The sequence below is a fragment of the Pseudonaja textilis genome, chromosome 2, assembly GCF_049901715.1.
Source record: "Pseudonaja textilis isolate UNSWEBS1 chromosome 2, rPseTex1.2, whole genome shotgun sequence".
Lineage (NCBI taxonomy): Eukaryota > Metazoa > Chordata > Lepidosauria > Squamata > Elapidae > Pseudonaja > Pseudonaja textilis.
In genome coordinates, this window is record NC_141991.1 from 152,070,497 (window position 1) to 152,121,390 (window position 50,894).

The window sequence follows — 50,894 nt, forward strand, 5'->3', positions numbered from 1 at the left end:
CGGGGCACTCCAGCAGCGAGCCCAGACAGAAACTGTGCACGATCGAAGAGACTTCAAACCAGAAGACCCTAATCTTAATACTAAATTCTGAATTGCTCCTGAAAAAATGCTGCAATTTAAATTTTAGAGTTAGGACTATGATGAAATTATGCAGAGAAAAAAGACCAAGCTAAAAGTTTATCTTACACAGAACATGTTTTTTAAATATTTTTTTATTGAATTTTACACAATTAAAAACAAAAATACAAAACTATACAACAAAACAACACAAATGTAATCTTTACAATGTTGTGACATCTACTTTCCCAGTTTTTGTTAACTATCTATAAAATTTGTTTATATTATTTTTTATTCTTATCATCCTATCATCCAACCAATTACACCATTTTTTTCTAGACTACATAATATTCCTTCTCTTCCCTCTTGTAATTCCAACATGAGTTTTACCATTTCTGCACAATCCGTAATTTTGTTTATGATCATCTGTCTGTGGGAGTGCTAAGTTTCAACTTTGGGCATAAGTTATTCTTGCTGTTGTTAGAATGTGTATTATGATGTATTCAATTTCTTTCTTAAGTGTTCCTCTGATTATCCTTAGCAAAAACATTTCAGGCTTAAAATGAAATCCAATAATTTCTTTCAACCATGTTCTAATTTTATTCCAGTATTCTTTTGCTTTGGGGCAGGACCACCACATGTGAAGGAAGGTACCTTGTTTATGTTTGCACTTCCAACATTCGGGGTTCATATTTAGGTAAATTTTCGTCAATCTTGCTGGTGCTAGATGCCAGCGATAAAACATTTATAAAGGTTCTCCTTATGCACTGCAGCCGTAATTAATTTATAATTTTTGGTCCATAATTTTTCCCAATCTTCTAACTGCATATTATAGCCAAAAATTTTCACCCAGGCTACCATTGTTCCTTTAAGTTTCCTCATCCCTATCAAATTTGAGTAAATAATTATATATTTTGGTGATAAATTTATCTTCTGATCCTAATAAAATTTGGTCAATTTGTTGAGTGTTCTATCTATACCTTCTTCTATTCTTCTATATCCTTTTTAGATCTTGTTTGCAACTGCAAGTAAGGCCACCAATCTATCATTATTCCCTCTTCTCTCAGTTCTTGGTTCATCTTTAATCTACCTAGATTATCTAATAATTTACTGTACCTTATCTTTTTGGATTTATCTAATGTAATTGGATATATCATAGCTTCCATTGTTCATAACCATCCTTGGATTTTAATATAATGTTTTTTTATTTTCTCCCAAATTTGTAATAACACATCTCTAATGTGATGGTTTTGAAAGTGTAAATATGGTTTACTCTTTTTCCCCACAAGACATTGTGCCACCCTATTTGCAGATCATGCCCTTCCAATAGCTTACATAGAACATCTTACGAATGTATATTTTTGTAATCTACAAAAATATTTGTATGTTACCTGTTTTTAGCACTCCCTGTTTTTAAAACTGTTCCTGCTATAGATTTCAAAAAATTCAAATATCTTCACTTTTTATATACAACAATTCATGTTTCTCCTTTACTCACTCCCTTGGTACTTGAATGAATTATTGAATTGTGGATAAGAATTACTCTCAATTTTGATCATTCTCTTCAATCTAGATGTCTAGTTTTTCCTGTAAACAGTTTAGATGAGAGTCGATGTGGCTTTATGATTAGAGAGTTATTTTGAAACTAGACGGAGTAGAGGTGACAAGAAAGCAGTCTTTTAATACTTAACGAACTGTCACAGAGAAGGGGCACACCTATTCTCCAAAGCACCTAAGGGCAAAACAAGAAAGAATTAAGAAATTTGCTGACAATGAGAACAGTGGAAAGCTGTGGGTTCTCCATCACTGAAGGTTTTAAGAAAAGATTGGATAACCATTTGTCCAGCATGAGATAGAGTCTCCTATTCGAGCAGAAGGTTGAACTAGACCTCCAAAGTCACTTCCAACTCTGTGTTTTCTAAGATTTCTATAATCCAGATGGAAGATAACCTGTGAAACTCTATGGTGACTTTGAATTGAAGCTCTACTAAAGATTCATCTGGATTATGTCACATGCCATATCATGACATATCACATTTTTGGCCTTTGCAAAGCTGGGGTGGGTGTGGCCTGTGTGTGACACATCTGGCCCACAGGCCGCCAGTTTGATACCCTGATCTAAATAGGTGAATTATAAATGGAGGTTTTAGAAAATAGGATATAACAGTGCTGACATTGATAATAGTTTTTATTTTTTATGTTTACTGCAATTCTATTGTGTGTGCTCAAATCCATATCTGACTATTTGACAATAAAATTTACTTCAAGAAAAAGCAGATGATTGCAATTTCAGTATTTTTATGTATTTCAAAATTAAATGTGAGCTCATTTATGTAAGATGGGCAGCAAATAAATGTAATAAAAAATAAAAACATGAAAAAAATATTTCAAACTTTCAGATATGCAAAATCTCTTTTTCTAAATTCCAGTTTTTCAGATCCTCTATTCACACCCAATATTTGATAATGTGGAAGAATTCTGGCATCCTACAGCATGCTAAAGGAGGAAAGTTGGATCTTTAAAAAGTGGTGCCTGGAATACTTGCAGTTCCTTAGTTATTGTAAGAAGTAAGTGAGTCATTTTCACATGCTATTCCAGCTCTTAGAGGGAAATTAGCTTCAAGTTTCCTTGCACTCTCCTCTTCAGCTTCTATTCCTCATCTCCTCAGCATGAAGTTGTTTGAACAGCAATAAGCTCTTTGGCAGATGTGTATTTTTCTTCCACTCTAGTTAGGCATGGAAAGGAGGAACAAGGTTGTATAAGCAGCTGGTAACCGAAATGCCTTATCGGTAAGGCCTATGTTTGAGAAAGAATGTCCGAATGGCAGCCCGGTTGACGCACAACTATCGAAAAGTAAGGCTGGAGCCAATAGAGAGGCAGCAAAAGAGAAAATGCGCCCTTTTACGATCCGCCAATAGTCCAGTTCTTTCCCTCGATCTCTCGAGGAGCGAGAAGGATATCGGCGCGCCTCGACGTTTATTCTCCCCTCAGGTTTCCGGACCTGATCCCCAAGGGCCAACCAAGCGCGAGTGGTAAACCTGAGCTAGCTCGCCTCTCCTCCACGAGGCTGCTCAGCCATCGCTCTGGCTATCCGCTAGGCTGCTGCCATCTCTGTGGAGCCCGGAGGCTGGGTGGAAAAATCGTCAGGTGGGCCAGAGGCTCAGCCCTGCCCTCCCGCAGGGCAGCGCGGAGCTGTTGATACCTACATTGCTCCTGGCAAAGCAGCGACCGACGGCGGGGCAGCGGCGGCCAAGAGATCCCGAGGCGGCGATGGCCAAAGCGGAGATCGCGATGGTACGCATCGGGTCTCGGGAGAGGGCGAGGGGGGCGTATTTCGACTTTGGGGACTCATCGGGGGCAACAGAAGCACGTGACCGTGCTCTCTCGGAGGGCTGTTGCGAGAGGGAAAAGCATTTCGACCCGTGCACCTCCTCCTCTCTTCAGGGCTGCGTGAGGCTTAGCCGGTTGACCTCTTGCTTCGGGCCACTCTCAGCAAGCCTCACACCTCACTGGGTTTTATTTCGCCCTCAGACTCCGGAGGATGGTGTCTGTTTATCAGTTGCCAAATTTTTCAGAGTTTTTCCACCTTTGTCCAAGCAAGCTCAGGAGGTGGGCCGCTTAGTTCCCGCAGTGCCCTTTTAATTGAACTGCAGGAGCTTGTATGGATCTTGTCTAAAGAAAACCCCTTCAGCCGGCAGTCCGAAACTTAGCGACCTGAAGGACGATCTCCTTATCGAATTACTTCGATAAGAGGCAGAACTGCTGATTTAACCCCTTCTCTCTTCTTGCCCATAGAGAAAAAATGGACTATTAATATTAGTAATGGCGCAGACGTTTTATTCCCACAGCAATAGCTGGTTGATGGGAGGCATGTTGGAAGTACCCAAAATTTTTGACCTCCTGTAAAGAATTAAGCATCAACCATTTTAAAGAGGAATGATTAAAATCCATCATCACCATCACCTTAAACCTAAAAACCTGGCTTGAGGTCCCTTACTTTGACCTTATAATTCACTTCAGGGTAAAGAGTAAAGATTTCTCTTCAACAACCCAAAAAAGAACATGCATGTCAGGGAATATATAAAGAAAAGCAGGGCAGAGAATTGGGATGTGTATTAATATAACAAGGGGAAATATTTGAAAATTTGTAAAATATTGTTAATATTTTAGAGCAAGATCATGTTTCCTCCCCATATACATAGCAGTGCTGCCTTTATGAAAACACTTATTGTCAATATTCTTATCTGGTGCAGCAATTATTTAAAGTTGGTAATAATTGACAATTGGTATGTTGCATCTTATATATGAAAATCTGAGACAGGGAGATTGAGCAATGTATTAGTAAATTTACTTATGTACTTTTATTTCATAAACTTGTGCCTTTGTAGAGTAATTCCAGCTGATATAGAAAATAGAGATGTGTGGCTTTGAGAAGTAAGAAGAAAGATACAGCAATTTTCTTTCGTGCCAATGTTGAAGGATGCCAACATTTACTGAAACATGCCCTGCCTAGTGCCTGGCACCAGGCAGTGCACAGATGGTGGTAGTATTACATTCACACCTCTTGCCAGACCGGTCCTGTGGCTTTCCTCTATAGGGAATGTCAAAGAAGGTCACGAGTGAAACCGCAGTAACTGGATCAAGAAGCAAGGCCAAGAGGGCAGAATGTCTCTCCCAGAGCCATGTTTGATTGTGCATTTTGGTGGTGGCTTTCCCACTGAGGAGAGGATTACGTTTGGATATGCACATATGGCGTGAGGGAAGGTGGTGGAATGGCTGTGTACAAATTTCATTCCAAGAGAAGAAGGAGAGACTTCTGTGATACTCCTTTCACCAAAATGAAAGACCTATTTATTTATTTATTTGTTTGTTTATTACATTTTTATATTTTTATACAGTATATTAAGCAGTTGGTGAAACTTAACTGACATAAAGACTGCTGAAAGCTTCTCAATAGTGGAATGATTCATTTTGAAATGAAGAACTCATTGATATTGCAAAGGCTTGGCTCCTAAGAATCTGTAATTATGTACCCATTAAATACAATATTAATATTCAATTTCTGTGTAATTGCTCTCTACTCAGCAAGGCTAATAAAAAACTAAACAATAAAACAAAGCCATCCAAATTAAGTGCATGTTTAATATAATTTTGCAGCTTATGGGAATAACTACCTCTTAAACTGTATATAGTTAATATAAGATAATGTAAGATAAGATTCACACAACTACATGGTGTTTACTGAAGAAAAAGTTTAATTTGAACAAAGAACATTGGACAAAAGATCTTAATTAACTAATTAGCTCTTAATTAAAGATCTAAACAGAGATCACAAGACTTGTGTATCATATTTACAGTAAGTTAGCCCTGATTTATTTCTACCCAGTTTTCTGTGCTTGGCAAGTGCTCTAGAGCAGGGGTCCTCAACTCATGGGCCACAGCCTGTTTGGAACTGGCTGCGCAAGCAGCAAGTGCACAAACTTATGCATGCAGCTCCATTTGCATGAGTGGCGGCTAGTGTGTGTGTGTGTGCACACACGCACGCACGCGTCTGTGTATGAAGCTCCATTTGTGTGAGTGACAGGCACCCCGCCACTCATACAAATGGAGCTTTATTCACACGTGCATGAGTGCCTGCCATTTGCGCAAATGGAGCTGCATGCGTGGAACCATTTCCTCTTCTGCTGGTGCACGAAGCCGGAAAGGTTGGGGAACCACTGCTCTAGAGGAGTATCTGTTGATTAGCCTGTGGCTTCTAATGTAGCTCTATCATTTATAGGCAAAACATTTCCAATATACCTACCTCTCCATACCAAAGGGTTCTCTCTATAGCTACATATTCAAGAACAGTTGTTTATATGACTAGGAATTCCAGGAAGGGTTTTGGAAATCTGTGAAGATAGCCCCTCGATCCTTTTCCTCTGTCATCCAGAACTAAGAATGCTCTGTATCCAGTGATTGCAGGAGGAAAGACTGAAATCCATAGATCATTCAGAGGACTGACATTTAATGCTATCAACTTCTGCCTTCTTGATCTCTCTGCTCAAGCTATCTGGTATAAGGACTTCAACCTGGCAGACAAATTATATGGCTGGGAACAGTAAGACTATACAAGTGGACTCATGGCTACTCTTGCACTCCAAAGCACTCTGCTTCCAATAGTCAAGAACTTTTTTCCAATCTCAGTTCTTTCAGAAGAGGTTTCAACAAAGAAAATAGGGAAGGGGGAGAGAGAGGGGGAAAGAAAAAAGGAGAGAGGGAGAGGGAGGGAAAGAGGAGGGATGGATTCTAACTGATGTTCCAGCTATGTTTCTTACTCCAGGCTCCTCCAGGCCAGGAGAAAGCTACATATTGAGACAACCAGAGTATGTACTATGGGCTGCCTTGTTCTTACATACTATGTACACTGCATAGCACCTGCAACTTATTTGCAGAGGAAGAATGAGGAAATTATAAAAACACAAAGCACATCCCTCCAATTACTGTATGGGTTGCAGGCAGGATCACTAGGATCTCAGGAGTATTATAATAGTATTAGGTCTTGGCTGACTTCATAAGCATCTGCTCCTTAGCAGTATAGCATGGAAGTGAAGCAGGGAGACACTTATTTCATCTCCACAACCCTCTCTATGGAAGTCATCCTTTGGGATTGTGAGCGTGTGAGTCTGTGTTTCCAGGTCTGCACCTGATCTGGAGAATGTGAAATTTCATGTGTTAGAGTTCTGGAAACTATGTTTAATGTTTCTTAGCTCCCCCACCTCTTTGATTTTAGTACTGGAAAGATAATAGTTATGTTAATTAGGGATACATTAGTTAATCTATTTCTAGTCCATGGCATTTCTTCTTAAATATCTATGAATAAATACATTATGATCAGATTGCCCCACTGATTTGTAATTTTTCAAAATATACTGCATCAAATAATATTTTAAAACATTTTAATTTGTATTTCAATTTTTGACAAAATACATTTTTCTAAAAATACCTCACCATTAAATATATATTATTTTTATGTAGGTCTTGGTGCATATTTTTGATTAAGAATCACATCACAATATTTGGAGACATATGAAATCAAAAAGTTAATTCCATTTAATCTGCATGTTCACTTAGGAGGTATAGGTCAGGTCATTGGCTTCCAAAGATAGACTGATTACACCTTTATAGATGGCCTTTTTTCTTACTGGCAAATCTTATTCATAAACAGATCTCTGGGTTTATTTATGGCTTACCTTTTGCCTCAATGTGCTGAAAATGACTAAGCCTAATAAAAGATATGGTACTCTTATGTTACAACAATTTTGAGTGAGATAAGATTGGGTTTCCTAACCCTCTGAAGCAAGGAAAGGGCCTTTTCACAAAATACACATTTATCAGGCAAACAAATGAGGCTGCCTAATCCCAATCTGAGTTGGTTTCCTGCTCTTTAAGACTTTCATTATGACCTTTTGCAACTCACCTTGCCTTTTTTTTCTGGTGGGCCAGCACATCACCTATCCTTTTTAATTTCTAAGAATACCTCTGGGGCTTACATAGGAATAGAAGCATTCTTGAAAACCAGGATGGGGCTGGAAGCTAATTCATTCTCTAGCTTATTCCTTACCTTTCACCAGACGCCCTTACAGCAGTGGGGAGAAGAGGCTGAAGATGGAGCCATCTATAGCATCATCCTTGAGCGAGTGAAGGCAGAGCCTGCAGCCAGAGGAACATCTTCCTTGGTAGGTTCTGTTATCATTCAAAGAAGAACAAGAACCTCTCCTTTTTTATCACAAGGGAAAGAAATTAGTGGAGGTCAGGAGGAAAAAGTAATTCACTGAAAGTGAGACATTTTTCATGCAGTTGGTCTTAAGTTAATCATTTTGAAAAGTTTTTCATTCCATTGAAATGATAGAACCTATCCCTAGGTTTAATGTTACCTGGAGGAAAGGGCACTTAGTGGCCAATGGCCGCAATGGCTACATGATACTTATAGTATCTGATCCAACCTACAGCTCAATACCAGTTACCAGAAAAGTGATGCTGCCTTATAATACTTTGGACTTCCAAGGCTCCAATGATCCTGCACTTAGAGCAGAGAATGCTGGGCTAGATGGGCCTTTGAACTGATCATAATGACTCCTTAAACACAAGCATGTGATTTTCTTGGCAGCAGTACAGAAATGGGTTGTCTTTACCTTCTGCTGGTAAGGCCCTGAGATATGCCGATGGTCTCCTACTTAATGTCCCATTCTGCTAAACCCTTCAATGTCCCATTATGTTTAACCCTTTCGGATCAGTCAAAGAGCCGCCATTTACTTTGGCAAGCTTCAAATATATACTTTTGACTTATTTATATGCAAGAGCAGTGTTGTTGCATGACTTACCATTTATCTCATGCCTACCCTTTTCCCAGAAGAAGCATCCAGAAACATCAGAATGTCCTTTTGTCCAGTATCGTACTTGCAAGAGGCGTACATTGCGGGCTGCCACACTCCCTCAGCTAGTGAAATGGCTGCTGACAGCCAACAAGGAGGGTGACCTCAACTACACATCTAGCTTCCTGGCTACCTATCAAGCCTTTGCTACTCTCATGCAGGTGTTGGAGTTGCTGCTGCCTCTTGGACCAGACAAGTGAGCCACTGAGACAGGGTGGATGGTGTAGATGTGGAGAACACAGGAGGCTCCCAATTCAGATCTCCAAGGAAGGATTGAATTAGGAACTTGGCAGAACAGAAGTAGAGAATATTCTTCTGCTGCTTCTGGCAGCTTCCCTGTAGATAGACTCTTTCATGCCAGCATAGCTCAATGTAGCTTCATAAAAATCTAATTATTGACTCAAAGCATATGGCACAAAGAATACCAGGAAACAGCTGGCAATAAAAGACAGCATGATTGCAGGACAAAACAGTCACAAATGTTCAGTTATAGAGCATAATCCACCAGGCTTTTGATTTATCATATTGCAAGAGTCCACTTTGTTTGTTTGACATGTTTACCGCCTATCTCACACAGAGGCGACTATGGGTAGGCTTACAAACATTATCTTTGAGTCATCCTTATTTGTGAGATCTCAACTCCCAGAATTCTTAGCAGTAGCCATGCTGAGTGAGGAATTCTCCACCCATCTGGAGGGAAAAGGTGATTTATGCATAGTACTGTACATTTTGTGGACCCATACGAACAATTCCACCTAGTGGTTAATCTGAGAGTTTCAAATGATTGCTTGTATCAAAAACTAGCCCAGAGTCATTAGTTCTAGCTGCTCTGAGTCTAAATTATGATGCTCAATAGGAGATAAGTGATAAAACTCCTGCTGCTGCACAAGGATGCCCTACAGTAATTAAGACTTTAAAAAAAAGTAAGAATGTTCTGCCTTCAACAATATGATTGAGTAGTAAAAGAAAATATTTCCAAGAAGAGGAACAGAAGCAGGGGAAATGTTATTGTTTAAAAATCTCCTTTCATGTCTTTGGGGGGAAAGGGAGGTTCTTATGAGAAGAGGGCATGCAAGAAAAACATTACAGGTGGTCCTTGACTTACACGTATTTGTTTAGCAAGCTTTGAAGTTACAGCATCACTGAAAAAGTGACTTACAATCTATCTTCACATTTACAATAGCTGCAGCTCCTCACAGTCACAAGATCAAAATTTGGGTGTTTGGCAATTGGCATGTGATCACCATTTCTGACCTTCAGAATCCATTTCTGACAAGCAAAGTCATTTGGGAAAGTTGGATTTGGTTAACAACCACATGATTCACTTAACAATTAAACAATTAAATACTTAAACTCACTTAACAATTGCCTTGCTTAACAATGGAAATTCTGGTCCCAATTGTGAAAGTTGAGGACTACCTCTAGGTACCAGATTAATGTGAACCTTGATACGGGAGGGGCAACTTTATTGAGTGAGATGATTAGAGTAAAATAGGGACAGTTGAAAGCCAGGAGTGGCTTGTGTGGAACAAGAGTATCACCCATGGCTTGGGGTGAGTGTGGATCAGGAGCTGATTGTATTTCTTTTCTGACTGCAGGGCTGTACTCCTTGTATTGGAACAGTGGCTACGGCAGCACCCTCAGGATTTCTGGGAACCTCCAGAGTATCCTAATCTGCACAAAATCTTGTGTTTTCTTCATCAATCTGCTCCTAACTCCCCAGTGTGTGCTTTGGCAATGGGATTGCTACAAGCCCACAAAGAAAAGGAGGCATATGGTAAGAATAATTTAGGACCAAAATTGCCAAGCATGACCTATTTTCTCAGAGTTTCTAGTCTGGATCTATCCATTCTGACTTCTGCTCCCATCAATATGCTACTGTTCTCAGGTGGAGGTGTTGTTTTCATATCTCTGACATGTCTGGTTTGATTCAGCTCCCTGAAACCCAAACCCAGTTCCTCACTGGCTAAATTAATTCAAATTTAAGGATGAAAGGAGATACATACCAGCTATGCTCTGGGTATGCCTGCCTGTCCACACAGAAAACTATGTTACTGCACTGAGTTTTTGGCCATAACCCTTTTGTTTCCAACAGATGCTATCATCCAACAACACCAATTTGGGAACAAAAGCACCAACATTTGTGGTTCAAATAAATAGCAATAGCACTTAGACTTATACACCATTTCACAGTGCTTTACAGGCTTCTCTAAGTGGTTTACAGAGTCAGCATATTACCCCCAACAATCTGGGTCCTCATCTTACAGATCTAGGAAGGATGGAAGGCTGACTCAACCTTGAGCTGGTGAGAATTGAACAGCTGAACTGCTGGCAGCTGGCTGTCAACAGAAGTAGCTTGTACTGCATACTAACCATTGCGCCATCATAGCTCTTAATAAATACATGTGTTAGTATTACTGTACATATGTAATACATTATTTAAAATGGATCAAATTATAGCCTGTGCTCTCAAATCAATATGGTTGCACAGATTTTGTAAAAGTCTCTCAGCTCAACGGAACAGAATATGAATGGTGTTTGCCTTCTCATTGTGTAATCCCAGGAGCGGACAGGCACTAGGTTAGTCTGAGCTGAAATTATCTATTGGCCCTTCTGCTTATCAACCCAGGGTATCATCCAGCTCATACTTATGCCTTTTTTGAAATTGCTATTATTTTCTACAACAGCCTTTTTTAAACCGGTGCCTCTCAGATGCTGAGGCTAAAACTCCCATCATCTCAGCCCATCATGTAGTGATGTGCTGTAAGAATAAGGAGCATTATCTTCTAGTTCCCTGCTGCTGGAAGAGGTGGTAAATTAACACCTCTGGGGAACACAGAATGAAATGGTAAAAGTTTGAACTGTACCTCTTTCTGCTGCAGATGAGAAACGGTTTGGCCTGTTTTTTTTAATGTTCCTTTTTTATAAAAGGCTATTTGTAGCAAACTAAAACATCAGGAAAGGATTGTTGCTATGTTGACTGGAGCTACTGAGCACTGTATTTCAACAGACCCCGGAGTTTCCCACATATGTGATTAAGCATGCGGGCTAGGCAGGCTTGCTATTTCCACAAAGGAAGTTTCAAATTGCAATCCTTTTCCTTTATAGAAGCAAAAAGGCATGCATCACCTTAGTTACAGAGAATAAGAATTACAGTGGACTGGTGAAGGCAGCTTTAGTCAATGAGATAAAAGTTCTTTAATTCTGAATCTAGCTAGCCCTCTTGGTTTATTTGGATATGCAATGGAAATAACGTGTTTCTCATATAATAAGGCTGGGTCTTATTTTTTTTTTGAGCCCCGAAAAAATGGCTAGGCTGTCTTTTCGGGGGTGACTTAATTCTCCCCCTTGCATCTTTGGGCGGGCGGGCAGCGACGGCTTGGATGTTGACCTCGGCGTTGGTGGGGCACTTTGTATCAGGGTCAACGCAGGCAGCACCATATCCAGGTGTGCAACAAAAGTACTTCCTAACGGCAAGCCCCCCCCATTCCCCCATTTCACATGTTTTAATATAGGCCTTAATTTGGGGGGAGGGGCTTAATTTCATTTCATGCCTATAAAACAAGTTGGGACTTCCTATTGGGGGAGGCCGTATTGTTGGAGAAATAGGGTACTATCCTCTATTCTGTTCTCTAAGAAACACCATTCTGATACAAAAGAAAATGTTAAAATAATAGAACAAAATAAAATACATTATACCAAAAACTGAGAACTATACATATAATACCTATGTAGCCATGGCCTAGAAGGTGATCCAAATCTTCACAGTCTTTTTAAAGGCCAGCAGGGTTAACACCAGCCAAATTTTAGGTGGGTGCACTTCCATGGAACAGGTGCAATGACAGAGAAGACATACCTTCTAGCTTCCATTTGTGATACTGCTTACTTGATGGGACCTGGTGCATGCCAACCCTATTATATATTGTAGGTTGGACAGAAGATTCCACAACTATCCAGTCCCTGTGCAATGTAAGGCTTTATAGGTAACCACCAGTACCTTAGAATTACATCTACTGATAACCAGTGTGGCTCACAGAGTAATTGTTATATCTGGACTAACCAATGTGCACCCATAACTATTTATCTTGCTGTCTTCTGGACCAGATGAAAATTCCCAACACATAGAATCAATTTCCCAAGGCAGGAGTCATTTCAAGAAACTTCAGTGGCAACCTCTATGAAGTGTGTTGCATAGTCCACATAAGAGGTAACTGTAAGTAGGACTCCCTGACCCTACTTACAACAATTGGCACATAAGAATAAGTTGTGCAAAGGCCCTCACAGACATACTGTAGCTGTACCTGCTATTTTAACAGGAGACAGGAGTCTAATGATTATCTGCTCCTGCTGGATTATATTTAAATTTCATGTAACTTATGTACTGTAAGGAATGAAGAACAGAGAAATGTGCTGCATTCTGTTCTGCTAAAGAAATTAAAATCTGTCAGTACAGAACTCCCAAGAATCAGTGCGTGGGTACAAATAAATTAAGCAGTCATTTTAGGCATTAAATTTACCAGAATAGTATATCATATAGTGTTCTTAAAGTTCTCAGTGTAGACAGATAGAGATGTTACATTATATGGAAGCCATGTAAAACCCTATATATGAGGCCATGCAATCTTTCTCTAGTCTATTCTGAGAGTTTAAAGATTTAGAAGTAACCAGGTCCTGGTACTCACAGGGCAGAAGAAGGAATATGTAACTTTAATACTGAAAGATAAGGGGGAATAAGAATATTATGATACCTGGAATAAGTTTTACCTGTGGTTGCAAAAAAGAGGGGAAGGTCGGACCAAAAATAGCTAGGAGGATTAGAATCAAAATGTAAATATGGGACCAATAATTAGAATGTTAATGGTTTGGTTATATTTTTGTATGTAAGGCAAAGTAATGCCAAAATGGTTGCACTGTGCTTGATACTTATAGTTATAAACAATACAAATATATATTTTAAAAAAGGAATATGTAGAATATATTCAAACAGCCACATATGCCATCTACCATATATGGCTGTTTGGATATATTCTACACATTCCTTCTTATGCCTGGTGAGTACAGGACCCGGATACTCCTAAACCTAATGCACTGTTATGAAGTTATACAAATAAATTCAATTCCTGATGGAGGTTTTGATCCCCATAGACTAACATAACGGATCTAGTGGTCTAGAGATACCCTAGTCACCTCTTGTTTGGATTTCTATAATGTGGTCTACACAGGGCAACTCTTGAAGAGTTTTCAGAGGTCACAAATGGTACAGAATGATTTGGCACAGACAGTTCTGGGGGCCTCTAGGGTGGAACATGTAACACCATTGTTACACAAACACCATTAATTGCTGGTTTGCTTCTGAATCCAATTCAAGGTGTTAATTATCACCTTTAAAACCCTTTATGGCATGGGACCAGATTGTCTGAGGAACCATCTCATCACAATGGGATTGGCCAACTTCAGCTGCTCCAGCAAAAGAGGCCTTCTTCAGACCCTGTTGGCTCAAAACTTTAAGCTAATGGGGTCCAGGAGAAAAACCTTCTCTGCTATGGCTCCCTCTCTCTGGAGTAATTTGCCACTAGAGGTAAGATCAACTTCCACCCTTCTGGCTTTCCAGAGGGCCTTTAAAACATGGCTCTGCCAGTTGGCTTAGTGTCCTGATAGGGGCACATTATGCTGGAGTTGGCTGGTTGAGTGACCCCCATTCCATCTGCATTTTTGGCTTTTAGCCTTAATCGTTGTTAATTTTAATGTTTTCATATTTATGTTTTTATATAACTGTAAGCTGTCCAGAGTGACTTGGGATAGTGAGACAGAGGGATATTACTTATTTACTTACTTACTTACTTAATTAATTAATTAATTATGCATGATCCAAAGAGACCTTTAAAAGACTGTTTATATAACATACTCTTGAAACAAGCCACAACTGGCACATCATCTCCCAGAAGTCCAGAAGTTCTTCAGGAAGTAAATATTAAAAGCTAGTGTGCAATGAGTGTTTTTGATGCTGGCATTTTGGTCTCATGCAATAGCTTTCTTACAGCCATTGCTTGAATCCTCTTTTTTCTATTTTCCTACAGGAGGCAATTCTTCAGGGATGAGACCATCACAGGTGATCACAGAGGCAGCTGAGACAGATAACTGTGAGGAGACACCAGCACTGATGTCCTTCTCTGTGGATGAAGTGGCCGAACAGCTGACACTGATGGATGCTGTAAGACCTGTTGGGACCAGGGATTGAAAATAACTTGGAAAAGAAAACAGACTATGGCTATGATGAATAGGGTAGTTCTGAAACCCTTTTGAAATTGGCTAGATGACAGAAAAGAGAACCTATGTCACTTTTTGCAGTTCTGATAGGCAGCATTTTGGTGACCATGAGCTACATTTTATGTTGTAAAGAGGGGGTACTAAGGACCATAAAGTGGATGGGATGGATGCAGCTGCTGTGGGGGTGAATTTGCTTTGCAATATGTCTTGTTTGAGGCCTTGGATCTTGAAAACCTGCTCTGAAATCACTTAATGCACTGGATGGTCCTCAAATGGTGCTGAGTTCCTCCTTTCTCCTTCCCTTTCCCCAGCACCTGTTTAGAGCAGTGCTACCCTTCCACTGCCTTGGCTGCATTTGGTCCCAGCGAGACAAGAAGGAGAATCAGCACATGGCTCCTAGTGTCCGTGCTACTGTGACCCAGTTTAATGCAGTCACCAGCTGTGTCATCACATCTGTGCTGGGGGATGTGGCTATGCGCATTCCCCAGCGTGCATACCTGCTGGAGAAATGGATCCAAATTGCTGGAGTAAGTCAGGAAGAGGGTTGAAGTGGTGGCAGTGGGAAAATGAAGCAGGGCTGAGCATCTCTTGGGAGACTGTGAATCAGAGATGTAGTGACTGCCCAGGTGCATTCCTTATTTGTGACTATTTCTTGGCAATGTTTATCACTAATGCCTCTTGCAAACTTTTCCAATTGTCATCCCTGAAAGGGTTTTCTTGTTTTTCTGCATGAGGTGAATTCTTCTCAATTATTGTATACTCTGAGCCTGTACATTTCTGTTCCCCAAAGTAAAGGAATCCTGAGTTTTTTGGAGGAATACAAAAAATAGGGTGGAAAACTGCAAGTGGGAAAATTAAGCATGCTTGACGGGCACATAATGCATATGGACAATTGCAGGGCAGGCAAGAGGAGCAAAACATTGAGTGGGAAACTACATTGGCCAATGTTGGTGTGGCTGTAGAGAAAATGGAAAGAGGGTGTACTTAACTAAGGCTGATTATCAGCAGATAGACAGAACATGCAAAAATGAAGTCAGGAAAGCAAAGGCTCAGAATGAACAATAACTTGCAACAAAAGTCAAAGATAATTTAAAAAGTTTATTTCAACATATTAGTAACAAGAAAAAAGTCAAGGAAACAGTAGGTCCACTAAAGAGAAGATGGCAAGAAAGTAACAGGAAGTAGGGAGAAAGCAGAGCTGCTTAAACCGTTCTTCGTATCAAAAAGAAATTATAGCCCAATGTACCAAAAAATTCCTGTAAAAGACAAACTAGAAATAAAATTAAAATAAGCAAGAAAGTGGTAAGACAACACCTATCCGACCTTCCTTTTTTGCAATTTTTTTTTTGTTACAACAAAAATCAATGTGTGAACTGTGTGGTTCCATAGTGTCTTACATTTTGATACAAATGTGGCAATTTTCCTCTTACTTAATATAGTTGACAATTTTTCAAATTTGATATTAATACATATAATTATTAAATCTTAGTTATTCAATATTACAGTATGTTATTTTTATGTCAATCTCTATATTCTTAACCTCACTTCTTTTACTACCAATTATATATTAATAATCATATTTGCAGTGTTTACCTAATTATATAATTCTAATAGCATTTCACAAATTTATAAATTATAAATTTCTATTATATATTCCCTTATTAATTTGAGTAGCCACTATTATATTCAAAAAAGAAAAATTCCCCTTTCAAGTCACATTTTAATACAAATACAATAACATTAATCATTCTTACATTTAACAATTTATACAATTCTAATAATACCATTATATTTTTTAAAAATTTTGCCTTTCATTGTCTTGTATAATACTTCACAATGTTCTTCTTTTCTTTTTAACCATCATCTCTTATTTGCATTAAAGCTCTGGTTTTTTGCTTCTTAGCTTGTCTCCCATGTTCCTCTCTTATATTTTCATTTCTTTCTTTTTTTTAAATAAAGTTTTATTTGGGTTTTCACACACAAAATATAAGTAAAACATCTTTTTTGAAAATAGCATGGTCCCGGGTTGAACTTCTTTATACAGACACAAAACTCAATTTCATGTTTCTTTTTGTATTCTATTCCATATCTTATACTAATTTACATTTTCTATATAGCTTTCCCCTCTTTTAATTTTCTCAATTTTATTTTGATTATCTCATCTCAATTCAAATCATATACTTTTGTCTGTTCTGTTTCAATTTCATATTAACTTTTCTCATTAAACAAATTTTCTCCTGTAGTTACTAATTGGAGTATGACACCTTTATATCTTTTAATTACATCCATTCAACTCTTACTTAAACTTCAATATATACCTTAAGTTTAAGACCTTCAATATAATACATAATATATAACTTCCAATCAAATTCTGCTTGGCACATTCTTATAATACACACTATATTCTTTAAAAGAAAGAAAGATTGTAAATATATGTAATTATAAACCCTCATTCCATTCCAGTTCAGTTCTATCATTAATAATCATTAAAACCATAACATCTTTAACACTTCTTTTCAATTAAATATCATACTTCCTTAAAAACACATATAATCTCCATCATTAATTTTTCCCTTATTTCTCTTCACACATGTTTTATAAATCATTCAATATTCCTTTTGTTACATTTATTTATTTGCAAGCATTCCACTGAATTACGATAGCTATTTTATCAGACATTTTAGTCATACATTGTTTCATATTTTCTAAAATTATTTCTGCTTCTAATATAACCATACTATCTTATGTACCTTTGCAGAATCCCTTTTTCCATTAAGTTTTCACCCATTATCTCTAAATAGACCCTGTTTCTCTATATTTTGCTTCTGTCCTTTATAACTTCTTTTCCTTTCTTTCTTCCCTCTCATCTTCTCCCTCCCCTTTTTACCCCCTTGTCTCTCTAGTTCTAATTCTCTCTTCTGCATTTCCCTCTTCTGTTGCTTTCTGATTTTATACTTATTTTTCACTCTATTTTTTTGGAGTTGTTTTTCCCAATCTTAAACTTTCCATTCTCTTTCTCCCCTTTCCTTTTTTCCCCCCATCTAAGATTACTTGTTCATTAAAGATGGCTTCTTCTTTGTCGCAAACTTCTTGTTCTGCAGGCATTTCTTGTTGTTTCTCATAATTCCAAATCTCCATTTCTAAAAACTGAAATACGAAGCCAAAAGAACCTCTCCCTTCTTGTGCATCTTCTTTGTACTTTATAAGTTCCATTTTCAGTTCTTCTAAAAGTGGAGCCATTTTAAAAAGTTTTAAACAACCACCCGATTGATTTTAGTCATTCAAAACAATAACCAAGAATCCAGAAATCATCAAATAATCCAGATAGTCCCGAGTTATATCTTCTTATTTCTTTTTTGACTTTCTCTTCCTGGGGTTTTTGTTGTGATATTTCAGTTAGAATGTATTTTTTGGAAGTCTTGTTGAGATTTTGCTGCAAGTTCTTTTTTAATTCCAGGCAGTCTCCTCCCTTCCAGATCCTGCCCTTTTATTCTTCCTCTTTCCTTTCCTGTTTTCAAAAGCTTTTAATTATCCAGAAATCTTTATTATCCCTTTGACTTTTTATTTTCAGCATTAAATGCCTATTGATGTCAAAGTGGATTTTTTTCCAATTTCTTGTTTAAGTCTCTTAGTTGTCAGTATAGGAAAAGGAGAAAACCAAATCTTTTCCCTTTTCTCTCTCCTTCGCAGCTTAAAAATCTTCTTAGGGAACAATGTTATTGTTTTTTAATAGTTTCAATTCCAGGTTACCTTATTTGTTGTTTTTGCTGTTTGACCTGGTCAACCAAAACTTTCTCTACTTATCTTCCTCCTGCACATTCTTTTCTGGTCAAGTTCTTCTTTGTGGTGGCCATTTCTGTCCACCGCTGCAAACGCCTTCGGGAAAGGGAGTAATGGCCAGCTGGGGAGGAGAGATGCAGCTCTCCTCAACCCTGCTGGCAGTCTCCCCCCTCTTCACCACCTCTATGGGGTGGCTTAGCCCCGAAACCAGCCGGCTTGGGGTGCTCCAGCGGCGAGCATGGATCGAAGCCTCGCAGAGATGAGGTTTCGGTCTGGCACTGAAGAAGCTCAAACCGGAAGTCCTTATATATTTCCATTTCTATACCACGTCTTGACCTTTATTTTTAAACATTTCTTCCTCCTCTATTATGCCATTGTCTCATTTCCAAGTTATTTACTCTCATCCCTATCTTTCTCCCAAAGATTTCTCTTTGCAATTCCAATTCCTGTTTAATTACCTTTACAGTACTCTCTCCTCGGTTTACATCAATCATTATATTTATTTTTATTTCCTTTTTATCTTTAGTTCCTCTTTCAATTGGCTCCTCCTCTTCCTGGTCCTCTTACTTTCTTCTTGTCATTTCTATCTCAATTTCCAGCTCTGTGTCCATGTTTTTATTTTATTCAAAATGTTCTCAATGTTCTCTGTGTATCTTTTATTTCCTGAAAATCCAATGCAATTTCTTTGCAAATGTCACTCATCTTTGTTCTTGTTTCTTTTATTTCTTCCCAGCCAATTGTCCAATTGTCCAACTGTTCTTTATCCAAGTTAAAGCCATTTTTCAAACTAAAAAAACAATGTCCAATGTTCAAGGATTGTTGTGTCCTGAAATTAATCAATCTAATCTTTTAAATGGTTCAAGGGTGAAATCTTCATACATTCCTCTACCGGTTGAGTCTTATATTGTAGCTTTCAGGGGTCTTTCAATAATAAAATAATAAATAATCATTTTTAATTATCGTAACACCAAGTCTTTTCCAAACTTTGGGGAATCTGGTTTTTTTTTTCCTTTTGACAGTAGGTGGCATTCTTAAATCAGTTTTCACTTTATTCCAATCTTTAAGTCTAATTTTCTGTATTTTACTCCAATAGTTAGAAGGCAGCCCTTAATATATTAATAAGTCCACTTTTCTGAATATTCTTCTCAGGGTTATATTTTAAATTAAAAAGGATAGTTCTTACCCAGTTCCACAATGTAAACTAACTCTGCTCCTGCACTCTTCTTAAGTTGAAGCTGTCTCCAGCTGTGTGGTGGCCATTTTGGCCACCTCTTCTTCATGTCGTGGCTTAGAGAGCAATAGCCTGGGCCTGAGGGCTCTACAAGGAAGTTGCATTCTCCCCTGGAACCTCACAAGGCACCGCTCTTTTGCTTCACTACCCCTTCAGGGTGGTTTTGGCCTCCTCTGGAGCCCACGAACACACAGAAATCCAACCCAGGGATGGAGAGCTCAGTTCCCTTGCTACTGATGTCACTGCAATGTCACTTCTGGTCTCCCCGACCTTGACAAATATAAATCACTGGGACCTGACAGACTACATCCCAGAGTACTGAAGGAGCTGGCAGATGTTATCTCAGAACCATTGTACCATATCTTTCAAAAATCCTGGAGCACTGAGGAAGTACCTGAGGATTGGGAAAGGGCTGATGTGGTTTCCATCTTCAAGAAAAGAAAAAAACAGACCCAAGAAACTACAGACCAATTAGTCTAACAACAATACCTGGGAAGATCCTGGAAAAGATAAGAAACAGATCTGCAAATAAAGTTATAACTAGTAGTCAGCATGGGTTTATTAAAAACAGATCATGTCAAACCAATCCTATTTCATTATTTGATAGAGTGACTAAATTGGTAGACAGCGAAATAGTACACTTAGATTTCAGTAAGATGTTTGACAAAGTAGACTACAACCTACTTCTTGGTAAGCTAGAAAAATGTGGAACAGATAATATCGCCAACAGATGGATTTGTAGCTGGCTGACAAACTGTACTCAGTGAGTAGTCCTTAATGGTACTACATCCGCATGAACAGAAGTAAGCAGTGGGATACCACAAGGCTCCATCTTAGGCCTAGTACTCTTCAATACCCTCATAAATGACTTAGATGAGGGAATAGAAGGGGAACTCATCAAATTTCCAGATGACATTAAACTGGCAGGAATAGCCAATACCCCTGAAGACAAGCTCAGGATCCAAAAAGTTCTCCTGGTTGAGCAGGGAGCTGGACTAGAAGACCTCCAAGGTCCCTTCCAATTCTATTCTATTCCAAAAGGGCAGAGATTGAGAGAGGAAGGTAATCCTATGGCCTCAGTATTGGTCAGCTGGTTGTCAGAATAAATGCCTCTTTTAAATTCCATAAAATCTGGTAGGGTTCCTTGAGTGCCTTTAGTTAGGCACAACAAGCAACTTTATAGTTCTATAGGGAACTTTAGATTACTGTAGTGTTGAAGTATCTTATACTATGTTTTGTAGATATGTATACAAGGAAAGGTCAGAGTTAGATATGGCAATGAACATGACACAACTGGGATCTCTGTTGGACAGTCATTGGTGCAATCCAACTTTGACATATTTAGACGAATCTGACATCAACCTAGGTCCCGAATAATCAGTAGCTGGTTTTAATTATCATGCCCATGGTTGGGTTATGAAGATAGGCCCATCTGCATTCTATCTTGGTTAGTTTCTTGGAAGAGTAAGCACTTGACTGCAGGATCCCTTGATCATTTTTCTACAGCAAAACGGTACCCACTGTTACATCACTAGCATCTGCCTGGATGACAAAGGGGGAATTCAGGTCCAGGTACCTCAGCGCAAGCTCATGTTTGAGCTTTTCTTTTTTGTGTGTGTGTGTATATACATACATAAATACATACATACATACATACATACATACTCATAAACATTTTGAATACAGTTTATAGACAGGGCATATCATTTACAGAAAAGCAAAAGAAGGACAAAAAGAAATAGTAACATATATACTAATAACAATAGTAATGGTTATAACAGAATATTTTAAACTAAATTTCTCTTTATATTAGCTTATTTATAATTCTGTTAGTTATATTGGCATATTTATAATTATAAACCATCTTTATATTTAATTCATAGATAGCAATAATCTTTCTTCATCTAATTTCTACCTCTTATCTCTAACCACTCCTAAAATCTATTCCATGTTCGGTAATATTGTGTATATTCTTTGTCCTTAATTTTTAATATCAATCTATCCACCTCTGCAGAGTCCAATTTTTTCCAAATTACATCCTCATCAGCTTCTAGCATGTACCTGAAGTTTTTAGAGATGGATATTTTGTACCCATTAGGAAAGACTGGGCCAATCTACTCAAAAACAAAACACCTTCCGCTCCAGTTGATGGGATTAAGAAGGACAGGTCATGACTTTTAGAACATAATAGGATTGACCCACCACCATTAGAATAGCAAAAGACACGAAGCTCACTACATTGCACAACTGCCTGGAGCATTTCAAACCCAAAACCCCAAAGAATGTATAAAAGCCCACCTATCCCAACCCCATTCTGTCAGCTCTCCCAGGTATGTTTATTGCATATTATTATGCAATAAACATAGTTATTTTTTCCAATCAGCTTCCATTTTATTTCCAGCGCCTTTCTCCTGAATTGGAACCAGACTAGATTTTTCTTCCAACAGATCTTTAAGAAAGAAAGACTCTTGTCTTCATTTGGTTGAAGTGATAGGGTCTTTTACTAAAGTTAAGTGGGTGCAGTGAAAGTAAAACTAGATCTGATTATTCCCACACAAAGGTTACACTTTCCCCACTTTCTCTAGCCCTCCTGCCTTAATCAGTCCATCAGTGTCCAATAGTAAGGCATTTAGATGTTTTGGGAACTGCTTGAATGTGTGGTGTCTTTCAATCTAGTTTTGCATTCTGTTCCCAGGCCAGGTGTCCTTGATGGCTGCTTTATTCTAGTTTGGCACTCTGGTTCTCTGTTCCCTCCTCCCACCATTTGTCTTCTCACTCCCATATTTATTATTCCAAATTCCTTCCCTCCTTGGAATTTATGGCAGGTTGCCAGTGAAGTGAAGAAGCTAAAAATGGCAGATCTGACAGGTCTCACTATTCTGAAGACCAAAAGTGCAGATTTCTTCAATTAAAAGGAGCAACTTTGAATGTGTTGAACATGAAAATTATTTTAATAATTTCTTTAAAATTTAAGTAAATCAACACATTTAAATATCCAATAGTAATCATATTTAAATAAATATTTTCATTTAATTTGACATGTACATTTTCAGGACTTACTTATTATCATTTATATATTTATATTTCACATTTCTTAACCATTCATCTCCTCAATCTCTGGATTGTTAAAAAATGTGAGATAACCTCCAATTTATACATGATTTCAAATATTAATAGTAAACGTTAAAAACAACATTTTTAGTTGAAATTCAGCTCTCCTTTTAATGGCAGATTAATTTGATTAAACCAATAAAATTATACTCTTATTTAACTGATTGTACCTTTCTCCGTCTCTTTGTCTCTCTCTTTTGCAATCTTAGTTCACACATTTCACTCCTTGCTAAACTATTTATCTTTTCCTCCCCAACACCAAATTTCCAGCAATGCCGAGCCTTAAGGAATTTCTCCTCACTGTATGCCATCCTCTCTGCTCTCCAGTCCAACTCTATTTACCGATTAAAGCGCACCTGGGCTGCAGTCAACAGGTAAGTCTATATAAGGGAATGAGATAAAAAAGGGCAAAGGGCTGATCAAATATACCTCACTGTCTTCCCTTTGGCAAAAGACCACAACGACATGGCAAATCCCGGGAATTTTCTTGGAGAGCAATTCTACAAGAAAGGAAGCACCAACACATTAGACTGATGACATATCAGGTAGTTCTGCATTTTATCCCGCAGAGACACCAGAAGCTCCTTTCGGAAGCTCTCACAGATCTTCTCCGAAGACCACAATCATCTGAACTGCCGAGAAATCTTACTGCAGGTAGGGGCAATATCTCCTGAGAAGAAGGAAAACTAATGTGGTGTACAGGTGTGATTTTCCAATTGGTTTTCCATCTCTCATGGAAGTAATGAGGGAAAATACTGACATTTTTTGCTGACTGATTCTGGGTGTAGTCTAACATAGTCAGTTGGTACATTTTAATTTTATATTATCTGAACATCAGTTTGCCCTTTGGGGCTCTTCTGTAGGAAGGAGATACTCAGGGTCCTTGTGATGGATGGAGAAATCATCAAACACCAGTCAGGACTTCTCTGAAGGTGAGATTTCAACTGGAGCAAATTGTAAGAGCTTTGCTTTCTTGATTGCATCCAGTCAAGCTTGCTTACTGCTTGCATTTGCCAGTATTCATAGAAATATTTTGCAATTTTGATTTCATGTCATGGTCTTAAGATTTACACACGTGCACCTCTTTTGCAATCCTTGATAAGTGGGTATGGTAGGTAGGTGGGATCCCACAAGGAGATAGAGAGAATTATATCATCCTCTTTCCTTGCTTGGAATTGCTGGTGTTATGGCATGGCATACCCACCTAATGAATCCAGGGTTTTTGTTGCAGACTCCTACCATCCCATACCTTGGCACCTTTTTAACTGATCTGATCATGTTGGATACAGCACTGCCAGATTTTGTGGAGGTGAGCATCTTTGAAAGAGGGCTGAAAGAGGGGGATGAAGAATGTGGTGAGCATTTGGTGAAAGAGCAAACGATTGTTCCCATAACACTTGAGTGGGCATTTCAAATTAACTTATTTATTTAAGTCCATCTGGTTTGAAATATTGAATGTATGTGAATGGCTTTATTTTTACCAAACATCATTAGGAGAAGGAATGCCCCTTACTTTGAAGAATGGTTAGCACAGTTTGGACTGTTGCAATGTGATGTATCTGGGATCACTGGAGTTTGGCAAGGAATCTGCAGCTCTCACCAAATGGCACAATTACTCAAGAAGGAAATCTTCCATAACCAATCAACACCTATTCTAAAGACTCTGTACCAAGGTGGATGACAGTCAGTGGTGGGATTCAAATAATTTAACAACCAGTTCAGCAGAACTAATACCTATTTTTTTGTTGAGTGCAGTAAACCAGCTCTGAAATGGTCAAACTAGCATGCATTCACATGCCTCCAATCCCTTGCTTGCTGAAATCTGGCTTTGCAGCATGCAAGGGGGTTGGAGGCACGTGAATACTGGTGTCTCAAAAAAATGGGTTTTTTCCCCCACTCCTGGATTAGTGTATACTATTTTGAGTCTAAATAATTTTTATGTAAAAAGTATGAATAACAGTTTCTGGTACTTACATTTACTTAAACACTGCATTTAGGAGTTTGGAATGAAGTTTGGAGAGATTAAGCTAGAGAAAGGAGGTGTTGCATGCAAAACATGTGGACTAAACTCTCAACACATCCTGCAACCCTACACCACAACTTAGAGGAAGAGATATCCCTTCTTAGTGGAAAAGGATGGGTGCATGAGAATAAATAAGAAAAAAAAACAAGCTTGAAAAATCAAACTTGAAAAAAAACAACCTAATTTTGCCTGCTTAAAAAATGCCAGGTTTAAACATGCAATTTGAGACCACAAAAAAGGTTTAAAGTCATAAAGTGGGCTGTACCACTTCCAAATGGAGCAAAATTGTAATGTCATTTCCTTCTTCTCCACAATATTAAAAACTCCATTTGGGAAATCAGCATGAAAAGAAGCAAAGGACCTGGATTCAAAGTCTTCTATCCCCCACCTGACTCTGGTGTTTTTCCTACTTGCAGATAAAAAGGTTATTTAGAGAAGCAGTCAAGAAAGCGGACCCTTATTTACCTTCTGAAATGGAACAGTCCATTTAGCTACTGGAAGTCTCCTGATCTATCATGTGCGGGTAACTCTGTAAACAAGCAGGAGCAGAAGCTGGTAAATGCTATCGTATCTGTATGAAACGCATGTCTGAGCTGCGGTTACAAAAGCCAAACTAAAGACCTGAGTTATTTCATTTCGAATTAAAGTAAATGTTTTTTGAGACACCAGACTAATGTGCATTCACGTGCCTCCAACCCCCTTGCATGCTGCAGAGCCAGATTGCAGCAAGCAAGGGATTGGAGGCACGTGAATGTGAATGCACTCTAGTCTGGCCATTTTGGAACTGGTTCGCTGAACTCAACAAAAAATTAGGTATCTGTTTTGTCGAACCAGCTAAATCCCACCACTGATGCCAGTCCATTACTGAGTCAAATTCAAGTGATCTGTTACTATGTACAAGGCCCAATTCAATTTAGAAACTGAGTATCTGGTGGAGTACTGGTTCTCTTATGGACTTGCTGCCAGTTCACCTCTAGAGGACAATGTCCATTGAGAATGTGGTATTTGCTGGCCATTCATGTTGGCATGTGTGTATGGGAAGAACTTGTCAGTAGTTGCCAAGGGGCTGTTTTTGTCTTGTATCAGATGAAATGTTTTCCAATTTATCATGTGTCCCAATACCTTGTTTACTCCTTAAAATATCATCAGATTCTTTCTTACTTTTCTGGCTGGCCTCAGTTGTCTAAACTCTCAGTCTGCTATTTGAATTTCTTTTGGCTAAAAATAAATGGGGGATGATTGAGCCTGAAACTTTGCACATAAAATGTTAGTGGGAGTTGGTTCAACTAACTGCTGCTTAAGTTCTGCTCCATGGGCTGCTCATTGCCTTCATTTTCTTTTCTTTTTCCAATTCCACAGGGCCAGCTCATTAACTTTGAGAAGAGGCGCAAGGTAAATCAAAGTGGAAGAACTGGAGGGATATGGGTAGGAGCTAACATTTCCTAGTTTTGTGCTTAGCTCTGGGATGGGGAGGCATAATCCTGGTCACCAGGAGATTGGACAGGGGTGCAACTCCAGCAATAGGGACTCTGTCATATGCACCCCTCTTCTTCAGGAAGCAGCAATCCTCTTCTGCATCTGTCATCTGCAACAGTCCTGTCAGGGATACAATTTTTGCCAGAATCCATCCTTCCACTTGGCCTTCCATCACCAGCGGCAGCTTACTGAAGACCAGAGGTGGGAAGGTGATTTCTGCTGGGGATGGACAGAAAATTGTTTGGTGGGTGAAAGCATTAGACACTCCTAACACTGAGCGGTGGCTCAGTGGCTAAGACACTGAGCTTGTGTGTCAGAAAGGTCAGCAGTTTGGCAGTTCAAATCCCTAGAGCCGCATAACCAAGTGAGCTCCCATCACTTGTCCCAGCTTCTGCCAACCTAGCAGTTCAAAAGCACATAAAAATGCAAGTAGAAAAATAGGGACCACTTTGGTGGGAAGGTAACAGCATTCGGTGCACCTTCGGTGCTTAGTCATGCTGGCCACATGACCACGGAGATGTCTTTGGACAGTGCTGGCTCTTGGGCTTTGTAACGGAGATGAGCACTACTTCCTAGAGCCAGAAATGACTAGCATGTATGTGCGAGGGGAACCTTTACCTTTACCTTTTAACAATTATATCATTCAGGTTGCACCTCTGGTTAGAGATTTTTAAATGGCTAAATAATTGAAAATTTAAAGTGTGCTCACGACAACTTACCACTTTTTTACATCAGAAAAAAATAAGTTTTCAGGCCCTTTATCAAAGACAATGCATAGTGAAGCAGCTATGTGTGCCCTTTCCCTGCTGAAAAAAATTCATCCAAATTGTTTTCTTCAAATATACTATCATTGAATCTTTATTGAATTAGTTCCTGTGCAGCTTATATAGCTATATCTATATATCAATCTATATATCTATATCTATCTATATATCTATATCTATAGCCATCTATCCATCCATCCATCCATCCATCCATGTATCTGTTTCATCATTGCAGTGTTCAGAAAATAATGAGGGATGTTGAAATGATTTGTTTGTTGCTAGTTTCACAAATTCATTATATTCATAAAGTTCAGTCATTCCTCTCCTTCCTGGCTACCAAAGTATCAGAGTGGTTGTCCACTACCAGGTTAGCTCTCCTGCTTTTCATGACGTAGATCATTGTACAATCAAGGCAGGAGAAAGGAGGCTGTTGGCCCAGTTGTCTTTCCATATCTCTGTATTCGATATTGTTTTAATATAACTTGGAACATGCCAAATATGGTGTGAAACCAGCTTAGAGAAGCCCAGGTAGAGTCTTGGGGACAGACTAGCTCAATTGCTGCTGCAGTGAACTGATGGTAGAAGTTCCCCCTTGGAATGGTAACATGCTGAAAGTGGACAATAGCCAAGGCAGCAAAGGCATCTTACCCAAAGTGGATTCTCAGTCCTAAATCAGGACAATACCCTCTGGCAATGACTCAGAATAGACTCCAAACAGGCAAGATAGGGTTAGCAATGGGAGCAGTAAATATTACACTGGTATTTGCCAGCTAAAGGATGGGTGAACAGTATTGAGTAGAGGTGAAGGATCCAATGAGAGGATGGGGCAGGGCAGAGAATCAGAAAGGATTCTGGAACTTGATGAGTAAACAAGCAGTAAGGGGAGATATGGGGCTAAGAGTTCAGGCCGTAAACCCCAAAGTGTATTCTCAGTCAACCATTGAAAAGATGTAGCTACAGAATCTGTCTTCACTGTTCTCCTCCAGCTACTACATTTCTTGTATGATAGAGCCACCAGCTGACTCCTGTCCCAACTCACCAAAGCTGCATCGCAGTCTGACCAAACGATTTAGCTCGTAAGTTATCCCAGTAAGAGGTGATATTCTTGTTCCTTTCTATCTTCTGCCTTTTTACCTGCCACCCGATCCTTCCCTCCATGCTCCAGATAAGCACTCCATGTACCCTGTGGGATTTTTTGTTGTTGTTGCTCCTACAGTTTACTTTTGTCATGCTGATGGGAAGGGCAACCAAAACTGGGTTAATTTGGTTTAGGATAGATTAAACCACAGTGGAATTATAAATCAACAAATTAAGCTGTTTACTTCCTGCTTTATTTGTGGGGTTTTCGGAAACATCTGGCTGGCCATTACTAAAAATAGGGTGCTAAGCTATTCAGAGGGAAGGGCTGCACTTAAGGCTGATCTTATAAATATGGGGCACAATGTCACCCTCTTCATATACCATCAGATCCAGGTAACATAGGCCTCTGAAGATTTGCAAGAGGTCTGGGCTTTCCAGGTCAAACAATTCCTGGTTCAGAGTAAAATTCCCTAGTATATAATGTGAGAAGTCCTAGAACTATTTGCAAGTTAATTTTTTCTAAGTATTAACCATAGTTTGGAAGAGGCAGTGCTTCTAAATTAAATTAAATTTCCTAAGAGGGAATTTTCAGAAGAAATGGGCTGTTGCAGAAATATAATGAATATGCAGAATGATTGAATATTTTAAATGTGTAACTGTACTAGCAGTATAAGTTTAGGTACTCATGAGAAGAGACATTCAGAAGTTTACTAATTTTGATTGGGCCCTTTGAATAAGGAGGCACTGTAAGTGGATTTGCAAGCTGGTAAAGTTTTTCAAATGATCAACTGAATTATTTCTGGACCACATTCTATAAAAAGTGATGCAAGGTTGGTCTGAGAGTTAGAAAAATGATACTCAGAGCAAATGATGGGACCAAGACATAAATCCAGTGATGAATTACATGCCAAGGAATAACTTTGACTAGAGCAGCTTCTGAAATACAAAATCCACATTTCATTCCCAGATCTATGCTAGCCACTCATAAATGGTGTTGGGTTGCTGAGATACACATAGATGATTTATGCTCCTGGGTTGATACAGGATGAGATCAGAGTATTATGGAGGGTTAAATAATGAGATCGATGTGAGGATATGCTGGGATCCTTTTGGTTTTATTTTAATGTGGAGAGAAATGAGAAATATGTGAAACTGCACGTTTCCCTTAACTCTCTATCTGGCCCCCTTTCTCCTCTTCTCTACAGACTCCTCTTGAACTCAGAACCTGCAACTCCTTCTGGGTCTGAAAAGACTGGAACTATGCCATTGGGTTCTTCTAGTAGCCTTAACTCTGAAGATGGATCCAGTGTCCCTTCCTCCCCGACATGGGTATCTCCTGGGGTCAAGGTGACTTTTTATTTTTATTTCTAACACTGTTTCTATGCTATCTTTCAAGTCTTGGGATTCTTGCAAAACAGAAATGGACACTTATGCAATTGGTGGATTACAATCACCATACAATACATGTGCTACAACTGGCTTTATAAGATCACTCTTTTTAAATTGCTATATTTTACTTTTTGTTGTTGGCAGTTTTATAAACAGCCTGGACAAGGTTACTTCAGGAAATTATCATCATAAGTATTATCAAAAACAGGATTTAAAAACCTGGTGTTATCATATTGTTGCCACAGAAGACAATTTCAGCAACAAATGCATAACCACTGGTTCCATTGAATTAATTAAAACCAAGAAGCTGGAAATATTAATGGGACCCGGCCCATATTTTTTTTTCTTGAGAGAACATTCTGGATGCTGTTATTCCAAAGACCTTGTGTCTGTAGCAACATTACAAGGAATAACAGAACATGATAAAGATCTGGACTACTGATCTTGGACACAGCAAACAAGATTATGGTAAATGCAGGCATGAAGAAATTGGCCCAGAGAGTAATAGAAGGAAATGGATGTCATTCTTGCTAATAAATGCTATAAAGGATAATAAAGGAACATGAACATCAATTGTTTTTGCCATTTTTTTTCTTGTTTTTTACAAACATCATTGTGTGAACAGTATGGCACTGGAGTATCTTACATTTTAAAACAAATATGACAATATTCTTCATATTTATTACAGTTGACAATTTTATAAAATTTGATATTAATACACATATTTTGTTAAATTGTAATCAGTACCATATTTTTGTGTCAATCTCCATATTCTAAGTTTAGAATAAACTTAGAAAAACTCTTTTTACTACGAATAAAATATTATTAATTATATTTGTAGTGTTTATCAGACTTATATAATTCTAATAATAATTCACCAATTTATATTGAATTATGATCTTCCATTATTTATCCCCTTTCCGATTTTTAGTTATGCCACTATTATATTTAAAAAATATCCCCTTTCTAATCATATTTTGCAACTTATTTAATGCAAATAAAATAATATTCATCATATTTAGGTTTAACAAGCTATATAATTCTAATAATAGTACAATCATATTTATTATAATTTCATTATCTTATTCAAAATTTCAATATGTTCTTTTTATATCAGTTAAATTCTACGTATGCTTCCTTTTCTTACAAATAGAATATTAATATTCATATATATTACAGTCAACATTCTTATGTAGTTTAACTAATCATACACATATTTACGTTAAATTGTATTCTTCAATTGTTTGATTATTCCATATAACATATTCAAAATTACCCTCATTAAAATTCTAAATTCTGTTATTAATTCACTTTATAATGTAAAAATATCTATTCCATTAATCCCCCTTCCTTGTGTGTCCAACCACACTTGGCCAATAAAGAATTCTATTCTATTCTATTCTATTCTATTCTATTCTATTCTATTCCATTCCATTCCATTCCATTCCATTCCATTCCATTCCATTCCTTTTTTATTATCCATCATCTCTCACTCACATTAAAGCTTTAATTATTTGTTTCTTAGCTTCTCTCCCATGTTCTTCTCTTGGATTTTTATCTCTATCTGCTACCACTTCTTGGCCCATTCTCTTATACATTTCTCCCTTCTCTACCCAGTTCCATTGTCTCATTTCCAAGTTCTCTACTCTTACCCCTGTCTCTCTCCCAAAGAAAACTCCCTGCAGTTCCAATTCCTGTTTAACTTCCCTTAAAATACTCTCCCGTTGATTTATATCATCAATCACCATTATTTTTATTTTTATCTCCTTGTAATTTCTTTTTGTTTGTTGTTTTGTCTGTTCTATTTTTCCAGCTGCTCTTCTGGTTAACTCCTCCTCTTCCTAGACATCCTGTTTTCTCTTTGTCATTTGTGTCTTGATTTCCGGCTCAGATAACAGATAATCAGAGTTGGAAGGGACTTTGTAGATCATCTAGTCCAACGCCCCCGTCCAAGCGGGAGACCCTACACCATTTCTGACAAATGGCAGTCTCTTCTTGAAAGCCTCATCTATGCTCTGCATTTTATTCAGAATCTTCTCACATCTTCTTGTCAAAATGTCCTTCATATACTGGATTTCTGACTCAATTTCTTCCCAAATTCCACACATCTTTTTTTGTTTATTTTATTTCTTTTTGTCCAATAATCCACCAATCTTTTGTTCACACCAAAACCACTTCTCAAATAAATTCAGTGTCCAATTTCCAGGAGTCTTTGAATCCCTAAGTTAATCAGTCTGTTCTTCTAGATCAGTGGTCCCCAACCACCGGGCCCCAGAACGGTACCGGTCCATGGATCATTTTGTACCAGGCCACCGGTTTCCTTGGGCGCCGCCATCTTGTTTCAACGCCGCTTGAGAAAGTGCTTCCGGGTGAGCTTGTCGGTCGTCGGTTGTTGGAAAGCGGCATTTGGGTGCTGAAGGAATCCTCGCGCCTTAGTTTCATCGAAGGGGGGGGCGGCTTCAAACCACCGGGCCCCAGAACGGTACCGGTCTATGGATCATTTTGTACCGGGCCACCGGTTTCCTTGGGCGCCGACATTTTGTTTCAACGGTGCTTGAGAAAGTGCTTCCGGGTGAGCTTGTCGGTCATCGGTTGTTGGAAAGCGGCATTTGGGTGCTGAAGGAATCCTCGCGCCTTAGTTTCGTCAAAGGGGGGGGCGGCTTCAAACCGATGGCAGTGGAGTCTTGCGTTACTCAGGAAGAGATTAAGAAAGAGCCCAAAAAGCACAAAAAAGGTACAAAGGAGGAGTTGAAGGTGGCGGGGAGAAGCAGGGGACGGCTGGCTGGCCGGTCGCTCGGCCCGCTTTGTCTTGGTCATGCGTGCTGATGCCGGTACTGGTCCGTGGATCATTTTGTGATGCCGGTACCAGGCTGTGATACAAAAAAGGTTGGGGGCCACTGACCTAGAGTACTGCATCCAGTTTTTGGTCACCACACTATAAAAAGATGTCGAGACTCTAGAAAAAGTGCAGAGAAGAGCAACCAGGATTAGGGGACTAGAGCAGTGGTCACCAACCAGTGGGCCACGGCCCACTGGTGGGCTGTGAGAAAATTTTCACTGGTGGGCCACAGAGAAATCTCACCCCCAGAGCACCCCCCCAAAGCAATTAATCCAGGCTGCACAGAAACACAAGGCTGCGCCGCCCACATGGCCTGCGGGAACCCTCCCCGCCCACTCACTCCTTACCCGGTAAACTTACCTGCTAAATTGCTATTTTTCCTTTTTCCGACTATCATCTGTTCTGCTGTGCCGGGAGATTTAGATTAGCTAGGAAGCAGGAAATGGTTGGATTTCTTCAAACGTTGCTCCTGTTTCCCATGAAGACTTGGAAGAGCATCCCTTCCAAATGGCACTGAGTTGACTGAGATGGCAAGTAAGGCCAAAAGGCCTGCTTTGTCCCCCAAATCTTCTTTCCAAAGTTTTGTAATGTGTTTTGCTGTGTCTTCCACTTCTTGCAGAGGTAAATGACTCCCACTGATGCCATTCTGTTGACCACATTTCCTAATGCTACTAGATCTAGTGCAAGACCACTAGAAGGCAGCATAGACATATAGTACAGAAAACACTAACCTTTGGGTGCTATCTAATGGTCATCCATATTTTTGCAACCCAGATATGGTAGCCCTAAAGAGCATTTCCTTCTTTAATCCACTCAGGATGTTTACAGAAAGAGCTCTTTTACCCCTGCAACAAGAACCCCCATTTTGACTTAGTCCTATGTGGATATTAAGATAGCAACTCTCCTTTTCAGTACAAAGGCAGGGGGCCCTTTTGTAAGTTTTCCCATAAGTGTGCCAAGCTAAGGTGTCCCACCTGCCTAGTCTAGACTCAAAATGCACATATCTGTTTCTATCAGCCTGATGCTTCAGAGCAGCCATCTCCAGCTCTTTCCCTTGACCCTTTAGTGCCCTTCCTCTCCTTATGAAGCTGTTGGTTTGCTACTGGTTTGGTTCTGAAAGCAAAAAGAACTCATAACCCTGCAGCCGAATTAAGGGAAGTGCCTTAAACTGATGCCTTTGCTGTCACCAGCGAACAAGTTGAGACAGGAAGAGAAAGCGATCAAACTTTATGCATCCAGCTTCAGAAATGTGAACAAAATATGTTTACAGAGATTACAAGCAAATTGCCTCCAGGTGGGGGGGCTCATGGGAGCCCCTCAGTTGCTAGCCATCATGACTTTCTACCCTTCTCCACCTGCAGGTTTTATACAGGGGAAGATAGCTCAAGTCTGCAGAACAGCTCCTCTGCTAACCCGCCTGCATTGCACGTAGCTTCTCCCCTCTCACCCTCACCCCCCAAAAGGGAACCAGCAGCTGTGATGTGGTGGGTCAGCTCCTCCAGCCCCAGCCCCTGTCCCAATCAGCCCTCGGCACTATCCCTCCCTCCCCAAGTGCCACTCTCCGAGCGGGGTGTAATACGCATGTATTAATACAATTTTTCCATAATAAAAATTTATAGATGCAGCACCTTCTTTAACTGATTGAATTAAAGAATGTTATTGACTGTATTTGTTTCTGTTTGTCTTCCTTGAAAGAGAGAGAGAACACTTCAAAGAGAGATTAATAGTCATGGACCCTGATGTAGAAAACATCCAGGATCGGGTGCACACAAACAGGTGTCTTCTGCAGGTCAAGACAGTAGTCCTAATTAACATCCCTTTAAGCCTATAAGTATGTGTTGTCCAGGGTATGTACATATTCGGGTATTTGTTTGTTCCAGAAGCCCAACTCTGGCACTGACACCAACCGTTTGACCTTCTTCTCTTTTATGTAAAGCACAAGGCTTTCAGGCCCCAACATTAACATCATTAGACTTAAATCAATTTCTGATACAAATATAAATCTGTTTTTGCTAATGAAAACCCCAGGACCATGGCCTGAAACCTCTAATTGCTTCAAGAGGAAAGACACTGTGAATGTGACAAAATGATTGTGATCATCTGGGGAATTGGGAAAACAGCAGTACATAAAGGTAGATGGTGACTGCCATTTTTGGCAACTAACTCCAACTAACTGGAGTAGAAGGGGAGACTTGGGATCTTCTTATGTGTTTCTCAGCACAACCCCAACTCCAAGATGTATCTTCTTAGCAGGGTTTCTGGTTCTTTCTGGTTGCCCTTTGCCTGGAATTCAGTGTGGTGGTCCTCCATTGCATGGTACAACAGTACACCTTTCATCTTCTTTAGAGGGAATGCAGCTTCTGAAGGTCAATGGGATCAAAGCAAGCAGTATGGGAGGTGGGATTCAATTTCCAAATATCTCCCATTTCTTCACCCCCACTTTCCCCTGGAATTCTTGAGCTTTGCTTGAATTTGGCTTCAGAGGAAGGGTGATTTTGAGCAAAGAAGTGGCAGACAGGAAAAATATCTGGTCCTCTAACACATCTCCATGCTCCCTCTCCTGCTGTGGATTTTAAAGTGTCGTAGCACAAGTATCCACAAAAACTCCGCATGTGATGCAAATAAAAACAGGCAGTGCTTCAACTGCACCACTGTAGTGGTCATCTTGACTTCCTTAAACATCCCCTGTGGACTCCCCTTCTACAGGGGAATACTGAAGATAGTCTTGAAGGCCTTCTTATTTGCTTGACCCTCCCAGGGAGCAACTGAAATTTTCAGCATGGGGAGGCATGTGTACCTCTTCTGTTAATACCATTTGAGGATCATGGAATTGATAAGTGTGAGTAAATCAAGAGGTGCAGAGATCCTTGCACCACTCAGTTGTATGAAACCATAGCAAAATAGATGCTCAGCTGAATGCACAGGTCTAAAAAGCCGGTCTTTCTCTACTTGCCAGCTTGGTCTCAAGACATCTGAGGATCACAATGGAGAATTTGTTAGTTGTTGCTTATCAATAACCAAAATATAGAGACGAACTTGACTCCAACTCTTTAAAACGGATGAGCCCGTTTGTCTCTGTATGATGGAATTTAAAACCAGCACCTTCCATATGCCAGCATAGTGGGAAATGTATCCAATTTTCATTATGTATTCTAAGTTGGATTGTAATGGCATCCATTGCTTTTAAAAATATGGCTACCTTACTTCGGTTTATAGGGTCCTTTCAGCAATACATACAAACACACCACATCCTCTGCACATCTATCAATTCTAACAGTCTGGTAGAAGTTGCTCTTGCCTGCTGAACAGCATCTTTCTTTAAACTTTCCAATTCATTATGGTGGAGCCTGAGCAGAATAGTTCACTGACTGGGCCTGCTATGTTTCGATTACCGGTAGTTGTTTTCCTTGGAACCATGTTCTTTTCACTAAATTCTGAGCAAAATGTTTAATTTGATTTTGGCACCTCAAAGATTCCACATAAACAATAACAGCTAAACAAAAGATGTCACTAACTTAAAGAATGATTGGATAATAAACATTAATGGGTATTCACGGGCTTAGACTGCATTCAGTTACAGTTTACTATCTTTCTTGGATTTGCATGACACGGTGGCCACAAGATTTCCCACCCTGGCTAGATTCTGGGCTAAAAGATAGTTGGCTAAGGCTTCAGTATGCTGTGCAAACCCAAACAGATATTCTGGATCCTTTCACTGAGCTGACTAGAGCAAGAACCAGTATAGCGTGATAAGGGAATATGAAAAAATAAAATAAAATCAACATCCTGTGATTGAAGGACTGCTTGGAAAGTGGACAAGAGGAAGAAAGAAAGGCATAGTGATTGCTTAGACTACAAACTCAGAAAGTTGAATAAAAAAGGAAAACCTCCTTAATCACAGCAAAGTGAATGAGACCAAAACTGGCAAGAGGAACAGGAACGTGTCACAAATTGCCATTCAGCTCTGTGTAGTTGGGGGTTAATTTCTAGCATGTAACTAGGCTGTAGCCAAGGAAGAGCTACCCAAGGAATGTGCATGATATCAGGTAAGCTGCTGGGTATTGGCAGAATAATACACCAGGCCCTGTGGGCATACTTGGGCCATTTCCTCTCTAGACATTGAAATGTGGCTTCATCCAACCATTGCGGTGCTACTGCCATACTTTACAGCATGTCAGAGAGGACTGAGGAGGAATCACCTCAGGATGCAGTACTTTTGTATCTTCAACAGTTTTTCACTTCACAAGCACACTACACACACACACGCGCGCGCGCGCGCGTAGTTCCTCATCATTTCCTTGCAGTGAAAAATTCAGATTCAAAATCTAGCACGCAACCCACACAACCTTTTACAGTGTCAACAATTATCACCAAATATATTACTTTTCTTTTTGTTTATGGCATTGACTTCAGTTTAAAACATCATACAACTTAGAAGAATTTGGTTCCAAGGAGCTTCTGGTCTGGACAGCATTGAGTGTAAGAATCCCATCTTACAAATCCTCCTCCCAATAAAAACAAATATTAGCGGAGAACAATTTCCTTTACAAGCAAATCTGGGTCCTGCTGTTTGTGTGTGTGTGTGTGTGTGTGTGTGTGTGTGTGTGTAGATATGGTAATCTTTCTTCTTCCTTCACCCCAAAGACCTTTCAGCAAACTTCTTCATCTGATAACAGGCAGCTCAGGCCTCCCTCCCTCCAGAATCATTGCTGTCATATGTGGTTTTGGTAAGGGGCCCAGGGTTTGGGGAGAAGTTCGAGATATTGACTCAGCATAAACCGCCCTTCTCTTTCCAGGAAGGGAGAAGGTTTCTGAAACTGTGGGCTCCCAGCAACCTCCCACCCATCCAACTGGCCCCTTAGGAGTGACACAGCAGCTACTGCACCACCACCACCTACTCCCTCTTAACTGCTTGCATCTGGAGTAACTCCCCAACAGCACACCTGGCTCACAAGAGACCATTGTTAAGGCCCAGTTCTCCTGCAGAGATGGTGCTCTTGCTTTTTGGGACTGATAACGAAGGTTTCTGCACAAAAATTGCCAAGAAAAACATTATGCATGCAGGAAAATAAGCATGTCAAAAAGAAGACATGCTCACACAAACCACTGCCTGTAGCCTTGACTGAGCTACTGCTGAACACCCAACTAGGCAGAGCACAGCAGATGCACTGAACAGTCTGTATGGCCATTGCTTTCCAAGCCATTGACAAGAATGCTCGAAGTCCTTCAGTAGCTCTTTTCCCATCTAGAAAGATGTCACTGATATAACCGAGCCAGAGTCCCATTTTGAGAGGAAGGTGGAAAGTAGACTGGGCCTGGGAGCTCAGCTTCTTAACCTTGCCACTTCTTTTTATTTCCTTTTGCCCTTTTGTACAGGCTCAAATATTTATGTGGGGTACTGGCTTAGATTTGTTGGCAGGAGCAGTGTTAAGGCTAAAAACCAGCACTAATCAGCAAACAGTGAAAATGAAACTCCAGAGCACCTTTTCCAGCTATAGTGCTGCCTGACATCAAGGTCTTCCTCTTACAGCCAACAGGAGCTAGAGGGTATCTTATGCAAACCAGATATCATATAGAACTGCTCAAGCAGTTTCCTACTGCCCTAAACCAGGGAATTGTACATAAAACCTCATCTCTCCCAGAGTCCCCACATTTTGAGGCTTCCATTGGACATCAATGGATGTCTCAGTCAAAGGGACTCCAGCACCTTCTCCCTCTGTTTTTGGATTCCTGAAGTCAAATGAAATCTTCCAAAGTCAATATAATCCTATTATGGCAGACTGTTCCATGGGTGATGGACTCAAGGAAGGGATGTGCAGGCCAAGGAGTTTCCACTGATGCTCGCTTGAACCACATGGGCAGCATTGTAGATGCACAGAAAAGGGTGGCGATGGTGGTCTTTACTGCTAGACATCACCGTGATTCTCCTGCTTCCAACACAGTCATTGACTCAGCGGTTAACTGTTCCAGTTTTATGGATGCTGATGGTGATGGAGTCCTGGGAGTGCCATTGCAGGGGCTGGTTGTTTCAGCAGTCTCCCCTCCAGCCAGTCTGGCCTGGTCACTCAGTAGCTTGACCAGGAAATTGATATATTTCATGGCCAAGCGAAGAATCTCATTCTTACTCAACTTCTTGTCAGGTGGGTGGGTGGGAATGAGTTTCCGAAGCTCAGCAAAGGCACCATTCACATTCTGTTGACGCCACCGTTCCCGGCTATTAGTGAAGACCCGGCGTGCCACTTTCTGAGGTTGAAGACCTACGCAGGTACAAAGAAAAGTCTCAAACAGTGAGAGGCCTTTGCAAAAGGGATCATGCTGAACATGAATTGGGAACTCCTTCCCCCCATACTGGCAGTCACTTTATATAAACTGTTTCTGTATCCGTCCCGTGTGTTTCTCTGCTAGTTCTCTCTGCTATGTCCTGGGAGAGAAACACCCTTTATTTTTCCCCCATGGCCAGTGGTGGGATTCAAATTTTTTTACTACTGGTTCTGTGGGCATGGCAAGGGAAGGTTACTGCAAAATCCCCATTCCCTCCCCATTCCACTAACCTGCTTTCCAGCTCCGTTCTGCTGTGCAGGGCAACAAAAGAAGACCCAGCCAATCATCTGGGATTTGGGAGGCAGAGAACAGATGGGTGGGATTTGCCAGTTCTCCAAACTACTCAGAATTTCTGCTACCGGTTCTCCAGAACTGGTCAGAATCGGCTGAATACCCCCTCTGCCCATGGCCACTCACCTTCAGTAATGTCTTGCTCATAATGACTTGGTCTCCGCTTGAGGCGGTTATTAGGAAAGAGGCCAAATGTCCCCGAGTTGCCTAGGTAGATGCTAGAGAGAAATAAGAACATTGATCAGAACCGCCATCTCAAAGCATGAATACAACTTTAATTACAAATCTTCCCTACAAAAATAGGATACAAATATGATCATTTTCTCACATCTCTTGGCAGCAGGTCTAAGATCAAAACCGTTCTACGTAGGCTCTATTGCATCTCTCTCTGCAAATCCAGCCTTACAGCATTTGTACTATGGTGAGAAACAAAAAATGGGATTAACCTGCCCAGTTAACAACAATTATTTCAGCTACATTCCTTCACATATTGTGAGTAGCTCAGTCACATTGTTTGGAGGTATTTGGCAAAGTGTGCCTCCAATTTTAATTCTGAAAAAGATTATCATCCCATTATAGGGTACAAAAACATCTATAGCAGCTCATCTGATGCCATGCCTAGATCAGAGATTGGGCAGAGCATGTTCAGGAAACACAACTTAGACTGACCAATACTGACTGATAGTACACCCATTGTTGGGCTATTGATAAACCATGGGAAAAAAAATGAAATCTCAACATTAAATCACTGGATTAAACTGAACCTGAGACATATTGACAACTTTGTTCTTCTCCCATTCAGAGTGGTCAAGAACCTATCATGTTCCCAAGGACCATTGGCAGGGACCACTCCATCAATCCAAACATCCCTACTCAGCTAGCAGCTTTCACACAGGATGGCACTGGATGAACCACTATCATGTAGAAATAGTATTAGTGGCCTCCAGGTTGCTCACTTTCACACCAGTTCTCTCAGTATATAATCAATAAAGCTGAACCCTTCTAGACCATTTCTACAGGCATATAATTTTGTGTAGCTTGGCACAGTTCATAAGCTCAGCTTCCCCCAAAGTCCTGGCCACAAAACTTAATAAAACAATCAGGGTTCCATCTTCCATGTTGTGCCCTAATTGCTAAGTTAACTCATTCATTACAGATAATAGTAAAGAGAGTTCATGTTTTGGCAAGTCCCAAGCTATAACCAACAAAAGAGGCAAAGGACTGCCAGGATCAAGTAATTAGAAGATCTGTTTCCTTCTCAGGGTCCCTTGCAAATGAAATTAAGATACACTGGACACGACTTACTGAATAGAATGAAGAATAGAACTCGAAGGGATCTTGGAAGCCTTTTACTCCAACCCTCTGCTCAAGCAGGAGACCCTATACCATTCTAAAACAAGTGACTGTCCAGTCTCTTCTTAAAAATCTCCAGTGATGAAGCACCCACAACTTCTGGAGGCAAGCTGTTCCACTGGTTAATTGTCCTCACTGTTAGGAAGTTTCTCCTTAATTCCAGGTTGCTTCTCTCTCTGGTTAGTTTCCATCGTTTCTTGTCCTGCCCTCTGGTGCTTTGGAAAATCAGCTGACCTCTTTGTGGCAACCTCTCAAATACTGGAATGCTGCTATCATGTCCCTTCATTTCTCGAGACTAACCAAACCCAAATCTTGCAACCATTCAGATGTTTTATCTCCAGGCCTTTAATCATCTTAGTTGTTATTCCTTGCACTTTTTCCAAAGTCCCAACATATTTTTTGTAATGTGATGACCAAAATTGGATGTAATATTTCAGGTGTGGTCTTACTAGATGTGGCTTTATAAAGCAGTACTATTACTTCAACATGATTTTGATTATATATCTCTGTTTATACAACCAAGGATTGTATTAGCTTTTCTAGTGGCAGCTGCTCACTGCTCCTCATATTTAAGTGATCACCCACTAGCACTCCAAAGTTGCTCTCCTAGTTAGTTTTTGAGCCTGGTTTCAAAAACTACTTGTGCCTTTGATTTTTCCTAAGTGTAAAACCTTGCTTTTCTCCACATTAAAATTCATGTTGTTGGATAGGGCTCATTGTTTAAGTCTATCAACAAAATGTTGGATCCTGAGCTTGACTCCTGGGATGTTGGCTATTCCTGCCAGGCTATTAGTGTCATCTGCCAATTTGGTGAGTCCCCCTTCTAGTCCTTCATCTAAGCCATTTATGAAGATGTTGAAGAGTACTGGGCTTAAGACAGAACCTTGTGGTATTCCACTGCTTACTTTCCTCCATGTAGATGTAGTACCATTAAGGACTACTCATTGAGTGTGGTCTGTCAGCCAATTACAAATCCATCTGATTTTGTCATCTGCTTGATGACATGAACACTTTGATTGTTAGCATTATCATGATCCTTGGCCTAATAAGCTCCATGCCTAAGCTGCTATCCTACCTTCTTGATTGCAAGAGGTCCTCTTTGGTTTTCACTGAGTGGGAGCTTCTACTACTTATCAACAAGTTATCTTATTAACAGGGGGTGCTTCCTTCTCAATTTCCAAATTCAATTGTCCTGAGACTTTAAGGGCTGTAGTATGACTCAGGAAAGCACCTGACCCTAATATTGTACCTTCCAGATATGTTTGACCTTCAATTTCCAGAATTCTAGGCAACATGGAACATAAATACTTGTTAGTTATTCTGAGAACTGCACATATTCCATGTTGGGAGATGCTGTCACAGAGAAGCTATGGCTGCTGACCTGCAATAGTTCTTGTTTTGTCAATTTACAAAAGTGGGATAATTCGCTTATAACATAGTCTAGATGAACCCACTGCCATTCTTCCCAGAGTTGGCACTGGCAGCTTGCCAACATAACCAGGATTTCTTCCTTGCCTCGTCCCCCTTCCCCTCCCTCCCCCCAGATCAAATTTCTGGACTTACTTGTTGAGAAAGGGATGAGGCTGGTATTGTGGGGCTAAAAGTGGACTCCTTACTCCGGTCAGAGGCAGGGATGGCGGAGGGTGTCCAGGCAGACCTGAGAACTGCAAGAAGTTAGGAATGGGGTGCAGCGTAGTGAGTTGGGTTGTGGGGACCTCAACAGGAGTGGGGGACTTGCTGTAGGCCAGGCTGATGACAGGGACATTGGGGGGCAGTGCTGCATGGGGAGCCTCAGCAGGAGGGCTCCCCTTTGTTTGAGGTGAGCAAGAAGTGGGGCTGGTGGGGGGCTCAGTGGCCTCTACATCATTCCCCCCACCATCTGGGGAAGGAAGAGGGGTTGGAGTAACAGCTGGTGGGAGAAGGCTTGGCTGCTCAGGCTTAACAGGCGACTGGGAATTCTTCAGTTTCTCCATCATGTTTGCTTGACTTCTCATCTGTAGGAAGAACAGAAGGAAAGTGAGACTGTACCAGCTGGGCTGAGTTGGGCATTCCAGAAGTAAAAAATACAGGTAGTTCTTGACTTATCATCATTCATCTAGTGACAGAAAAAGTGACATGACCATTTTTCACATTTACGACCATTACAGCATGCCCATGGTCATGTGGTCCAAATTCGGATTCTCAGCAACTGGTTCATACTTATGACGGTTGCAGTGTCCCAGGGTCATGTGTTCACCTTTTGTGGTCTTCTGACAAGCAAAGTCAATGTGGAGGCCAGATTCACTTAACAACCGTGTTACAAATTTAACAACTGCAGTAAATTCACCTAACAACTGTGACAAGAAAGGTCGTAAAATGGGAGAAAACTGTTGCTTAACAACAGAAATTTTGTGCTCAATTGTGGTCATAAGTCAAGGACAATCTGTAAAGTATCACTGCAACATTTTGACCCTTTTATGTTAATCTGGAAAAAGAAAAGGTAAGAAGATAAGACGACCAGATTGGATGAGACCTAACACCTTCCTTGTCTAGATTTTCTTTCTCAAAATGATCAATTATGGTGGGAAGCCAAGGGCAACAGATTATTGTTGATTGACATTTTTTTCCAGCAAATGGGACAAAGAGGCATGCTCCTGGATTTCAAAGGAATTGCCTAGTCCCTTTTTAAAGCAGTTGATAACTATCACTGCATCTTGTGGTTGCAAAATTCATTGTTTAACTGTGTGCTGAACAACAGAATAGTGCCTTTTGTGTGTCCCTAATACTCTGGTTCAGCTTTAGTGGATAATTTTGACTTCCCATGAGTATTATGAGAGAAGAAGCAGATTACTCTACCCCATGTATTCACAACCTCTTTTCTGCATTAGTGTGATTGCCCATTTACATAGCATGCCTTGCTCAATCCAACCATTTGCAACAGGTTTGGCCTAGCTTTGGGATTTTTAGTGGTTCTGGGGATGGGATGTTATTGTGAGCAGATATTATGTGTTCAGTTTTGAAACACATAAAATTAATTATATCATGGAGGAACTTCAATTATGGCATCAAATTATCCATGACATGACAACTGTCCCTGAATTCCAAGCATGCATGCATAGCTTAGGACAGGGGTCCTCAACCCCTGGTCCGTGGACTGGCACCGGTTTGCAACATGCCAGCAACCAGGCTGTGCAAACAAGCGAAGACCCATCGTACACCCCTTCCGGTCGGTGGAAAAACCTTTCTCTATGGAACCATTCCCTGGTGCCCAAAAGGTTGAGGGCCATTAGATTAGGAGGCTAAAAGTGTTTTCTTGTGGTCTCCAAATACAATTTTCTCAAATTGAATGAATGCTAGATATCCTCTGTGACTTTGAAGAAACAAGACAGAAAGACTGTTAATGCTTCTGAATTTTGGTACTGGAGAAGGCTTTTGAGGATACCATGGACAGGCAAGAAAACAACAAATAGATCCCCTCTAAACCTTTTCTCCTTTATCTGCTTGAAGATGTATACCTGCTTATTCATCTCAGCGCTTTACATGCCAAAGTAGATTCTAAACTAAAAAGTTATTCCAACATAAATATGTGACTGAAGCAACACTATGATCCAGACTTTGACACGGCTGGGATTTGGTTCAGCCTGGCTGTGATTTTCAACTGTGTGAAGAATGGTTTTTACTGCAGGTGATTATGAAAGCCTGATCTGTGGTGACTTTCCTGTCTGCAAGGAGAAGCGATGGCGAGGCAGATAGCAGCAGCAAAAACCAGCGGTCGCGGTTGTACCCACAGGCAGAGAGAATCAGCCACACTCATATGTGGGTTTCTTCAAACTTCTGCTCTGTGTTTGTGGGAAGTGGGAAAGGCATTTGTCTGCCTCCTCATGACTGGCAAGGCCTGCTTTCCTGAGACTTCTTCTTGAGGAGGCTTTCTCCTTCCACCCTTGTTATGTTTGTTGAAAGTATCTATCCCAGAATTCCCTGACAATATGAAACTACAACCTGCACACTTCAACACACTTGGAAAGTGCTAGTCTGAGGAAGAGGCAGAGAAAGCTGCCCAGATATATTTTTCCCTCCCATTACAAACTTAATGCTTTCAGAGTTTCTTAGAACATGACTGTGTTGTGTCATGTATTGTAAATGGGAGTTTCAACAAATAGACAGTGCACATGCCACAGTTTGCAGCAACACAACATACTTTTGCATTTTTTTTCTGTTTCTGTCTTCTTAATCCCGCCTCCCTTTTAGGATTTTTGTCCCTTACATATTTTTTCTATTGCTGTACATGCAAAATGTGAGTTCTTCCAAGTGCATTTTCCACTTCACGATAGCAGGGTTAGGGTTACATAAATATGGTCCCTTGGAAGAATGAAGGTTGCTGTTAATATATTTGTAATGTGATTGTTGATTTTCATGTTGTAAGTAATATGTTGAAGTTTCTTCATCTTTCTATTTTATCTCTCTAATCTCATGTATAAAGAAATGTCTGCAGTATCAATTCTTTCTAGAATATTGATTTACTCATAATTACTTGCCCCAATCTGTTCAAGGATTTCGCCAGTGAACTTCAACTCATCTAATTGAAAAGCATACTGAAGGAGGTGCTGCAAAATGACTCACAGAACGGTGGGTTTGCTAATTCACAAAATAATTGTGTGTGTGTGTGTGTGTGTGTGTGTGTGTGTGTGTATACACATGTGTATGAGAAAGGGAAGAAAATAAGAGGGAGCAAAGCACCAAAAGACTAGAAGGTAATTCTATAGAATCACTTTTTGCTACCTACTTCTTAGTTCTTCTATTTTGTTTTCTAAAAGTCCATCACCAAAAAAGCCTTCTGGTTCTGGTTTAAAACACAGATTGATTCAGATAGTAAAGATCGTAAGTTTGTTCTCAAGTCTACAGCTTCACATAGAACTGGAAGCCAATCAGCGATTGACCTTTCTGACCAATAACTAAGAAAGGGAACCTGCCAGTTAGTGCTTGGTTTCTGCTACCTACTCAGATCTTTCCTTAACAGACTCTCCTCTCCTTTAAAAATAATCTAAATTTGTACCATTCCCACCAGTTTTTGTGTTTGGTCCCATCTCCAATGATGTCGTCCTAGGGTTATTGTGACCTGGAAGGCAACATGAGCCCATCTTCTGTAATGAGAGTCACAATGTTGTTTGCTGTTAATTACATGATAGCTAAACAATCTTTGAAAATTGATGTTTTGCTGGAAGGTGGGTATTTAGTCCTTTCTTCCTCTTCTATTGCATACTTGCTCCAAAAAGTGCTTCGGGTTGTTAAGAGCCCCCTCTCTGATTAGAAAGTAAAAAAAAGCATAAGAAGCTATCAGGGAGAGGGGTAATTGTACCCAACTTCATTCTGCTAGAGGAAACAGTATCTTCTTGCACAGATAAAGCACTAAATTTCACTTCAGAACTCCCCCACACACACACACACAATTAAATACCACAAATGATAAAACAACAATAGTCACGTAGAGTCACTTTTTATGAGATGGGCAGATACAAATTTGATTAATAAGTAATAAATGTACCTATTGAAACTAGGAGAACAATACAAAGCAACATCCTTTAAAATATGTGTATAGTATTACCATGAGAGGCAGCTTGATGTAGAGATTAAGGCACCACCTAGAAACCTGAAAACTGTAAATTCTACTTCTAGGCACATAAGTAGCTGAGTGAGATTGAGCCAGTCATTTTCTCTCAGCCTTAGGAAGGAGGCAATGGCAAACTACTTCTAAAAAAAATGGTCGGGACCTGTCAAGGCAGTCTCTGAGAATTGGACACAATCAAGCAGAAGGGAACATAAGTGTTACTACCAAGTAAATTGCATGTTCTTCACTGACACAGAAAAATATTCTTTCAGCCATGAACATGTAACTCAAGCAGAAGGAAAGGGGTGATACACAGAGCAAGATTTTTTATTCCTTTAATGGTCATTTGGAAAGAACATAGGTCAGTTAGGATCACTGACCCAATACCACCCATCCATGGTGAAAATGGTTGTTAAGCTTTGGGAGATATTTGGAATGTGCAATTTGGATCTATGGAAGTGTCCCAATGAACCAACAACCCATCAGTTAACCAGTAACTAGATTTAAGACTGATTGGTCTCCCATTGATTGGAACTGATTCCCAAGTAAAAACTAGAAGCTCAATGTGCACATGAGGGTAGTATATCCACTTCTTTAAAATTACATTTGTCCCACTAGCGTATTTCTTGGGGATGGAGTTTACTGGCCATGGGTGAGCGCAGCCAAGCTCTCTTCATTCATATAACTCCTTTCACTGGCTATGTTTTCCATTACTAAGTTCATTTCAGCATCTTATTCCTGCAGGAGAAAATGAGATGGGTCAAACTGCACCAAAGTAAAAATTGTGTTTGACAAATTTGGCTGGATTGACAAATGCAACACCACTCATCAATAAATCCTTTTGCATTTAATCTGATGCCCATCCCTGCAATAGCTGTGACATCACAAGGTCACAATCAACATCATGTTTCTTCAGCAATTGCTTGTCTTAGAAGAATGACAAGAAAAAGTGAATTCATCATAGCCCCTGAAGAAATGATAGATTGCATGCAACTGACATTTCAGGCTGGAATGTTCAGGTAGTTCAGATTAAGCTCCTAAATTTGTTATCCTAGAGTCAAGCAATCAAAGCAAGTTGACAGATGTTTTGTTCCTACCTGAATCATTTTGCCACGGAAGAGAAAATGGAAAGAAGAGCTTTAGAGACCTATCACCAGATAAATCTGTTAAATGTAGCATTCTGTTTTCTTGTTTTCTAGTCAGAATGCTCATGGTGGATTTCCAATGTCAGTGTTTCAAAGGAGTCAAAAGATCCAGCTCTTCACCCAGGCCTTTAGTGGGTGTGACTGGAGCCTCTTTTTAAATGAGGTTGGGTGTTCTTTTTCACCTGGTTGGTTATCCTGCCATCTCTACCCTTCTTTGCTTTTTGCTGTTTTTATTGTAATCATTTGTGCACTGCCCAAGGTCCCTAGGAGTCAGGAGGCATGCAAATGTAAATAAAATAATAATAATAATAATAATAATAATAATAATAATAATAATAATAATAATAATAATAATAATAGCAGCAGCAATGGATAGGAAGACCAAAAAAATAATGACAATGAATCATGCCCTTCATCCTCGCAGTGATATTGACAGACTCTTCCTACCAAGGCAATTAGGTGGGCGTGGAATGTTACAAGTACATCAGTTGGTTGAAGAAGAAAAAATGGCTTTGGAAGAATATCTGAAGGACAACGAAGAAGTTGCACTGAAGTTAGTATATCCGGAAGTCTTACTGATTACTGAAAAGAGCAAACTGGCCTACAAGAAGAACAGAACGGAGGCATGGGAAGACAAAGTACTACATGGCCAGTACATTAAAAAAATAGCAGGGAAAGCAGATAATAACAAGACCTGGCAATGGCTAATAGAAGGAAAGTTGAAGAAAGAGCCCGAGGGATTCATTCTGGCTGTGTAAGACCAAGCCTTAACGACAAATATATACAAAGCCAGAATTGAGAAGATAGAAACAGACAGTACATGCCGCCTATGCAAAGAAGCTGAAGAAACAGTGGACCACCTGGTAAGCCACTGCAAGGAGATTGCACAAACTGATTACAAGCAGCGGCATGACTAGGTAGCAACAATGGTGCACTGGAAGATCTGCAAGAAATATCATTTTCCTGTAAGCAAGAACTGGTGGGACCATAAAATAGAAAAAGTCATAGAAAATGAAAAAGTTAGATTGCTCTGGGACTTCAAAATCCAGACAGATAGGCACCTGCCACATAACACCCCGGTCTTAACAGTTGTCAATCAGAAAGATAAAAAAGTCTGGATAGTGGATGTGGCAGAGCCTAGAGACAGCAGAAGAGAAGAGAAAGAACTGGAGAAGATAACAAAATATAAAGACCTACAAATAGAAATAGAATGACTATGGCAAAGGCAAGCAAGGGTAGTACCAATAGTAATAGGGGCCTTGGGTGCAGTCCCAAAGTAACTGGAACATCACTTGAACACTACATGCATTGACACATTTTCCATTAGTCAATTGCAGAAGGCAGCTTTACTTGGAACAGCTTCCATCCTGCGACGATATCTGGAACACCATCAAACATCTAGAGCTGCCTATTCCAGGTCCTTGGTAAGGACTCGATAGGTACACAAAAATGCCAAACCCAATCTGAACATCTGGCTGTGAGATGATCAATAACATTAACAACAATATTGTAAATAATTATGCCAGCTAAAGAACTAGCAGTTGGGACTTCAGATTGTTGTGAACAGATAATATTATGGTAGTACTGATATTAGTAATAAGGCATATAAATTTAATAAATACATTTTAAAAAATAAAGCATATTGAAGATTAAGTTTTTCTCAGCCCTGAAACCAATGCCGAGTTTCAGCAATTGAGAGGAACAAGAAAAAGTGTGACTCTCTCTTTTCCAGAAATTTCTTCTGTCCTCCAGTACAAATTTTGAAAGATTGCAGGTGCAAAAGAATTGAAAATCACAGTCTCCCCATCCCATTGACAGAAACCTCTCAGGGGAGAACTAGTTGATTCCACCTTCAGTGAGCAAAGGGGTTTCCATAAAAGATTTACCTTCTCTGGGCAAATCAGACATTTTATACCCTTTTTTCTCATTTCTACATCTGCTTAATTTTCGTAGCCAAGTAAATATATTATGCCATTTGATAGGTACCCAAAAAGTCCTTCACCTAGTAAATTTATATAGCATAAGAAGAAAATATCCCAACTCCTTCCTTCCTTCCTTCCTTCCTTCCTTCCTTCCTTCCTTCCTTCCTTCCTTCCTTCCTTCCTTCCTTCCTTTCCTTCCTTCCTTCCTTTTTGTGAGATTTTTTTCTTGAACCAAAAGCCCCAAATGTTTTAGCCTTATTTTATTCAGATGACTTTCTTCTCTAGGTTTTTTGTTCTTTACTCTATGAGATCATTTTTGAGATGATAAGATCAACACCATTTTAACTTAAAACAAACAAACAAACAAACACCTATTTGCAACTAACAAGCTTAAGTTTTACATTTCTACTCTGTTGATTACTGCATGAAGAATATTTGGAATTTGATCTTCAGAGCAAGAGAAGAGATGCTACAGAAAACATCTTTCCTATCAGCAACTCTCCCTACCAGCAGTTCCCCAGAAATGAAAAGTAGGACTGAAAAAATTGCATATGCAGTAGGTGGTTTGCATGTTCATTGTGGGGTCTTGGGGAAGGAATAGCTGTAATGTTGTCCAAACAGCTGACCAGTAAGTTACCTTCTCCTTCCTTCATCCAAGACAAAGAAGTCCTTGGCTGCAGAAAGATCTCTCTGACAAATTGAAAGACAAAAAGGACATGTACAAAAATGGAAAGAAGGACACATAAGGCAAAATATCAGCAGATAGCCAGTATCTGCAAAGACAAAGTCAGGAAAGCAAAGGTTCAGAATGAACAAAGACTTCCAACAAAAGTAAAAGATAATTTTTAAAAAGTTTCTTCCAACATTTCAATAACAAGGAAAAAACAACAAGGGAACAGTCGGTCCACTAAAGAATGAAGACAACAAAGAAGTAACAGGCAGCAGAGAGAAAGCAAAGCTGCTTAATTCATTCTTTGCATCACTCTTCACACACACAAAAAACAATAGTCCAACCTACCAAAAACATAACTCTAAGAGACAGACCAGAAATAAAAGTAAAAATAAGCAAAAAAAAATGGTAAGAGAATACCTGTCTGATCTTGATTAATATAAATCACCAGGACCTGACAGATTACATCCCAGAATTCTAAAGGAACTGGCAGAGGTCATCTCAGAACCACTGTACCACATCTGTCAAAAATCCTGGAGTACCGGGGAACTACCAGAGGACTGGAAAAGAGTTGATATGGTTCCCATCTTCAAAACAGAAAAAAAACAGACCCAGGAAATTACAGACTAATCAGCCTAACATCAATACTCTGGAAGATACTGGAAAATATAATAAAAAATAAATCTGCCAACATTTAGAAATGAGTAAAGCAATAACTAGAAGTCTGCATGGGTTTGTTAAAAGCAGATCATGCCAAATCAATCTTATTTCATTCTTCAATATAGTGACTAAATTAGTAGACCAGCAAAATACTGTGGGCATAATATACTTCAGCAAGGCATTCGACAAAGTAAACTACAACCTACTTCTTGGGAAGCTAGAAAAAAGTGGGATAGATAGCATCACCATCAGATGGATTCGCAACAGGCTGACAATCTGTACTCAACTAGTAGACCTTAATGGTACTATGTCTACATGGAGGGAAGTAAGCAGTGGCGTACCACAAGGTTCCGTCTTAGGCCCGGTACTCTTCAATATCTTCATAAATGACTTAGATGAGGGAACAGAAGGGGAACTTAAAAAATTTGTGGATGATACTAAGCTGGCAGGAATAGCTAACATCCTAGATGATAGGCTCAAGATGGATCTTGACAGACTTAAACACTGGGCCCTATCT

At 39.8% G+C, this 50,894-nt stretch overlaps 3 protein-coding genes across 4 annotated transcripts in view; 2 read left to right on the top strand and 1 right to left on the bottom strand.

Moving 5' to 3' along the window:
- Positions 1-2,621: 2,621 nt before the first annotated feature.
- RGL3 (ral guanine nucleotide dissociation stimulator like 3) lies at positions 2,622-30,253 on the top strand. 2 transcript variants are annotated; one of them, XM_087925971.1, is made up of 15 exons: positions 2,622-3,351; positions 7,671-7,775; positions 8,450-8,667; positions 10,070-10,248; positions 14,549-14,682; positions 15,050-15,265; positions 23,131-23,234; positions 23,430-23,514; positions 23,724-23,792; positions 24,092-24,169; positions 26,243-26,275; positions 26,439-26,560; positions 28,110-28,199; positions 29,409-29,550; positions 29,737-30,253. In XM_087925971.1, exons 1-15 carry the CDS (start codon positions 3,328-3,330, stop codon positions 29,782-29,784), a joined length of 1,647 nt encoding a protein of 548 aa, XP_087782097.1. In that variant the 5' UTR covers positions 2,622-3,327; the 3' UTR covers positions 29,785-30,253. The 2 variants fall into 2 exon arrangements, with proteins under 2 accessions (XP_087782097.1, XP_087782098.1); XM_087925972.1 differs by having other exon boundaries at positions 2,624-3,351; positions 14,552-14,682; positions 29,737-30,252.
- Positions 30,254-36,810: 6,557 nt separating this feature from the next.
- Positions 36,811-42,412, bottom strand: LYL1 (LYL1 basic helix-loop-helix family member). Its single transcript, XM_087925980.1, has 3 exons — positions 41,960-42,412; positions 39,170-39,261; positions 36,811-38,688 (listed from the first exon to the last, which is right to left on the bottom strand). Exons 1-3 carry the CDS (start codon positions 42,388-42,390, stop codon positions 38,345-38,347), a joined length of 867 nt encoding a protein of 288 aa, XP_087782106.1. The 5' UTR covers positions 42,391-42,412; the 3' UTR covers positions 36,811-38,344.
- Positions 42,413-50,692: 8,280 nt separating this feature from the next.
- The window catches only part of EPOR (erythropoietin receptor), a 13,340-nt gene continuing 13,138 nt past the window's right edge, over positions 50,693-50,894 (top strand). Inside the window, exon 1 of the mRNA XM_087923196.1 lies at positions 50,693-50,702. Within this exon, the coding sequence (XP_087779322.1) occupies positions 50,693-50,702 (10 nt within the window). The remainder of the gene's footprint in view (positions 50,703-50,894) is intronic.

Excerpts from the sequence above, each read along its gene's own strand:
- LYL1 (XM_087925980.1), bottom strand. The coding sequence starts at position 42,390 with ATGAGAAGTCAAGCAAACATGATGGAGAAACTGAAGAATTCCCAGTCG. Across the intron at positions 39,262-41,959 it reads CCTCATCCCTTTCTCAACAA|CATCTACCTAGGCAACTCGG; the intron begins GTAAGTCCAGAA and ends ATTTCTCTCTAG. Across the intron at positions 38,689-39,169 it reads TGAGCAAGACATTACTGAAG|GTCTTCAACCTCAGAAAGTG; the intron begins GTGAGTGGCCAT and ends GTACCTGCGTAG.
- RGL3 (XM_087925971.1), top strand. The coding sequence starts at position 3,328 with ATGGCCAAAGCGGAGATCGCGATG. Across the intron at positions 10,249-14,548 it reads CAAAGAAAAGGAGGCATATG|GAGGCAATTCTTCAGGGATG; the intron begins GTAAGAATAATT and ends ATTTTCCTACAG. Across the intron at positions 15,266-23,130 it reads AATGGATCCAAATTGCTGGA|CAATGCCGAGCCTTAAGGAA; the intron begins GTAAGTCAGGAA and ends CCAAATTTCCAG.